The sequence below is a fragment of the Gossypium arboreum genome, chromosome 2 (genome assembly GCF_025698485.1).
Source record: "Gossypium arboreum isolate Shixiya-1 chromosome 2, ASM2569848v2, whole genome shotgun sequence".
Taxonomy (NCBI): domain Eukaryota; kingdom Viridiplantae; phylum Streptophyta; class Magnoliopsida; order Malvales; family Malvaceae; genus Gossypium; species Gossypium arboreum.
This window is the reverse complement of record NC_069071.1, coordinates 108,012,513-108,084,409: the sequence shown is the minus strand read 5'-3', so window position 1 is coordinate 108,084,409 and position 71,897 is coordinate 108,012,513. Positions and strand designations below refer to the sequence as shown.

The 71,897-nt window shown below is 33.7% G+C and overlaps 5 protein-coding genes across 6 annotated transcripts in view; 3 read left to right on the top strand and 2 right to left on the bottom strand.

Annotated features, from left to right (window-relative positions):
• LOC108460193 (uncharacterized) overlaps positions 1–6,989 on the top strand; it is a 12,593-nt gene extending 5,604 nt beyond the window's left edge. For both annotated transcript variants that reach the window (XM_017759590.2, XM_017759588.2), the window contains 14 exons: positions 1,217–1,277; positions 3,007–3,139; positions 3,287–3,423; positions 3,511–3,753; positions 3,842–4,086; positions 4,167–4,391; positions 4,478–4,699; positions 4,783–4,836; positions 4,925–4,990; positions 5,095–5,235; positions 5,328–5,381; positions 5,508–5,567; positions 5,683–6,081; positions 6,162–6,989. In XM_017759590.2, coding sequence (XP_017615079.1) covers positions 1,217–1,277; positions 3,007–3,139; positions 3,287–3,423; positions 3,511–3,753; positions 3,842–4,086; positions 4,167–4,391; positions 4,478–4,699; positions 4,783–4,836; positions 4,925–4,990; positions 5,095–5,235; positions 5,328–5,381; positions 5,508–5,567; positions 5,683–6,081; positions 6,162–6,329 — 2,208 coding nt within the window. In that variant the 3' untranslated portion in view covers positions 6,330–6,989. The remainder of the gene's footprint in view (positions 1–1,216; positions 1,278–3,006; positions 3,140–3,286; positions 3,424–3,510; positions 3,754–3,841; positions 4,087–4,166; positions 4,392–4,477; positions 4,700–4,782; positions 4,837–4,924; positions 4,991–5,094; positions 5,236–5,327; positions 5,382–5,507; positions 5,568–5,682; positions 6,082–6,161) is intronic.
• A 4,408-nt stretch (positions 6,990–11,397) lies between these two features.
• LOC108460610 (probable eukaryotic translation initiation factor 5-1) lies at positions 11,398–14,370 on the top strand. Its single transcript, XM_017760172.2, has 2 exons — positions 11,398–11,572; positions 12,397–14,370. The coding sequence occupies exon 2, from the start codon at positions 12,717–12,719 to the stop codon at positions 14,058–14,060; it is 1,344 nt and encodes a 447-aa protein (XP_017615661.1). The 5' UTR covers positions 11,398–11,572; positions 12,397–12,716; the 3' UTR covers positions 14,061–14,370.
• A 4,701-nt stretch (positions 14,371–19,071) lies between these two features.
• On the top strand, positions 19,072–22,213 carry LOC108460574 (phosphopantothenate--cysteine ligase 2). Its single transcript, XM_017760113.2, has 10 exons — positions 19,072–19,281; positions 19,402–19,532; positions 19,618–19,741; positions 19,829–19,873; positions 19,972–20,057; positions 20,379–20,431; positions 20,565–20,624; positions 21,235–21,336; positions 21,453–21,572; positions 21,711–22,213. Exons 2-10 carry the CDS (start codon positions 19,412–19,414, stop codon positions 21,948–21,950), a joined length of 951 nt encoding a protein of 316 aa, XP_017615602.1. The 5' UTR covers positions 19,072–19,281; positions 19,402–19,411; the 3' UTR covers positions 21,951–22,213.
• A 127-nt stretch (positions 22,214–22,340) lies between these two features.
• LOC108460575 (uncharacterized J domain-containing protein C4H3.01) lies at positions 22,341–25,792 on the bottom strand. The gene is made up of 5 exons (XM_017760114.2): positions 25,235–25,792; positions 25,003–25,077; positions 23,454–23,593; positions 23,061–23,198; positions 22,341–22,703 (listed from the first exon to the last, which is right to left on the bottom strand). The coding sequence occupies exons 1-5, from the start codon at positions 25,497–25,499 to the stop codon at positions 22,497–22,499; spliced, it is 825 nt and encodes a 274-aa protein (XP_017615603.1). The 5' UTR covers positions 25,500–25,792; the 3' UTR covers positions 22,341–22,496.
• A 12,167-nt stretch (positions 25,793–37,959) lies between these two features.
• On the bottom strand, positions 37,960–42,892 carry LOC108457985 (transcription factor TGA3). The gene is made up of 10 exons (XM_017757210.2): positions 42,621–42,892; positions 41,410–41,462; positions 41,151–41,317; positions 40,989–41,060; positions 40,612–40,671; positions 40,468–40,545; positions 40,251–40,314; positions 39,439–39,710; positions 38,742–38,966; positions 37,960–38,359 (listed from the first exon to the last, which is right to left on the bottom strand). The coding sequence occupies exons 3-10, from the start codon at positions 41,301–41,303 to the stop codon at positions 38,219–38,221; spliced, it is 1,065 nt and encodes a 354-aa protein (XP_017612699.1). The 5' UTR covers positions 41,304–41,317; positions 41,410–41,462; positions 42,621–42,892; the 3' UTR covers positions 37,960–38,218.
• Positions 42,893–71,897: the final 29,005 nt, after the last annotated feature.

Genomic DNA, 71,897 nt, shown 5'->3' with positions numbered 1-71,897 from the left:
TCCTCGTATTTCTCTGTGGTTAGTATTTTCACCATTTCCCTAATCTGATATACTGTTCCTTGCTTATTAGTAGCCGTTGCTAATCTGATATAAATGTCCTATGTTGCTGGAGCTTTTCTGGTTAATTAGAATTTTTAATCATCAACATTGATTTTTTTTGAACCAAAACTTCTTTTTGTGCATGTTGCTTTATATTTTATACTGCCATCAGCTGCCAATATCGTTTGTATATTATAACTGTGTATCTCCTTTCTTTTGATGCGATTGGAGGTTCTGGAGTAGGTTTAGATGCATTAGGGATTCTCTGTTCTAAGTTTCAGCTGTCTGGTTTCTTGTCTTGGGATTTCGTGTCATAAAAGCCTTCTTTTTTCTAATGCTTTGATTTTGAATTTGTTTAGTTTTTAGATATTGCTTTCCTGAATCAATTACCAAATATGTTCCAGTTGTGTTCCTTAGTATGTGATTGAACATTGTAGTTGTAGTTCATATAATGTCTCTATAAAGTTGTTTTTAAGCCGCTTTCACCAATACTCATTTGAGTCAAGTGCATAAATTTTTTTGTTCACCAATGCTCATCTGAGAATAAGTTGTGCAGTATGTTGATCTACCATGCGCCCTTTAAGTTGTAACAATTTGAAAGTGTTTCTTTTGTGATGTATGTAAAACCATTATTTTAATCTTACTAATATTAACACTGATTAATGAACTAAAAAGGATATATTTTGCTAGAGATTTTCATCTCCATCTTCGTCTTCATCAAAGTTGATGTTTAGATTTTTGTAGTCAGCATTTTTGCCTTATTTTAAGGTTTGGTCGTGTAAGTATACCATGTGCAATGAAGGAAATGTCTTTTAATGAACTAAGAAGTGCAAAACATGAACTTGTAATGTATAATATAGTGTTCTAGTTTTCCTTCCTCTTATTTTACTATTAAAAACAAAAATATACTTTTTAAACATTAATATTTATATAATTTTTTAGTTAATACATATTTTCGTAATTAATACATATTTTTTTTTTCCTGTTTTCACTCTGATTTAATTTTTGAGTGATCTGTGGATAACTTTCAATGCCTTGACTCTTATATATTTAAAGAAGAAACTGCTTTGGAAAGAGTACTTTATGTATTGTGTTATAGGTTCGGTTAATTTTATGCCTATACATTATCCGTTAACTCTTCATCCATTTCTTAAGTGATGTTTCCTCATCTGTGTAGAATTCAGTCAACCCTGATGTTTCCCAGCACTCTCCAGAGAGGCATTTTCACACATCTGAAGGTACTCTTTGTTGAATTTTTTGCTTTATGTAATGCCTTGTTTGTTGGTCAAGCTATATTCTTGTTAAGTAAATATTCCTTGGTTGTTTCTGGACACTGTTATTTTTGTTAACATTTTTTCCAATAATATATATGCTTGACTTTGCGCTTTCTTATTCTCTGTTTTCATTTCACTACATGCCTAGACCTTACATATAAAAACTAAATGGTAGTTTATTGTAAACTGTATTCTGGTTGGTTGTGTATAGAAGGTTCTAATATGCGTATATATGAAAGTAACCATGTCTGAATGTCATCATTCTTAAATAAACTCTATTTCTTGAAGAAGGTTCAATTTTTATATTTCTGCATTTCCAGTTAAAACAGGAAACAGAGGCTGAACACTTCTTATTAATTTAGCTTAGTGAACACTTTTGCTGTTAATCTTGCCTTGTTGTTTGTGAAAGTTCTGTTGCAAAAGAATTTCCCTCAGAGAATGAAGTATCAGAAGAGACAGAAATATTTATCAGTGTCATAGAAATTTGTTATACTGGAAATATTTGCCGGGAAAAGGTTTAAAATCATTGCCCCCACCCCCCTTCTTTTCTTTTGGCTGAAATGCATGAGTTTCAATTGAGATATTTTCGTTGAAATTATGGCACTAAAGTTTTTCCTTTTTTCGTTCAGAATTTTTCTTGAAGCAACTAGCTTTTAGTTTACTTTATGAAACATCTATGCCTTTTTTATGTTTTATCTTGTCCAATGCTAGTCAGATGAGTTCTATTTTCTAGATTTATGCTTATTTGTTCATAAAAGCTAGTTCTTCATTGTACATTTTTGAGAGTTGTCTCAAGTCCCGATTGTTTTTGTTCACTGGATTAAATATGTTAAATTTGGTTCTTGGATTTTATTATGGGTGCCATGCTGTCTTGTTCAAGAGGTATTGATTCCCACCCATATTCCTTTTTTCATGATATGTTTAAGCAGATTGCGACACGGTTGGCTTCTCATGCCAAGAATAATGTTAATAGTAATTGTTAGTATTGCAAGCAGTTCATGTGTCTTGTAGAATCAAGTGACATGCCAAGGCTGGTCAATCCATGAGCTATTTTTTTTTTAAAAAAATTGAGAGCAAATCCTTTAGCTAATTTAATGACAAGTGTTAGTGGTAGTATCCTATGATGGGGCCAAGTGTTGGACACGGCTCTGCATCTAGATGGGTATTATAAACTTTTTCAATTTTTGCATATATTTCGGACATCATTCTCTCATATCCATATATGGATATATGTTAGATATAGGTATCAGATTTGGTAAAATGAAGAATTTAGGTAACATGGGTAGAATCTGTGAATTTCTTTTGCAGTGCTAACTGTCAGTTGAAAGTTTCTGTTTGCATCTGTTTGGATGGCTAAATCACGAAGTTACGTGATAAGATTGCATTGTACAGTATTCATGAAAATATTTTACATTGCATTAAAATTTTTTTGGAAGTTAGATTTGACCTAGGGTGACCAAAATAGTCCTATGTTTTCTAGGAACTTGGGGCAGTTCAAATCAGGTCATATAGTCAAGCTGTCTTTTTTCTACTGTATGAATTATCAAGATGCTGGCGTCTCTTTATCATCAACAATGTCGCATCTGTGATTTGTTGTCTTTCTTTTCCATGTTTTCTTTGATTTAGCTCAATCAATTTAATTATTCTTTATGATTCTGATGTGAATTGTATCCATAATTGTACAATTGGACAGGAAATTCAACTGATCTCTTAAATGACAGCCTTCATGGAAAGAGTCAATCAGAGAGGGCAATGACTCCTGAGAAGAAAACAGATCAAGGAAATTCTATTTGCTCGATTGTTAATCCAATTATCGCCAATCTCATGTAAATTTGTGAAAAGACTTCTCTCTATTTGTTAAACCAGCACCCTATAGCTCTTTTTCCCCTTATAAGTGTTTGTTATAATTTGAAGGAGATTTTCTATCTATTTTGATGAGATAATCTCTGATTCTTGACAATTTTGTATTGCAGAAGAACTGAAGAATTTTCTAACTTCTACATTCACCCGTATACACAGAAGCAATTGCTGCAGATGCCCAATGGGTTGCTTTGCAAGAATAGAGTGGGTGAGTGTGAAGGCAGAAAGGACACATTAAATGAGTTCTATGGCAAGTTTCATCTCACTATTTAGATTGCAGTTTCTTCTTTCTTTCTGCTTGTCTTTTTGAGTAGGTCTAATAAGTTCCACTTTACAGGTACAAAGGAGGGAGATCTCTCTCGTCTGGTGGCATCTTCAAATGCTAGTGTTTGCTGCAGTCACGAAAGTGAACATTCAATGTGCAATGAAAAGAGTTGTCTTGTTGATGATTTAGAGCTGTCAGTTAAGGCTAGGAAATTGAGAGCTCTCCAATTTTCTCCAGAGGATGAAGTGGAAGGGGAAATTATATTTTATCAGCATAGGTTACTGGGCAATGCAGTTTCAAGAAACTATGTTACCGGTATTCATCTTTTCTGCTTTAGGGTTCTTTCTGTTTACGTGTCTTTGTCATAACCTATATCCTGCATTTTGTGTGTTTCTGCTTACAGATAATTTAGTTTCTAGGGTTGCTAAAAGTCTACCACAGGAGGTTGAAGCATCAAGGATAAAGATATGGGATACTATGCTTGTTAATCGATATCTTTATGAGCTAAGAGAAGCAAAGAAGCAGGGCCGTAAAGAGAGAAGACATAAGGAGGCACAGGCAGTGTTGGCTGCTGCAACTGCTGCTGTAGCTGCTTCCTCCAGGATTTCATCGAGAAAAGATGGCTTGGAAGATTCTAGTCATCAAGAGGTTATTCTTATGGATCCTCTTTTGCATTTATTTTTCTCTGCTCCTAGATATGGATAAAATTTCACTCTATTCTCTTGCAGAATGTATTGAAGCTGAATGCTTCTGTTGGAAGGGCCGGCATTAACTCTCAGACAAGAGCAAAAGATGCACTTTCTAGGAATGCTGTCTCAAGGACTTCATCTGAAAAGTACTCAGATATTGTTCAATCAGTTACAGATTTTTCTAAAGGACATCCTAGGTCGTGCGATATCTGCAGGAGATCTGAGACAGTACTGAATCCTATTTTAGTCTGTTCTGGCTGCAAGGTTTTCTAGCCTAAAACCATTAGTTTTACTTTAATGGGAAATTTTACTTTTATCTGTGTGGAATTTTGATTTAGTCTTGTTCACAGGTTGCAGTTCACTTGGATTGCTATCGCAACGTTAAAGAATCTACAGGTCCTTGGCGCTGTGAATTATGTGAAGAACTGTTCTCATCTAGATCCTCCGGAGCTCCATCTCTAAATTTTTGGGAGAAGCCTTATCCTGCTGCAGAATGTGGCTTATGTGGTGGTACTACTGGTGCTTTTAGGAAATCTTTAGATGGCCAGTGGGTACATGCTTTCTGTGCTGAGGTGATTTTTTCTTTCTTGAGGGGTTTTTAATGTTTCATCTCTTGCCAATGAAATGAAATGACGGGGCTTTTTGTATTTTGTAGTGGGTTCTTGAATCAACATTCAGAAGGGGACAAGTTAATCCTGTTGAGGGAATGGTATGTATGCATGTTAAGGCATTAGATAATCACTACTTGGAGAAAGTTCTATAGATCTTATTTGAATTTATATTGAATGGAATATCAGCATTTGTCTTCAAGGGGGGTTGACGTTTGTTGTATATGTGGTTGCAAGCGTGGTGCGTGCATTAAGGTGAGATATATATTAAAATTACTTTTTTTACTCAAATTGTTAACTAGAAATTGTTGCAATTAATGTACCTTGTATCTAAGCAGCTGCAGTTTTATTCTTTGCAGTGTGGTTATGGTCACTGTCAGATCACTTTCCATCCCTCCTGTGCTAGAAGTGCTGGCTTCTGTATGAATGTGAAGCTTGGTGGTGGCAAATTGCATCACAAAGCTTATTGTGAACAACACAGTGTGGAGCAGAGAGCAAAGGTTTGAAAATTTTGATTTCTTCTAAAAATACCGGAATTTTTTGTTGCATGTTATTTTTCCTGTATTGTTTATATGTTCAATAACATATGTAGGTTGAAACTCATAAACATGGAATTGAGGAGTTGAAAAACATGAAGCAAATTCGGGTAAGGGCTTTCTTGCCATCTTTTGGGTTTGCTTAGATATGTGCCATGTAATAATTTTGGTGTCATAATGTATACTAGTGTATGAATTGTGCGGTTGTTGAGTTGTCCTTGGATTCTCCTCTACAGGTTGAACTGGAAAGATTACGCCTTCTTTGTGAAAGAATAATCAAACGTGAAAAATTGAAGGTGATTTTTTTTAATGGTTGTTTTTATTCTCTTGTTTTCCAGTGCAATTGCTGCTGTTGGATAGTTTTTCTATTTTATGAATAAATCTTGGAATGTAATTTGTGAATGTTTGCAGCGAGAGTTGGTTCTTTGCTTACATGAAATACTTGCCTGTAAAAGAGATCATGTTACTCGTTCAGTGCTTGTTCATAGTCCCTTTTTCCATCCGGATGTTAGCTCCGAATCTGCAACAACTTCTCTCAAAGGCCATACAGATGATAACAAATCATGCAGTGAAGCAATGCGATCTGATGATGTAACTGTGGACAGTACACTTTCAGTGAAGCACCAAGCAAAGGTTCCTGTGCCTGTGGACAATTATCAAAGAACTGATAACAGCTCCACTTCCCAAAGCCTCTGTGTTCGGAAGCCAAATGAGAGGGTGCCATTTTCTGGGAAGCAAATCCCACACAGATATTCTCTTGCATCTCGTAATGCTTTGGATAATGCAGAATGGAACTCAAAATCCAGGAAGGTAAAATTTGTTACACGTTCTCTTATGCATGCGCATAGATAAAGGAATATGGCTGATGCTTGCCTTGTGATGAATCTCAGCCAATTGAAACATTTGAAAAGGAGCTGGTAATGACATCGGATGAAGCATCAATGAAGAATTCACGGTTACCAAAAGGATATTGTTATGTTCCTGTCGATTGTCTTCCCAAGGAGAAGCACCTCACACAAGATACCACTTCTGATGGACAGTTGGAGCACAATGGTTAGGCTTTGTCAATACACCGGTTGTGGATTGCCTTATGGAAGGGTGACGGCCCATCTGTGCCTAATGTAACTGTTTTCCGTGCGGAACTGGAGGTGTATGTTGATGAAGGCAGTTGAGTGGCAGAAGCAGTGGTGAGATGTTGATTAGGGCCAGTGTGGCCTCAATGCCATATGAGCCGCGTGATGTGACTCGGGATGGGGAAGTTTTGGCATATCATTTGTTGTATATCTCACAAGAGTAACTGTACAGTGGGTGAGAATTTCATTCCATCAAGGTTTGCCTAGAGGCTAGAAAAAATTCAGTCTTGAAGGGTCGTTAGGGATTGTGGGACAAAGGAATGGAGATTTGCTTATTAAAAAGAAAAAGAAAAAAAAAAGAGAAAGGGTCCTACTGTGCGTGCTCTGAGTCTGATGTATAGTGTAGCTGTTGTACATATTTTTTTTCTTAACGTTAACCTGCCAAAGAAATGTTGCTCAACCAGTGATTTTGATGCGTACAAAGGCATCATCTCGACTCTCGTTTCGTACTGTCTGCTCAGATATTATAGAAGTTTATCTTCCCATGGATTGTACGAGATGACGACCACTAATTTCAGATCAAATTAACTCTTCCTCGGTAATTTTTAATTTATTTAAGTATATAGCAAATGAATTATTAAAAGAGATACCAATACCATTGATCATCTGATATCGGTTCATTCATTTGCTATGCTTTTTTTGGTTTAATTCTATCAAGGAGTTTACGTTACCACTCACTATCTTGATCATTTATATTCTACCATATGCAACTGTGACATTTAAGTAGAAGGATATCACTATGAGAATTGTTGATTATTACATAATATTACGAGAATAGTGACTCGCCATCTAAACTCTTGATGATATTTTGTCATCAATTAACTGCAAATCAATCTCAATATATTATTGTTGTTTTGACCGATAGTGATACTTGATATCGAAATTAATCCGATACTCTAGATTCGTTTGTGGAAGGCCCGTGGCAAATTCTTTGGAATCTATCACTTCCGCCTAAGGTGATAGATTTTGTGTGGCGTTGTTTGCGCTCCTTTGGTCCTACAAAGTTCCATTTGTTGAGCAAGGGTGTTGTGCTGTCGCCGGAGTGTTCTCATTGTGGGGGCATTGTGGATCTTGATCATATTTTATTTGGGTGCGGTTACTCTGTAGTTTGAGGCGCTGTGGAGATTGCTTATGGTCAAGATTGTGCGTACCAATTTCTTGTTGAGTTGTTGGGTGCTTCGTCGATGCATTTGAAAGTTCATTGATCTCGTGCTTCTGTGTTGTCTCTGGTTTGATCAGAATTTAAACGTGTGGCAGAAGAAGGATTTGAATTTGCAACAGTTGTTGGCGTTTGCTTATGCTCAGGTGCAGTCGTGGGAGGCAACAAATCGTGCTTTTGCTGCTTCCAGTCAGCTTCGATGCAGCAACAACCTGTTGCTGATGATTTGCAGGGTGTAGGCGAACAACAAGTAGTGACTGGGAATGGTTCGCGTCAGTCGGATTGTCCGGTCCCTCGCTAGCAGCCACCTCCCCCGGGGTTTTTGAAGTGCAACGCCTCGAGTTCGGATCACGGTATGGCTGTTGGTTTTGGGGCGATTATAAGGGACAGTGGGGTCGTATGGTGAGATGCTATTCGGGTTTGAGAGAGCTCCTTATGGTCCCTGTTTGGCTGAGGCTTTTGCAAATAGGGGACGTCCTTTTGTGGTTAAAATCTCTCCGGATGGACAACGTAATTGTCGAGTCGGATTGCCAAATGCTGGTGAAGGCTCTTTCCCGCCAGACGATGGATGTTTCAGAATTTGGGATGTTGGCACCAACAATTGCTGAGTGATCAATTTCAACACGAATTGGACACTTGGGGTTGATAATAAGGTTGCTAAATGATAGCATTTTTACTTTGCATATTTTATGTGCTCAAATTAATTTGTTCTTGAATTAATTCTTATTAATTAGTGAATTTTATGTTTAAATTTTGTTAAAAAATAAATTGAATGTTTTAATGTAAAATAAACATAAAAGGATTCAATGGAGCATGAACAATAGAAGAAAGGCCAAATAAATATTTGGAGACATTTAATTGCTAATTAAATTTTTGAACTTATAAAAACTAAATTTAAAAAAAAAAAACAGATATTTTATTTCATGTAATTAGTGAGTAGGTGAGATTAACCTAATTTTAATATATGGTTTGTATATAAATAAGGTGTATTGTCGATTTGAAAACACACTTTGAATACCTGAAAATTGAATAAAAAAATCAATTCATTTCTTTCTTTGGTTGCGTGAAATAGTAGCAGGCCTCTATGAATTTTCTTTTACTTTTTAATATTTAGGGTTAATTGTTTCTCAAGTCCTTCCCTAATTTCACCTCCCACCATTTCCATTTAAGTTATTCACATAAACGAACTTTCTTTTACTTTTTAATATTTAGGGTTAATTATTTATCAAGTCCTTCCCTAATTTCATCTCCCACCATTTCTATTTAAGTTATTCACATAAACCAACAAAAGTACGATTAATTTCATGCTTCACTAAATCTCTTTTTAGCTTTAGGCTAATATTTTTTCTGGTAAAAAATTATGAGAAACGTATCCGCACTAAAAATCTTTCATAACGATGTTCACCGTATCTTCGGAGTATTGTGATTGACAAATTCATCCCTTAAAGTTAACTCGATTTCAACTTAAAAGCGTGCGTTGAGTTGAAGTCGTTTTGGCGTATAGTTGGAAAGATGAGTCGGTCGTGCTATATTCGAATTCCCGTGAATAAATTGGTGTATCCTGTTGGGGTCATACTAGTGGGATTTTTGTAAAGAGAGATGATGATCGAATTTAAATGTCCTACATGGTTGAGACTGTTAATCTGAGTTAGGTTCTTCAGTCGCAAGGCTATCGGGGTCTTGAACTGCCAACGCATGTGTCGCTATTAGACAATCAATAAGGGTTGGTTTGCAAGACATATCGAAATCAACTACGAAAGGAAGAATTAGCGATTAGGACGTTCTTAGCCGTTATAACTAGCTTATTGTTTGGAGGAGAAAACTCATTTTCGAGGATTAATTCAAAAACCAGAATTCACTGAGTCTAGGACTAAGGCTTTATAATTCTATTTACGAAATTCAAATTCATTTTCTAATTTTGTTTTATTTTCGATTTATATATTTGTTTACTTTTGCTATCTCACTTATTTAATTTCCAGACATTTTCAACTCTCCTAATTTATTTTATTTATTTTTCAGCAAATTCTTTTGAGTCGTAAGCATGACTACTGTCACGACAAAAATTATGTTCCCAAGAAAAGGACAAAAGTTGATCACAATAGCCAATCCCTATAGACTCGACCCTACTTCTCTTTATTACTATTTAAAACTATTTTATATAGAATTTTTATTTGGTGTTTTTGACGCCCATTACTTAATCTTTGGCTCAGGTAGCCTTAATGACTCGAAATTTGTTTCAGATGCAGATTTTTCTATGCTTTTTGTTTTAAGGATAAAGACTTTTAAAGACCCAGTGTATATGACCAACCTAAGTTGGGTTAGTTTCTTTACCTTTCAAATGTATTTGCATTGAGCACATCCATATATTGTATAAATTTAATGTTTTTAAATTAAATTAATTATATGAATATTCTTATATAATCAATCAATTTAAATTATATGAAAGGTTAAATATAATTTCAATTTTTTTTGAATTCTAATCATTTCAACCATAAGGTGCGATTTAGTAGGATTTTGTAAGGTTTGCACTAATATTAAAACAACTCTAATATTGTAATCAATAAGTGACATTTAGAAATACATCATTATTACTTAAGTTGTAGGAAATCATAATTAGACATAAATTTTTCATGATAATGTTACTATGTAGTCCATCCTTTTGTCTGTGATATCTAAATTGAACAAGTCACAAAATAGTAATATTTGTATAGTCTAATATTTTATTTCTTGAATCTCGAATAGCCTGATAAATATAAATGAGTTTTATATTTTATATCGACTCAATTGAGCATAACAATGCATTTTTAATTCAATTCATTTAGGGGCCCAAGATATTGCTCTTTTTCTGTAGGAGGGACAAATCTTATCTTTGTCACTAACATTGCACCCTATAGTTTGCAGTATATGCAATAACTACCATCATATTTTGAAAGCCATAGAATAGTTGGATTTTAGTGTAAATATTTGTAAATATTTCTATAATTACTTCAATTCTCACTCTCTCTTTAAGAATTGGAGAATATAATTGGAGTGCTCTAATTATACTTAATGCAATGGGACTCACTAATTACAATGATTACCCGAATATGCTACAGACGTGTAGTTATACGCAATTACACCTAACTCTAATTACTAAGTGGCTTTTAAAACTAAATTACATGATATTTGTTATAAAATATTTATACTAAATTACTTAGTATTTATTAAACTTGGTCAATGACCAATCAATGATAACAAAGAGTATATGTTTTATGGTAGAGAGAGAATAAACCAATAAATATGAAATGTTAGAGTAATTAGATAAAACTACATACAAGGCTTATTTTTCTTGTTAATTTTATTATTAATCATATTGTCGAATACTTTCTCTAGTTTGTTATTTTAGATACTTTTTCTCTAGTATTATTGATAATTTTTATAATAATTATTTTGTTAAGAATTTAAAATAATTTAGTTATGTAATTACAATATATACCATCAAATATGACATAAAAATTATGACATAGTTGCACTTTATCAACCAAATAAGTCGAGACAAATAAAATTTATCATAAGTAATAAATGGAATTAACGTTAAGAATGTAAATAAAGTAAGTCGGTTCAAAAGTAATTATTTTTAAAAAGATTATAATATGTCACATATCTCTATATTTTTGTAAATTTGAAATTTATTTATTATACTTTTACTTTTAGGAGTTTTGTCAATTTAATTTTAGACTTCAAAATTCAGATCTAAATGTTAATACAGTTAAAATTATTTTGGACTTAAATTTTAAAATCTAAAAAATAAAAGTACAAGACTACAATTTAAGGAGAGTATAAGGACTTATCACATTTTAACCTTTCCAAAATTCAAAGTTTTTGAGTTTGCCCTAGAGTTTTCACATTTTCTCTGCAATTCGGCGTATAAAGCTGCGTGCTTTTCTTCATTCTCTCCCATCAAATCCATACATTCTCTTCTCAAACTCCCAATCTTTCTAAAAACTCTCCTTTTCCCATCTAATAAAAGGTATGATTCTTCCGTATCCAATTTTATTTCTATTCTGAATTTGTTTGATTTAATTTGTTATTTTTGTATCGTTTATTTTATTCTCTGATGTCTTTCTCCAATATCTAGGTTTATGTTTTCTGTTGTTGAATCGTTATAGATCTGTTTATATTTTTATATTTTTATATTTTATGAGCTTATATAGGTTCGGATTTGGATTGATGATCTGATTGATGTAGTTTGGTTCTGGCCTGATGGATTGTAGTTCGATTATTCATTATCCTAATGAAGATTTTTCCGTATTTAGATGATTCCAATGCAGATATTATATATATATATGTTCTGTTTAGTTTTTTCATTATTTAACGCTGAAAGGATTGTTTAGATTATCTAATGCTGAATTTGCAGTACTTAATAGTTCTTTATTTAATCTATCTCATAACATTACTAAAGGTTTTAGAACTGAGATTTTACTTTTTTCAATTTTATCTGTGTAATTTTGTTTCTTTAGATTCACCCTGAAATTTAATAGTTTTTTTTTTTTTTAACTTTTTGATTGCTATTGCGTGTCTAGATTAGTACTGGAATCTGTAGGCTTTAGGAAATGAATATTTATTAGTTGTGATGTTTTGTTGGCATTTGAAATTTTTGTATATATCTTCATGTATATGTAACATTCTAAATTGTATTCTTATGTGTCATTGTTCCTTTACTGTTAACTTTTTATTTGGGTCGATGCTTGCTATTCGTTGCCAAGTGTTATTTTCCTGGTGTGGATGAGTTTTCTGCCGGTTATCGATATACTACTCTTCAACCTTTGCTTGGATTGACTGGTTTTATTTCAGGAAGTTGGCAGCTTAATCTGCTGTGTCTTCTGCTTGTCAAAGTGGAGATAGATACGATTGAATCTTCTTTTATGTCTGAACGGGCCTCTCTCTTTTTGTCGTCATTTGGATTACTCGGAGAGTACTGTCCCAAGTCTAGAAAAAAGAATATAATTTCCTATTCTGAAATAATCTGCATGCATATTGAGGCTAATAACACACACTGTCTCGGTTGCCATTGTGCAAGGAGGCTGTCTGGTAAAAACTTTTGCATTGCGATTGAAAACACAAGTATTTGATCTGTCCTTTCTGATTAACGCTCACCTACGGTTCTGATCAAGATGGCTTTGCAAAATATTGGTGCTTCAAACAGTGATGATGCCTTTTATAGGTATAAGATGCCCAAGATGATAACTAAGATTGAAGGGAGAGGAAATGGCATCAAGACTAATGTAGTTAATATGGTTGAGATTGCAAAGGCTTTGGCTAGACCTGCTTCTTACACTACAAAGTATTTTGGTTGTGAACTGGGAGCTCAATCCAAGTTTGATGAGAAGACTGGAACTTCACATGTAAATGGGGCCCACGACACTGCCAAGCTTGCAGGGCTTCTTGAGAACTTCATTAAGAAGTATGTTCAATGCTATGGTTGTGGGAACCCTGAAACGGAGATAATTATTACCAAGACGCAGATGATTACCCTGAAATGTGCTGCATGTGGATTTGTTTCCGATGTTGACATGCGAGATAAGCTTACAACATTCATTCTTAAAAACCCACCTGAGGCAAAGAAGTCAACGAAAGACAAGAAAGCGATGAGGAGAGCTGAAAAGGAGAGACTCAAGGAGGGTGAGGCTGCTGATGAAGAGCTGAAGAAGATTAAAAAGGAGGCAAAAAAGAAAGGTTCCTCTACTACTTCAAAGGTTGTTGCTTCCAAGGGTGCAGTAACCAAGAAGAAAAGCAAGCATTCTGATGAGGATCATTCCCCTTCACAAAGCCAGGTTGATGAGAATGAACAGGTAGCCAGTGATGACGACGATGATGTCCAGTGGCAAACAGATACTTCACTGGCGGCTGCTCAACAAAGGATTCAAGAGCAGTTAAGTGCTGTTACTGCAGATATGGTGATGCTATCTACCAATGAAGAGAAGAAAAAGTCAGTGAAGAAGACTCCGGAGTGTGATGTCAAGGTACATGAGAAAGGTTTCAATACCCATGAGAAACTTGTTAACGAGATAAAGGAACATCTCAAGAAAGGGTCTTCTCCAACTCAGCTTAAATCCTTCCTAGGTTCACTCTCTGGAACTTCCCAAGAAATCATGGATGCTCTTTTCACAGCACTCTTTGGGGATGTTGGGAAAGGGTTTGCTAAGGAAGTAACTAAAAAGAAGAACTACCTTGCAGCAGGGGCAGCGGCAGCAGCTGCAGCCAATGAAGAGGGATGCCAGATGATGCTTCTACATTCTATGGAGTTATTTTGTGGCAAGGCCAGCCCTGAGGCAGCAAAGGAGGTGGCTTTAGTTATTAAAGTATTGTATGATGATGACATATTGGAAGAAGAGTTTATCATGGAGTGGTACCAGAAAGGTATAGCTGGTAGTAATAATAGCTCTCAGATATGGAAGAATGTCAAGCCCTTCATCGAGTGGCTCCAAAATGCTGAGTCTGAGACCGAGGAGGAGTGATTCTCTAGCTCTTGTTATGGTTGCATGGCTACTTCTAGGTACAAATATGTTTCTCTCTTGGTCTTGTTTTTTAAATAAAGTACAGTGAGCACGGCTCTACATGCTCTCTGTGATTTGAGTGTCTGGTTTTTTCAGCTGCTTATCCTTAAGACATCTTTTCCGTTTGCTTTATATGAGCAAGTTGAATTCAGTTTGCTATTTTATTTTTTTATATATTTCTTTGTGCGTTTATTTTGTTTGATCAATCTCCCTTGATGTTGAGAAATTTTAATTATGCTATGTTGATAATTTTATTAATGATTTGTGAAAATTGTATGGAATTGATGGTTACTTTAAAAGAAAATCTTAAAAAAAAAGAAGAAGATAAATATTAGATTTATACATAAATTTTAATTTAAAGTGCAGATTTTATATAATTATAAAATGAGATTTTTTAGTTCTTATAAAACTTTAATTTTTATTCAATTATAGATATTCAAAGTCGTGTCTATTGAGGAAAATGGTTCCAGTCCCTTTTTTGAGTCGAAGCTTTTAATGAGTCAACCATTCTTGATTTTTACAAAAGGTAAAATTATACAATTAGCCTGTTTTTGTTTTTGCTATCTAAGTATGAAAATTTTCAATTTAGCTAAGGATTTAAATCATTTTTATTTTGGTCACACGATTTACATCATTTCTATTTTGGTCACTTTGCCTTAAATGGTTCAGCGAAGTGATAGATGTTGGCTTTTTTTAATTGGTATAATAATATATTTAGTACTTAATTTTTATATATTCTATCAATTTGATTTTAATTCTAAATAATTTAATAAATTTAACTCTTCGCATTTACAAATTAATATTTAGCTTCTCATACTCGACACATTCTCTCAAGTGGGCACTTATAAATTCTTTATTGTCTTAAGTTGATACTTCAATTTTCATTCTGTTAGGGATTTTGATATTTTTTTGTATTAGTGTTAAATGTAGGACAAAATGTACTCTTAAGTTGTAACATGTGGCATTGATCATGTCATAATTTTTAAAAAATGTTTTAAAAATTAAAAGAAATTATATAAACTTTATGGAATATAAAAGAAGCTATAAATTATAAAAAATGTATGTATCTAAAAATTAAAAATATTACAAAAATAAAAAAAATTCAAGTTAGAAAATCGAAAACCTCTAAAATTTACACATTTTTCTAAATAAATTTCAAATAAATTAAATGAAGATAAATTTTACCATAATTTATTACATTATTCTTCAAGTTGACAAGAATGCAAAAGTTTATGGAAAGTTTTTTATTATTCTCTTTATTTGTTAATTATTTGTTAGGTTTCAGAGGAAAAATTGGATTCCTTTGTTGAATGCTATGAGCATAACCATGAATGAAGTTTATAAAAATCACAAATTTACAAGGCAAGTTTATCAAAATTTCATTATTTGTTCAAATATAAATATAATTATATTTAATTATATGTTTGAGGATTGAATTGGTAGAATTTACAAACGTGGAGGACTAAATCTACCGAATTATTTAGAATTAAGATTGAATTGATAGAATATATAAGTATTGTGGATTAAATATGTTATTATAGTAATTAAAAAAAGGCTACATAACTACTCCCATCAACTAACCAAAATAGAATTAATATAAAATATTATTAACAAAATTGAAAATTTTCATAGTTAAATATCCAAAATAGAAATATATTAATAATTAGGCAACTATCTCTATAGTTTACCCTAAAAAAGTATAGGGACTACCGCAATATTTCCTTGAGTTTAATGAACACATAATTTAAAGCCGCTAATACTGATATATTTTCATTTTAAAAATCGTAGCTGTCAACATTAATTGGTGGTAGTTTAATTAAATATCTTTAATCAATAACTTAATATAAAAGCTACCCCTACGTTCTAGTTGACAACTAACTAATGGATTTCTTTTGTTTTGGTGTGATAATTTAATTTTACTTATTGAATTAAATTTTAATATTATAATTTTAAAAATACACTTGTAATTTCTGCACTATTTTTATTCTTTTTAAATTATTATATATTATCAATTCTATTTATTTTATAATTTATATAAAAGTACAAACTAGGAAAAACACTTTTAGATTGATAAAAATACTTTATGATTTGACAACATTAATTATTTAGGATGACTTTAGTTTTTATTTTAGAAAAATAGTTTATGTATTTATCATTTTAGGTGAACCAATTAACCATATAATGCTAGAAATTTAATACAAAAATAGCGTAATTAATTGTAAACATAATTGCATGCATAATTTGGGCTTTTTTTAAATGTTACATAATTATATTCAATAATTTTCATTTCAAAACAATAAAAATATAATTAATTATAATAAAAAACATTTTAATGATTATTAAATTAAATTATATTTTAGGCTTAATCATAAATTGGTATCTAAACTATACCCTTGTTCACAACTTGGTACTGAAACTTTTTTTTGATCACAAGTGATATCTAAACTACTCATTTTTTTGAAGTTGGTATATTTGTTACTCAAATTGTTAAATCTATTTTAAAAAGGAATTAACCCACAAATTAGTACTTAAACTATACCATTTTTCCCAAGTTGATACCTAAACTTTTTTTTCACAAGTGGTACCTAAACTTTTTTTATGTTATTCAATTTACACCAAAATGCTATATTTGTTAAAAAATCTAGCCAATAATAAATCCATGAATCGATATAAACTGATTGAACCAAGCTAAAAAAAAAAATCAATTGAACCAGGTTTTTTTTTATTTTCAAATATTTTATTTTTATGAATTTTTTAATAACTTATTTGATTAAACTAAACAAATTGATCAGTTTGAAAATTGGTGGTTTGACTAGTTCGACCACCAGTCTAGTCCTAAAAATAGAAAATATATATGAGAAAAAAATACTTTTTTTCTTTTTTGCCATATGTTAGGCTATTTTTTAAAAAATAGACTTAACGATTTAATTAAAGATTGAACTAGCAAAGGTATCAACTTGAAAAAAAAAACTATTTAGGTACCACTTATGATAAAAAATGTTTAGTAACTAAAATGGAAAAAAAATAATTTAGGTATAAATTTTTGGGTTAAGCCTGTTTAAAAATAGATTTAACAATTTGACTAATTGAAGTACTAACTTAGAAAAAAAAAATAGTTTATGTACCACTAGTGATAAAAAAGAAGAAGTTTAGATACCAATATGAGAAAATGATAAAATTTAGGTACCAATTTGTGTGTTTTTTTGAGGAAAAACAAAATCATTAAAATGGAACACTAGACCATTAATCAAGCAACTATATCAAAGCCATCATGCTTACCCAATACACCTAAATCTAGCTCCCTCGTTATCATCCATACTAGCCAATCTCTCGGCATTAACAATACCAACAATAAAGAAAGGACAGATAGTATAGTCCATGTAGTTCGCTCTCAATAAAGCTACTCTTGCCAAAGTGTGTGCAACTTTATTAGCATCCTTATGAATACAACGGAAGGAGAATGATTGAAAACCGAATGCAATATGGACACAATTCTTTAGTAATAAATCTAAGTCAAAATCATCCATATGACCATAATTGAAACCCTGTCTTGACTATCAGTTTTCATTATAACGCCATCCACGTGCAAAAACTAAAGCTAAGAAAGAACCTCACGAGTAGCCAAAATTTCAGTCTTAAAAAGATCAAGCTTGCTCTTCATGAACCTCGAAATGCACCTCACAAAATCACCCATGTCATTGTGCATAACAATAGCCCATCCCATACACTTGCTGTCAACAAATGAGGCATCGTTGTCGACATTGCATTTGTACCTCCCCATAGACGACTTATGCTAACAATCATCGCCTTCTCGAACCACTAGTTGTGAGACCACTGAGTAGTGTGAACCAATTTGTGTTTTAAGCCTATCTTTTAATATAATCAGATGTTAAATATAATATATTTTCAATTTATATATGTAAGTTTATTTTAAGTTACAAATACATACATATTTACAAAATTGACATATATCTTTTTTAAATATTTTACAAAACCTTTATAAGACACTTGTCAATTCTCTAATCTTATTTATAAATTCAAAGTCTCCGTTGACAATATACAAAATAATTTCCTTAAAAATATCATATTTTAGTGATCGAATTTCAAAGCCCATATGATTTTATATTTATTGAATTTAATTAAAATTTTAATAAATTGTCATTGGATTTTAGTTTGATTAGCATGATATTATTGTCAATGCAAGAGAACTTGAATTTGAATGGATTGAAGATATTATCTTCCTATTTATAGGTTGAAAAAGATCTATTAATAATTCTAAATATTATATAAAAAATAGAAATAATCCAGATTCAAATTTTATTTTTAAAAATTCACTTGGATCGTGGACCCCACCATTTTCCACCACCAACGACGCGATGTAAAAAAGGCCGCCAAATTTTAAGGACTTGGCACCGGCGGCGGCACACAAAGAAAAAGAAGAAAAAGATAAATGATATATTTTATTGTTTGAATATTATAAATTTGTCACATTTGGTGAATTTTCAAAATTTAAAATTTAATTAAACAATATTAAACTTATAAATAATTTATTAAGTAACAAGGTGTTAATTTTGAAATTAACGAGGTGCTAAAATTTTACTCGCATGTAATTAATTTTAAATTTGAATTTTCTTTTATAAATTTTAATATATTTTTCGATTTTGTAAATGTTGAATCACAATTAGCTAAAAACAAATTGATAACAACTCTTTTTTTTTAATAAAATATCTCTTTTTTTATAAATGTTGAAATTTTATAATTTTAAGGAAAAAATGAGATATATCCAAAACTAAATTAAATAAAGTTATTTATTTATAACAAACTGAAGAATAAAAAGATACATATATTAGTTTTGATTTAAAATGTGCTTGCTAAATAGATATTAGGGCTATGAAATTTTATTCAAACTTAATGGGTAAAACGGTCATTGTAGGATAAATGTATTTTTCTTTTACAGGGTTTAAGTGTCTTTTTCTTTGACTAAACAGTTGAATTTTAAAATTAAATAATTCACAAAAACAATCTTGGTTAGAGGATGAAATTATAAAAACTTCCAAATAAAAGAGATTTACAAGAGTTGGGTGATTCTCCTATTTATACATATCTATCTATCGCCAGTGTTTACTCATTGTATACTCGCCTTTTACTTCTCATTTCTCCTGTTTTTTCCTTTCTTTTTAAGGTAAATTTCAATCCCAAATGATTGAAACTTTTTTATTTTGATTAATATTCTGGATGTTGTTATAAGTTCAATTCAACTAGGGTTCGTTTTGCATGATTTTTTTTTTTTGATTTGTACTAGGGGAATTGAAATGGATTCTGCAGCTTTTCACGAGGAGATCGATTCGTTCTTCGAGTCAGCTCCTCCTCTCAAAGATTCCGCTAAAATCACTGACAAGTTGAATCAGTTCATCCAATTTGATTCTCCTTCTGGTGCGGTACATGTAGCGAATCAATTCTGCATGTCTTTCCGTACCGTATATTTGTATGTATATGTATACCTTTTCGTATTTTTCAGGAGAAGTCAAAGGGAGGAGGGTTGTGTGCGTGACATCAGGCGGAACTACGGTTCCTCTGGAGCAGCGGTGTGTTCGGTATATTGATAATTTTAGTTCAGGGAATAGAGGAGCGGCTTCTACAGAGTAAGTAATGTGAAGGAATTTTGAACAGTTTGAGATTTTTGATTGAATGGTGGGCTCCTTTTTAACTGAGTGAACTATTATTTGCAGGTATTTTATTAAGGCTGGATATAAGGTTATCTTTTTGTATCGGAGGTGAATTTCATTTTTGTTGATTGTTTATTTACACGGTCGGTTATTTTTTGTTGGTGTTCAGTGGATATTTGTATTGATTCTTCAACTTGTGTATGTAGGGGAACCTGCCAGCCGTATTGCAGGTCTCTTCCTGAGGATCCTTTGCTGGAATGCTTTGAGCTCGCTGATGATTTCAATTTTCAAGGTTTGTGGATTATCTTTACCCCAAATTATACAGTTTTAGTGGAATCTTTCTCTTTATTTTATAATTTGATAACGGTCATGACTCGACTGCATTAAATTGGCTTTTGATAGGTTATTTTGTATCACATGAGTTATTGAATTACTTCATTAAAGAATTCTAGAAGGGGAGGGGTAATCATAATTTAATAGAAATGTGCTTCTTTGTTTCATGTTGTTTTCTATATATGTTATGACACTGATCTGCCAATTTTTACCTGCAATATGTGCTAATAATGTGCTGGAATTTCCTTCTGAGGTTACTGGGTTATGTCTAATATTTCAGTGCGGGAATCACATTCTGAAGCAGTGAAGGGGGCCATTAGAGATCATCATGCTGTATGGCTGTCAACATTACTAATTAATCGTTCTTCTAGTTTTATCTTTGATATAGCTTGTGGCTTTTTTAGTGAATGGTTGCAAGCCTTATCAACATTGTTTTAACAGTTGGCCTCATCGCATTTTCTTGCAGGCAGTAGCAGATGGTCTCCTTTTGAAGCTACCCTTTGCAACCATATTTGAGTATCTTCAGGTTGTCTTCAATAAACTTTCATATGACTCCTTGAGGTTCATATTAATGACCCATTGCCAATGTTGATATATTTGTACCTTTGGGAACTCACAATGCGTATTTTGTGGGTGAAGCTTCAAGTGTACAGTTAAATATATTTAAAAGTTTGGTCTTTATTATATCCTTTTTCCTGGGGTAGCTATCATTTTGGTTAAAAAAACTTAATACTTAATGATCTCTCCTCTTTGCTTTTGGCAAAACATGGTGATAGCTTTAGCCATTATTATATGCTTTTTCATGGGTGAGCTACCATTTTGGTTAAAATTGCTTTAACTTAATGGTCTCTTATCTTTGCTTTTGGCAAAGCATAATGATAGCTTTGGCTGAGGCCACGACCTCTCTATGTTGATGAATGCACTGGGAGAGATATTCTGAAGTAAATTTTAGGAGAAAATGTTAGGCACTCTATTTTTTCAGTTTTTCTTCAGATTTGGTAACCATATTTAGTTCTCACTGTCATTAGATAAATAGCTTTTAAGTATGCTCTTTGTTATGACACTGAAAACATCTGAAATTCATCATATACAACAACCATCTCTTATGACCTGAATGGTTTTTCTTGCAAGTGAAGATGTTAAAGATCATTGCCTCAGCAATGAGAACCCTTGGACCTCATGCAATGTTTTATCTTGCTGCTGCTGTCTCTGATTTTTATGTTCCTTGGAAGAGCATGGTATTGGTTCAATATAATGAAATCATCTTCCTTTTCTAGACTGAAATATTATTTTCATTTGAATACTCATTTATAATCTCTCTCTTCTTTGGCAAAAACACTGATTAATTGCACAGGTAGAGCACAAGATTCAGTCAGCATCTGGCCCTTTGGACATGCGACTTATGCAAGTGCCAAAGATGCTCTCGGTGTTAAGGACGGAATGGACTCCCAAGGCTTTCTGCATATCCTTCAAGGTCAGACACAGTGGTGCACTTGCTTTATTGTTTGCTTTGGAAGCTAGAACTTATTGAAAGTTGTTATTCAAATGAATGCTCTTCCGTGTCATGCATCATGAATTGATTGGCTCCATTTTATCTGGTTTCGATCAACAGCTTGAGACAGATTCAAAAATTCTCCTAGAGAAGGCCATTATGGCTCTTAAAAAGTACAAAATGCATGCAGTTGTAGCCAATGAGCTTTTGACCCGGAAAGAGGTGGTCACAGTTGTCACAGATAATGGAAATATTTCAGTTCACCGGGATAAGACTTGGGCTGGGTCTGATGTGGAGGATCCACTGATTGAACTCCTTGTGAACCGACACTTAACTTACATAAAAGATCCTAGCACTTGATCTTGTCTCTAGGCAAGCAGGGGATCCCTTGATATATTCAACATATCTTTCATAAACACACGTTACGTTTATCCTTTGAAGGTAATCTAACATGAACACAGTTTTTGTTTACTGTTACAAAGTCTGTAACAAATTGTTTTCATTTCCAACACTGTTACTAAGTCTGTAACGGGTTATGGCTAATCTCTGTTAGCCAAAGCTTCTGTTTCATTTCCATCTTAAGGAAAACAATGGAGTAATAAACGCCATTTGGAATTTTCCTATTTCCGGTGTCAAATTTTAGATGTCCCCTCTTTCCAACTTTTAATTAGCATTCTAAGGCTAAAAAAGGGCTAGATTTTGCACCAGCACATGCAGTTGCATGCATTCACCATAACACATACACCCGCATTGTAATAACAATTTCTTTCTTAAACTTGAAGCAATTTTATATACAGTTTCTGTATTTCCTTTGGATTAAGCGCAAAAGCATGCATCTATGTATATGCGGGAGGGATCTAATAAGGAGGTACATAAAGAAATGAATATGTACAACATAATATATTTCTACTGAGATTCATCATCTGTATCGAGTTCAAGGCCTTCTGCAGCTAAAAGCTGATTTATAACCTTTTTCTTTTCCTCTTCTGCTTTCTTGCGCATTAAATCCCTTTTCTTTAGCACAAGCGTATGCCGCTTAAGAGTACTGTTAAAGTGTTCCATTGATGCCTTTTTCTCTTTTGCCAAGATTCTTCTCTCTTCATCAGGATCTATCTGCAATTTCACCCAAATACATATTTTCAGATATTTAGCAACTACGCTGGAATGAAGCACCATCTGTTTGACTGAAACATAAAAATTAATGATATGAAGTTGATTGTGTATAGGGTAATGAAAAATAGTAATATTAACAGTCTTTCAGATTTTGAGTCAACTAGGAATTAGTTTCAAGTTCATTCAATTTCTTCAATGCTAAACCATGTGTGTACTTCAATTTAGATTCTACTGCTGTACACTGGTTATAAAACTAAAATTTACCACACATAAGGCGGCAAACCAGGAAATGTTTATTTAGGAAGTCCACCCTCGTACATTTATATTGTTAGAGAAGTTTCGGAAGTAGTTAGTTACCTTAGAACGGGAAAGACGGCGGACTCGGAGATTCAGCTCACGCTGCTGCTGCTCAGCCCAAGCAGAAACAGCCATATCTCCACGCTGATCCCAAGCTTTCCGCCTTTTTATAAGCCACTCCATCCATGCTTGAGATGCCTGGAAGAAAGGATTAAAAAGAAAAGGAAATGTGACTCTTAAGAGTGTAGCTGACAAAGAGTAAAATGAGGGGGACCAATCCAATTTGTTCCCAAGCAAATTTGGATCGAGGATATTAGGTCTCTTATTGCACAGCTTCAATCTTCAATTTCAGAGAGGGGGGAAAAATGGTGATGACAAATCACTCGGAAAATCCACATCTAAATAAACCCAGTTCCCAAACAAAGTTCGATTCCATAAAATTGCATATCTTACCTTCATTGGATTGACTCGATTATCCATATCATACTGCCTCCGCCTCTCCCCATCTATGAGCAGTTCATATGCCGCTTGAATCTTAATGAATCTTGCTTCAGCAGTCTCACCTTCTTCAAGAGTCCCTTTACCATTATAGACTTCAAATTGAAAAATGATCAGTTAGTAAGAATAGATGCCACATTTTTAAGAAATCGCTGAAATGCCAACAAATTTTCAGTACTCGATAAAAACACCTAGCATCCAAATTTAACCCAACATAACATCATTACACTCTCCTCTCAACCGTTTCAGATGCTGATTTCTTATATAATACAGTTAAAAGAATTTCACACGGAAACGTCCTACCAAGAGGGATACCCCAAATAATTGCTAAGGATAAACTCTCCCATTACCACATAATAACCTTGCAATCTAATTTTCTGTTACTAGACAAAGGGCTAATGGTGAAACCATAATGATGAGAAAATACATAAAAAGAATTTACTGTAATATTGAAACCATACACACATATATATTTTTGCTCGGCCAAAGTAAAATTTTATTTAAAAAAGAAAAACTCAAAGGTGGTTACAGTGGTAAAAAAAAAAACAAAAAAACACCTCAAACCTTACAAAAATTCTGCGTAACAATCAAGAATTGAGCATCCAAAGCAGCATTACCTCCAAACATCATTCTAGCAGCTCAAATCCCCAGCTCCCTTAGCTTATACCAATGCCCGAATAACATGGAAATCCATGGTAACAACAAAGAATTACCCAAACATGAACAAAAAAAAGTTAACCACAAAAACCAGTTAGAAGGGATCACCCCACACATGAGACAACTCTGTAAGAACTCCTTGAACAATGCATGAAACTAAAGCTTTCATCAAAGTGACTTCAAAAGGCATAATAAACTCAAGAAGAATGACACCAAAGCTAAATACAAAAGCCTTTTTCGGGAATTGTTGGAAGATAAGACAGAAATCATCACAAACAAGCGTGAAACAATTAAGATCAATGATTTCATCTCTGCCAAAAAGTCTGCAAAACAGTTCTCCCAGCAAACATGTAAAATCACAAGTCACCTTTCTTACCAACCAAAAACTCCTAATATCTCAAATAATTCAATTCCACCTGAAAGCCCATTAGCTGAAACTGCAAGCCATACAAAATCATCTGAAGGCCAAACTCTCTAACTTTTTAGAACATCAGAACTCTTTATTTTTGTTTCTGAGCAAAAGCCACCTTCAAGGGCAATTAAACTCTTACGATATTACCTTAATCCCACTACTTAAAAGTTAAACCCCTGTGGTTCCTTGTTGTTCAGCTCATTTTATAACCCTCAACAGTAATCAATAAAACAGAGTTCACTATAAACAACTTCTATTTTTTAAACTTCTAATCACTTTACTTAAAGACCTACATTTAATTTGCCCAACCCCCAAATATTCCAACGCAAAATTTTCATTCTCAATCACAACACCAATGCCCAAAAGATGGAAGAAAACAAAATCAAGTCAGTAAGAACACATATTTCACTTATGAAACTTTAAAGGGACGCATACCATCAGGATGATAGAATTTGGCCAAACGTCTATATGAAGTCTTTATCTGTTCTTCATCAGCATCCCTTTCTAACTCTGTTGTTTAGAAATCAAAGTTCCAATATAATTACAATTAGCAGACCCAGAAAAAGAAATTATTAGAAGTATTTTGTTTTCTGGAATATAACCAAACGATAAAAAGAAAGGCGCTTTTCTCATCGAGCTAATAGCGGATAAGGACTAAAACAATTACCAAGAGTTTCATAGGGAGACTTTTGATCGGACCAATTCGATGCCCTAACGACAGTTCTTCTTTGATTGACCCGAAACCAAGGCTCCTTCCTCCTCAAATCTCTGGACAAATGGAGCCACGGAGAGAAGGAAGATGACCTAAAATCAGGGTTTCGAAAGGCAACTCCAGTTCTGGATCGAGCTTGATGGAGGTAGTGGTGCCTGCTACTACACATCAATGAAGTGAAGACCATGTGTGGCCTACAAACAGTCCTCAAATTGCTCATTTCCTTTTTCTTCTTTTTCAGATGGGTTATGAGCTTGAGTTATTAAAATCAAAATTAAAGGAAATGAAAATAAGATTTATTAGAAAATTAAAAAAATTAGGGTTTTCTGGATAAGAATTGGGGATTTTGCATGGCAGAGCCGGTAAATTGAAAAGAGGAAAAGAAAGATGACGTGAAGGAAGTGAATAGGTTCTGATAACCGATATTTGAATCTTCACTGTCTTTTCTTTTTCAATAAAAAAAGTTCAATTTTCTATTTTTCTTCTCTCCCTCTCTCTCTCAGGGGTTTTTTTTTTCACTAAAATTATTTTCATTTGTTCACATAAAAATAAATATTTTAATGGTTAAAATTGGTTGGTAGTCCCTGTACTTGTATAATATTTGAGATTTAGTCCACATACTTTAAAAGTTAAAAATTCAATCCTCTTATTTTTAAATTTAAAAATCCTAATCCAATCAAAATATTGTTAGTAGTTTTTATCAAAATTTGTCAATTTAACCTATTTATTTTCTATCAATCATATGCCAATTTATATGAAAACATTCTAATAAAAATTCTAAATTGATAAAATTCCACAGATAATACTTGCAATTTTAATGTCTGGACTAATATTTTTCAATCAAAAAGATGGGAGGACTTAATTTTTAAATTTATAAAATAAGGACTAAATATTAAATTTCGTCAAATTATAGGGACTAACAGCACATTTTAACCTATTTTAATTCCTTTTACCTGAAAGCTTGTGGACAGCTTCGGTCTATAGCAGTTAATCGTTTTACTTTAATACAAGGTTTAACCTCCGCTTCCGCTGGGTTTCTAATTTCCTTTACAAAATTTTAGTTAATTAAGGATTTTTTTTATGAGGTCTGAACTTTAATTCCACATACAATGTTGTACGTGAATTTTTTTTAATTTATTATTCATAAATCATTAACAATATTATCGAATTATCATTATTGATATGTAGCACACATAAATAATTATATTAATCTAATATGAAAATGAATACACATATTCATTTCACTAAATGTGTACTATTAAATCAAAATCAAAGTTTATATACATATATATAAATTACAACTCAAGTTTCACGATATAATTCATTAAATCAACGCTCATATATCAAATTGCATGTTTGAACAAAATTCATATATAGATTTAATGTTTATCTCTATTTTATTATTAACAAAAGTGAGGTTATTATTATCAAACATGCCATTTAATGATTATTCAATAATATTGATTTACTTTTATTATAAATTAATACATTTCTCAAAATTAATATTTAAAATATGTTTAAAATATCTGATATATATTTAAATTGAAATATAATTTTAAATTTAATTCGAAAGTATTTAAAATAAGTTTAAAATTAAATAACTTCTATGATTTTGTGGCTAAAAAATATTGTATTAAAATAAAAAGAAAAGAGTAATCTTATCTCAAAAGTTAATTTTAACTTTCTAATTATATATGAAAATTTTAGAAATTACATTCGAAAGAAAAATAATTTCCAAAATATACGAATCATTCTCCCACAAATTAAATTCTATAAAAAGTAAGGACTAAATTACTAAATAAAATTATTTTTTAATTACAAAATAGACCGATATTTTGAAAAATTATGGGAATGGGTCAATTTTAACAAAATGTTTTCAGGAAGTAAAATGTTTCTCGTTGAAAGTGTTTTTTGCCACATCAGCATTAAAAGTAATAACACCAATTTTTTTTTTGTGCCACATATTAATGTGGAAATAAAACTTACAAAGCAAACCTTTATATAGGCCAAAAGTTTCATTTCCCTTATTTTTTTAAGCAATGTGAAATATGAGATGTGTATATATAGACAATGTGGGATTGCTTTCTTTTTTTTACTAACAATATAAAATTAAAGGCTGCATTATATTTTATAATTTTTTTACTTGTAGAGTTTAAATTTTTTCTTGAAAATGTAACAAATGTTTATAGTACAAATGAGCACGAATAATGCATAATTATGTAAAATTTGTTACATTATCATGCATAATTACATTACTAATATACATTTGTTATACACATATCTCATCTATAAATTTTCGTGCTTATGTAGTAAAATTTGGTGTTGCCTGTTGAGCCCAATTTCTGCCCGGGCCCAATCAAACCAGCCCAAATTAAACACCCCACTAAACCGACCACTAACTCCATCACCCTACTAAACCATCCACTACCTCCATCACCCCCACATCCTACTAAACCATCCACTACCACCATCACCCTACTTGTTATAAGTTGTAAAATTTTGCTATAAAAGCTATGGAAAAACTATTGTAAGGGGGGAATTTTTTTAGAGAATACACATACGAAATCAAAGAGAATACAAATCAGATTTTTAAGGTAACTTTTTATATTATTCAATTTTGTTTACTTTGGCATTCACATTTTTTCTTTACACAAACTAAAGAAGGGAAAAGAGAGGGAGTTTACCTCTGATTTTATTTCCTTTCTGATTTGGCCCCAAAGTTTTCATTTTTAATTCAATTTAACCCCTTTTTTTATTTTTGTTATTTTACTGTTAAATTAATTAATTTGAGCTTTATTCTCATTATTTTTATATTTATTTTTTATTATTTTCTATTAATTTAATTAATTTGAGTTATGTTTCATATTATTATACTATTTATTTATTATTATTTATTATGTAAATATATATATATTTTTAAGCGAAGTTAATTATTTTAAATATAAATATCTATTATACATAGACTTATTATATATATTTTTATACCATTGTTCATTATCGATTACCATTTTATATCAAATTATTATTATTTACTATTTCTCACTATTACTAATTTAACATTGTTATTCTAATTTTTTTTACTATTATCCCCATATTTAATGTTATCGTCAACATATTTTTTGTTATTATCATCATGTTTTTAATATTACTATTAATACTATTAGCACAATGTTTGTTACATTATTGTATTTATTATTACTGTTGTTTTATTAATTATTTCTATTATTATTATTTTTTTATTTATATATGGTTAGCATTATTCTCATATTATTATTTTCATGTTGTCTATTATCATCATTTTAAAAAATCTATGTCCTTAATTCATTTATCCATTGATTTTCTTTCAAAAATTTTCAAAATAAAGGCAATGTTTGGTATTTAAAGAATTCAAAGAATCGTGCCCTAACGTACTGGGTTTCGCTTTCTTTGTTTATCTTGAATATTCGAATATCCTCTTACCAGTTCACTCTCAAAAATTTTCAAAATAAAGGCAATGTTCGGTATTTAAAGAATTCGAAGAATCGTGCCCTAACGTACTGGGTTTCACTTTCTTTGTTTGTTTTGAATATTCGAATATCCTCTTAAGGCAAAAATGCACGTTTTAAAGGCAAGCTCACAATTGAGGGTAAAAAATGTTGTGTCCTAACGTACTAGATGTAATGTTTTACCTTGAGGTGAGATGGTCTTTAATACACATTTGACTTACCTAAATGTTTTAAAAGCCAATAAAAGGAGGATCGAGTTTTGAACTTTGTCCAAATCTTTAATTTTTGACATTAAGACACTAAATAATCAATCAAGTACCAATTTTGGGCGTGTCGAGGGTGCTAATCCTTCCTCGTGACGAATCGACTCAACCGGTTTTCTATTTTCGAGACCAAAATCGCTGCTTTTGAAAAATTTATTTATTTATTAAAAACGACTGTGTTTTGAGGTGATCCAATCACACCCTATTAAAAACGATTGGTGGCGACTCCCAACTTTTCGTTTTCAAAAGTCGATTTCTCGGTTTCAAAAAAATGGTTTCGACAGCTTGGTGACTCCACTGGAGACATCAGAGAGTCGAGTTGTAAATTGATTATTTTCTGTCTTCTTGTCAAAAATTGGAAATTGGGTTTTTAAATCTATGATCCTCTCATTGCATTTTCTATGTCTTTGTCGGTTTTTATCTTGTGGGTTTTACTTTATTTGTCGAGTCTTTCGATATATTCTTGCATCATATTACATGACCGTTGTGGTCGTACCTTTTAAGTGTGAGTGAGGAACTATGCCTTCGTGAGGTTTTCACCTCCGCATGGGCTAGGGGATCACTTCCGGGATACATCCGTACCTATGTCTTCGTGAGGTTTTCACCTCCGCATGGGCTAGGGGATCGCTTCCGGGATACATCCGTACCTATGTCTTCGTGAGGTTTTCACCTCCACGTGGCCATAGGGAAATGTATCCCCCTGAACCAAACTTGGTCCATATGAGCCTATAATGGGTGAGGATTGAGGAATCTGCTGGTTCAGGTACCCCTTTCTTTAGAACTGAACCACATATAGTAAACCCTAGGAGCCTACCCTAGTTAGGGTTACGCCAAACCTTAGTGGTTACCCAGATAGGTGTTCTAGGTTATTTATTTCTCCTGTATTAACGTGTTTCATTTTATTTATGTTTGCATCACATTGCATAGCATTTTTATCATAAAAAGGAGGTATCGATTCACGGTTCGGTTACTAATAGAAAGTTTTTCTATGGAGAGCAAATTCCTTGATAAAGTGGAGGATAATGTGGTTATCCGGAAATGGTCAGAGAGCACACGATTAGAAAAAAGCGGCAGAGTTGGAGAAGGCACTACACCAGTATCGTAGCCACAACTCGGTAAGGGAATTTAGCGCCAAGCCATATATGTAATACACTTTATGTAAAAGATTTTGTTTTCCAGTAAAGTTTTCTAAATGGAATTGAATCAGAGTCGACGTCTTCTTTTGTATTTATCCCATGCATTTGCATTACATCACATCATGTGTATTAATTCAAAAAAGAACTCTATTAACTAGAGGTTATTTTTAGTTACCCTAGAACATCGCTATTACACTCGAAGAAAGACAAAAGCCATGGATCAGAGGTTGGAAAAATTAGAACATATGCAAAAGGAAATGTAAGAGCAGCTGCATTTACAGATGCATGAATAGTTGGCCAGGATCTAACAAGAGATAAGGGATCAGATGCTGGAATCCCAGAGAAGCATACTAGAATCCTAGAACAACATGATAAGTCAGCTGACACAGCTGTTTAGGGGAGGGTCTGACAAAGGAAAAGGCCCAATGGTTGATACTGGGAATGACAACGAAGACTCTACTTGTCCTACAAGCTTTGCCCCAATGAACATGCAAGCACAGCCACCAAGGCTGTCTGTTGATGTTAAACCCCTGTATCAAACCAGCACTTCAGCACCAGTAAATTTCCCAATAAGTTCGAGTTCATACCTTGGAGACCATCTTATAACCCTCGATGTCCTCGACTTCGACGATGCAGCAGAAGAGGAAAAAGCAAAAGCTGAGTTCCCAAAACAGTTCGAAGATCGATGTAAATGGTTGGAGGAGAAGTTCAAAGTATTGGAAAGTGCTGATTACCAATGTGGAGTGGATGCTAAGGAGTTGAGTTTGGTCCCAGATTTGGTACTCCCTCCAAAGTTTAAGATGCCAGAGTTCGAAAGATACAATGGGATCAGCTGCCCCGAGGCCCATATTACAATGTTCTGTCGAAGAATGACAGGATATGTCAACAACGACCAATTATTGATTTACTGTTTTCAAGATAGTTTGATTGGGGCTGCGGCTAAATTATACAATCGGTTGAGTCGGGCTCAAGTCAAATCATGGAAGGACTTAGCACAGGCCTTCATGAAGCAGTATGGTCATGTAACGGATATAGCGCCCGACAGGATTACACTCCAGAATATGAAGAAGAAGTCAAGCGAAAGTTTTCGGCAGTACGCTCAGAGGTGAAGGGAGGTCGCTAAATAAGTCCAACCACCGTTGCTAGAAAAAAACAACCATACTCTTTATCAATACCTTGAAGGTACCTCTCATCAATCACATGTTGGGGAGCGCAACTAAGAGCTTCGCAGATATAGTGATGTCTAGTGAAATGATTGAGAATGTAATAAGGTGCGAGAAAATAGAGGCTGGAGAAAGCACGAGGGGGTCAGCTCCAAAGAAGAGAGAAAATGAAGTGAGTAATGTGAGCTCAGGATATTCAAAGCCTTTCATTGTTAATCAATCGAGAATGGTAGTCACAGGCCAGCAAGTTGCACCAAGGCAGGAGCCCAGCACAAAGAGAAATACGGAGATGATACAGTTTACCCCTATTCCAGTGACATATAAGGAGCTATACAAAAGATTATTTGATGCACATGTTGTAGCACCGTTCTACTCAAAACCCGTGCAACCTCCATACCCTAAGTGGTACAATGAAAACGCCCAATGCGAATACCACGCGGGAATCACGGGACAGTTGATAAAAAATTGCATCCCTTTTAAAAAGTTAGTCAAAAGGCTCGTTGAAATGGGTATTGTGAAGTTCAACAACAGGTCTGGCGTAGAAAATTTGTTACCCAACCATGCTGATGAGGGGATAAACACAATAATCAATGATGCAGAGAAAAGAATTTGACAGGCATTCACCTTTGCATACTTGGGAGTGTTTTAAACGATGGGACGGTGGAAGAGATCCCTGTATTTTTTAGGGCTAATCTAGAGTCATATTCAAAATACACTTGTTGCTTTAAGCCTAGAGGTAATAAGAATCCTTTTGTGAAATAGGCTTATGTCTAGCGTCTTTATTTCAATGAAATACATTCTTTCGTTTCTTATTTCAAACATCTGTTCTTTACCATTTCATTCATGATCATACCACACGAGTAAATATTCTTGGTTTCTCTTGTTCTTCAAATTTTCATTTATCCTTATAACAGGTCTCCAGATATCAATAATATGAGTGACACTATTGTTAACTTAGAATCTCCTTTTGAGCTAGATATGTGTTTAGTGGGACCTCAAGACTTTGAAGATGACTAAGATTGTAGCTTATCTCCTGATCTTTTGATGACGGTGAACAAGATGAGAAGCAAACCTCATCTTGCAAAGAATCAGTGAAACTCATAGTCTTCTTCTATATGGGGCATGTGTGCCGTCAGGCTGATATCGCCAAAAGCCTCTGACGAGTATAGATTCTTTTTGTGGTCGTCGATTATGTTGCCAAGTGGACAAAAGTTGCCTCATATGTCAATGATGCGAGGTCAATAGCCAGCATTTTCTATGTTAGTATGGAGTACCGAAAGGGACCGTGTCTGACGATGTACTAAATTTAAATAGCAGTACGATATCTGAAGCATCCGGGTTGTTCAATATTAAATACCATATCGCCCGAAAATGAACGGTGCAAAAAAAAAAGATCATGGGAGCCTCTATCAGAACCTCCACCGGGGCAACATTTTTCGTTGATTTATAGAATGAATGCAATTTTGGCAAGGTCTCTTCTCCATGAGTTTCGTCAGAGTTGAGTAAATCCAATTCCGATGATCAAGTGAACCTGATTAAAAAAGGAGGTCGAAAATTATCCGTTACGGTCAAATGATACGAAGTGATGACAGAAAGATCATTCCAGAAAATTTCATCAAGGAAACTTATTTTTGAGAAGGATCCTTCCCATACAAAAGGATCTCAGTGAAAATGGATGCCAAATTGGGAATGACCTTATCCCTGGTGGGGGCATTGGTGTTGATTAAGATAAATGGCAAGAACTTGCCTGACCCTGTGAACTTGGATTTAATCGAAGAATACTTCACTTTCAAAAAAAAAAAAAGAAAAAAAGGAAAGAGAAAAAAGGAAAAGGAAAAAGAAGAGAAAAACAAAAAAGAGAAAGAAAAGAAAAGCAAAGGAGAGGCCAAGGCGAAAACCCGCAAAGGGCACTTTGAGACTAAAGGGGATTTGAGTTGAAAACCTGAAAAGGGCGGCTCAAATTTGGATCGAAAGTGGGGCATACAGTAGTCTTACTATGCTTGAGTTAACAATGAGGAAATATGCTACATCTTGGGGCATTGACAAAGTACTTCGGATCACCTAAACACATGTTGAGCTCAAATGGTCATCAAGAAGTTTGTACAGAGAAGCTCAGGCTGCGATATCTGGGGCATTTTCTATCTTACCCATGTTTACTATCCTTGGTTGCCTTATTCTTTTCGAGATACGCCCCAATCATTTTTATTTTATTACCTTGGATATCTCCAATTACTTTAATTGTTGCGAGCTATGCTCTTAATTAATTTCATTATTATCCCTTGCCATGATCTCTTTCAAACATTTCGCATTGAAATATAGATTAAAATATTTCCACAAAGGAGATTCTGCTTATGACTGTAGAAGTTTCTAAATAATACAGAACTCAAACAGATCGTTGTTTAGAATTTACCGAGCCTAAGGGTTGGAATTGTCTGAGGGACTACCCTTTAAGATTTTCTGTCAAATATATCAGAGACAAATATTGCATCGAAGGTACAATCTTGACGAATAGCAAGCAATGTCAACCCAAGCTTTAAAAGGGGATTATTCTTGAGAGAAAGATGGTATTTTGCATCCATGCAAATATCAACCATATACATCTAGTCATGACACCCAAAGAATGGTGTAGCAGACCAAATTAATGGAAGAAGAGTCAAATCCTGTACTCTTAAAATTGTAGGGGAATGAATTGAAAAGGAATCAGATTATATTCTCCCGAGTTGCAGTAGGAAAGTTTGAAGATGGTGCAAGCCTTATATCCCATGAAGTACAGTGGACTAGACCTTGAAATTATAGTGGGGCAAACCAGTTGAACAAAATGGATTGTTTCTAAGAGTTTTCTGTCGAAAAGTAGCAGCTGAACAAGAAAGACTCATGTCAGTGAAGCGATAGCCTTAACAGACAGCGAGTAATGGTAGCCCAAACATTAAAATGGGATTATTTTTATGACATTCTGCATTCGTACAAATGTCATTCATAATACATTTAGTTAGGGGCATTTGATTCATGTTGATCATAGCATTCTAATCATTTAGCATAAGCATAAACCACAGGAAATCACTTCTACAGATGGATTCCCCAGTAGGCAGTGTAGCAAGATTGATTAAAATTACAGATTTTGGCAAGCCTTATCCCACTGAGCAGGAGTGGAACAGGCTAAATATAGCATATCTCATCCCACTGGCAGGAGTGAAATAGATCAAATTTCGACAGATCTTATCTTCGCTGAGCAGGAGCAGAGCAGATCAAATTTTGGCAAATCTTTCCTTCATGTATCGACAATGAAGCAGATTTCAACCATCAGCCTTATCTTCACTGAGCAGGAGTGAAGCAGGCTAAATATAGCAAATCTCATCCCACTGGCTGGAGTGGAACAAATCAAATTTCGACAGATCTTATCTTCGCTGAGCAGGAGCAGAGCAGATCAAATTTTGACAAATCTTATCTACATGTATCGACAATGGAGCAGATTTAAACCACCAGTATTATCCCACTGAGCAGGAGTGGAACAGGCTAAATATAGCAGATTTCATCCTATTGGCAAGAGTGGAACAGATCAAATTTCAGCGGATCTTATCTCCATGTATCGACAATGGAGCAGATTTAAACCACCAGTCTTAACCCCCTAAGCAGTAGGGTAACAGGCTAAAAACTACAGATCTTGTCTCCTTAAGCAATAGTGGGACAGATCGAAAACAGCAGGCTTTAACTCTCTAAGCAATAGGGTAACAAGCTGAAGATTACAGATCTTATCTCCCTAAGTAATAGTGGAGCAGATCAAAGATACACGCTTTAACTCCCTAAGCAATAAGGTAACAAGCTGAAGATTATAGATCTTATCTCCCTAAGCAATAGTGAAGCAGATCAAAGATACACGCCTTAACCCCCTAAACAGTAGGGTAACAGGCTAAAATTTACAGATCTGGGCTCCCCGAGCAGTGGCGGAGTAGGTCGAAGACTCGCTTTAACCCTCTAAGCAGTAGGGTAATAGGCTAAAGTTTACAGACTTGGGCTCGCCGAGCAGTGGTGGAGCAGGTCAAAGACTCGCCTTAACCCCCTAAGCAGTAGGGTAACAGGCTAAAGTTTACAGACTTGGGCTCGCCGAGCAGTGGTAGAGCAGGTCAAAGACTCGCCTTAACCCCCTAAGCAGTAGGGTAACAGGCTAAAATTTACAGATCCTGGCTCTCCGAAAAGGTGGGAGCAGTCAAGACTCCCTTAACCTCCTAAGCAGTAGGGTAACAGGCTAAAATTACAGATCTTATCTTCGTTGAGCAAGAGCGGATCAGATAAAGTTCCAACAAATCGTATCTTCATTTAGAAGTAATAGGATGCAGTGGGTTGCGATAAGGTTACACCAAGAAGCCAAGATCTGACAAGACCGGGCAAAATTGGCCTTTGTAATCTTTGCTTCGTTCCCATTACATGACAACGAGCAAAGAGGGGTAGCTGTTGAGCCCAATTTCTGCCCGGACCCAATCAAACCAGCCTAAATTAAACACCCCACTAAACTGACCACTAACTCTATCACCTTACTAAACCATCCACTACCTCCATTACCCCCACTAACTCCATCACCCTACTTGTTATAAGTTGTAAAATTTGGCTATAAAAGCTATGGAAAAACTATTGTAAGGGGGGGAATTTTTTTAGAGAATACACATACGAAATCAAAGAGAATACAAATCAGATTTTTAAGGTAACTTTTTATATTATTCAATTTTGTTTACTTTGGCATTCACATTTTTCTTTACACAAACTAAAGAAGGAAAAGAGAGGAAGTTTACCTCGATTTTATTTCCTTTCGATTTGGCCCCAAAGTTTTCATTTTAATTCAATTTAACCCCTTTTTATTTTTGTTATTTTTTGTTAAATTAATTAATTTGAGCTTTATTCTCATTATTTTTATATTTGTTTTTTATTATTTTCTATTAATTTAATTAATTTGAGTTATGTTTCATATTATTATATATTTATTATGTAAATATAAATTTCTATTATACATAGACTTATTATATTATTTTTTATATCATTGTTTATTATCGGTTACCATTTTTATATCAAATTATTATTATTTACTATTTCTCACTATTACTAATTTAACATTGTTATTCCAAATTTTTTTACTATTATCCCCATATTTAATGTTATCGTCAACATATTTTTGTTATTATCATCATGTTTTTAATATTATTATTAATACTATTAGCACAATGTTTATTACATTATTGTATTTATTATTACTGTTATTTTATTAATTATCTCTATTAATTACTATTATTATTATTTATTATTATTTATATATGGTTAACATTATTCTCATATTATTATTTTCATGTTGTCTATTATCATCATTTTTAAAAAATATATGTCCTTAATTCATTTATCCATTGATCTTCTCTCAAAATTTTTCAAAATAAAGGCAATGTTCGGTATTTAAAGAATTCGAAGAATCGTGCCCTAACATACTGGGTTTCGCTTTCTTTGTTTGTCTTGAATATTTGAATATCCTCTTACCAGTTCACTCTCAAAAATTTTCAAAATAAAGGCAATGTTCGGTATTTAAAGAATTCGAAGAATCGTGCCCGAACGTACTGGGTTTCGCTTTCTTTGTTTGTTTTGAATATTCGAATATCCTATTAAGGTAAAAACGCACGTTTTAAAGGCAAGCTCACAATTGAGGGTAAAAAATGTTATGTCCTAACGTACTGGATGTAATGTTTTACCTTGAGGTGAGATGGTCTTTAATCCACATTTAACTTACCTAAATGTTTTAAAAGCCAATAAAAGGAGGATCGCGTTTTGAACTCTGTCCAAATCTTTAATTTTCGACATTAAGACACTAAATAATCAATCAAGTACCAATTTTGGGCGTGTCAAGGGTGCTAATCCTTCCTCGTACGTAACTGACTCCCGAACCGGTTTTCTATTTTCGCAGACCAAAATCGTCGTTTTGAAAAATTTATTTATTTATTAAAAACGACCGTATTTTGAGGTGATCCAATCACACCCTATTAAAAACGATTGGTGGCGACTCCCAACTTTTCGTTTTCAAAAGTCGATTTCCCGTTTTCAAAAAAATGGTTTCGATAGCCACTTTTAGTGCTGATATAACAAAAAACGCTTTCATCTGGAAACATTTTACTGGTAATATTTTTGAGTTGGAAGTGTCTCATCAAAATCGGCCCATTCCCGTAATTTTTCAAAAAATCGACTTATTTTTATAATTTAAAAGAAAAAAAAGGCTTGATTTGGAATTTCACTCAAAAGTAAGTAGCAAAGATCCTTTTTACAGTAGAATTCAAACGTTTCGTTTACGGAGGAAATATGACAAGTTACAACATAATTGTGCTAATTAATTGTTATTTTCAACCTTTTTCTTTAGCATTTTTAAAAGGAAAAAATAGAGAATGTTACACTTACCTGGGGCGGCTTCTACTAGTTAATTGTCTAAAGTTATGATTAATTTTTTTTAGAAAATTCATTGTGTTAATTCAACATGCCTAAATCCTTGTGTATGCAATAAATTTGCAAACCATTGAATTTTATAGTGTGAAATTCTAATATTGCTAAATTTCTTGTCCCACTAACTGAAATAACCAAAAATTGCCGAAAGTAAGATAATCACAAGCTTGCTAATATAATTCTCCAGCTTCCAATGAATATAGAAAGTACTATACAGCATCAGTAAATCTAACTTTAATGACCTAAAATTCTTCTTGAGATACAGTATAAGGGTTCATATTTACAAGTTTTATGCCCAAGAAGTCTCTGAAAACTATATATATACATACATATATATTGTGGCTCATAAAACAAGACCTCCAAAAATCCAAATGCTTACCAGTTGAGGAACAAACTTCTGGTGAATACAGCCTAGACATATTGATGGTTCTCATGGACGAGCAGCCGAAAGTGAGCTGAGAGCACGTAGACGATGAAAGTATTCCCCCATGGCAAGTAAACCTCGAGCTGCTTGACGGGCTGTCAGGATTCTAGCCATCTGCTGCAGCGTCTGCTGGCGAAGGTGATCAGCCTGTTTTGGGAACAACACATGCAAAATCCAGTAAACAAAGTGCACATCTTAGGATAATATACTAACATACACTCGAGAATTATTCAAACAATTCTAGACTTAGATATGTTATATATTTCTACATAAATTGTCATGAAACAAAGAAACTCCATTCTCCCTCCTCTCCGAGCTGTGAAAGCCGTTAAAGTGGTGTCATTTCATATCGTCAGTCTTTGATTGCTTGTGATCATAATTTTCAAGTTTGGCATCAGTTGGTTTTAGGTTAAATGCTAAACAAAAACATCAGTGGCTCTCAAGCTTTGATTTTTCATTTAAAAGACTGAACTCAATATTTAAGTTCAAGTGATCAGATACAACTGATGAAAAGCAAAGAATGTCATACCTGGCTTACAAAGTTCTCTAAGGCTTCCAATTTATCTATTGCAGCAACCATCTGAGCTCTGTAGTTTCCTGAACACAAATCAGATGCTACACTCTCGGCCAAACTCTGCTGCAGTTTTTCTACTCCTTGGGAAAGAGCATCTTCAGCTTGCTGAGAAGATTGTCGAAGATTACATACTTCCAAATGCTGTTGATCAGTCAACGGCTCAATTTGTGGCACCACAACCTGAACAAACAGAATTCCAAAATCCATAATTCATGAGTAGAAAAGTAGCTACTATTGGTGCATCAGCCCTACATTATTTGATTATCATGAGAAGTTATTGACCTCAGTCGGTAGCTCATATGGCATCTCCAGGAAAAGACAAAAGAAACTAAAGATTTGAAAATATCCAAATAAAGCTTCAGATCGTTGAGGATGAATGTACTTGTCTTCACTTTACTCTTTTACTCTTTACTAATGCAACAGTTGATATCAAGTGGTGAAATAATAGGCAATAGTTTCTGTAGTTGGTTTTTGCAAGTTCATGAGGATCTGGACATGCTTCTCCGAAGAAAATGTTTCCTACATGGAAGATCTCCATGATTCTATGTAGGGTAGATATCTTATGAGAGAATTTGGGATGACTTTATTCATATTAATCGAACGAATTGGCAGCCTTCCAGAAAAATAAGAGCTATATGAGATTGAGCATTACATTTAAAAGCGCCGATGGGCGGAATCCTCCGATCCAATGGAAAAAACGCTCGGCTGAAGTTCTCCATATACCCGAGATCAAATAGAAGACATCTGCCTTAGCAGCATCAGCTTTCATGCGGAACAGATTGTAATAGTGGTTCAAGCCACTTTCTACGAGTATACGGAGCTCTATATCAGTAACATGTGCCTGGACTGCAGTTCTAAGTTCACAGATCAGTCTATTTTGCTCTTCAACCCAGTGCCTGTATTCCATCTCAAATGAAGTAATCCCTGCCAAATTCAAATGAAAAGATTCAAAACAAGAAAGCAAGACATATGCACTTTACATTTACACGAGAAAAATGTGAAATTCAAAGGGAGGGAAACCTTTGCTCATTGGTTGCTAGTTAATGAAGCATAAGGTAAAACAAGTGTACTTTCTTTGAAAGCTATATAAATTAAATCTTCCATCACTTATGTGCTTCGCATTGTGATCTATTGTTTGAAATGACAACTAGATTACCGATTCCAATTATGCAATATCATTATTGTGAATGTCAAAATTACAAAAGAATGAAAATTATACAAAATTTATGCTAACAAACATGCGAGCATAATAACTTTCATTCATGACTTTAGTGAAGAAAGCCATTGAACTATAATAACCACTTTAATTAAGGAAATATTTCAAAAAAGTGCTAATAAGATGATAGAACTTTCTCATATAAAACAAATATATGGCAGTGAACTAAGATGTCGGGAAGGTTAATATTCTGCAAGTCAATCTATAAAGCAAAAACAATGATAATTGAAGTAGATTAGATCACAAACCTGAGTTTACAGTTCCAGACAGTCCAAAATAACCAGCATCGGATGCACCGGCTATGTGTATACCCTGCATTAAGGCATTAGCTAATCTGTTACATTTGCCACATTTATAAACATGATTAAAAGAGACATCTTTTTCTTGAAAATAAAAAGAAATGCCTTGTTGATAAACAGAGAAAACATATTTTTTTGGGGGACGCGGGGGGAGAGTTCACTTCACCTGCTGCCTAGCTCTTTCAAGCTCTTGCTCCAATTGAGCTAGTTTCAAACGACTTGATTCTAGTTGTTGAACATAGGCCTACAAGATAAAATCAGTTTACAAGTACTTGTATATGTTCAATCAATGAAATAACTGTTCATCTACCTTTTTCCGCATTCGGCTTTTACGAGCAGCTTCACGATTTTGAGCCAAACGTCTCTGTATCTGCACATATTATGCTTCTTTAAATAAAAGATAAATACAGTTGAAACAGGTAGGAGATGCGGGGGTTCTAATATATTTAAAATGTAAAACAGCTACACAGCCGCAGAACAGGAACCGCACAGATTGGATTTTATAATACTTTCCTTTAAAAAGGGTTCAGGGTTATGTCTGGACTTTGAAGCATGCCTTAAGCAAAAATGCTCACACAAGTAGGCATTAGCACATATGACGGAAAAAGAAAAGCTATTATTTCTTAAATGTTATTGAGGGAAGATGTGTGTCTTGCAGAGAAAGAGCAAATGCGGCAAATTCATTACCTTATCGGTGGGCTTGTTGGTTTCTTGATCACTAATGGATGGTTCAACTTGCTCACAAGGTATACATTCAGCCTAGGATTTAAATCAGCATAAATTAGTTATAGCCTGAAACTGAAGAAAATGCTCAACCAACCAAGAAATAAAACTACGATGCAACTTCACCTTGTTCTTTAGCCTGACATCTGCTGGAACAATTGTGGATGATCCAATATTTGGACTATTGTCACTATTGAAGGTGTCTGCCCATCTGCTTATATGGTGGAATTGCTCATATATCGCCATCCTTCTGGTAAGTTCAGTTGATGGAGAGCTCATACTCTATCAAGCAACTGGAACAGAACCAAAAACCAACAAATAGCTTACAAATCTTATGCCGAGGACAGAATCTGAGATTTCAACAATGCTTTCATTGTTTCCTTACCTCTATCTATGGATCAATCTCCATGGGTGGAAAACAATGTAGTGATAGAAATGCTGAAACGAGAACACAACAAAGATCATCTCAATACTAGCAAAAGTGCCAAGAACTACAGAAAATCTAAGCTGTATGTAGGAGGGGTCTAATAATTTTTCTTGTTTGGACCAATTGAGTTATGTTAAGAGTTTCCCTCTCTTTCAAGCGTGCATTACTATTAAGGATGTTGGATGAAGGTTTCTAGTTTTCTCCAAAGGCAATAAAAATGACTAGAAAAAGAAATTACTAACACTTCTAAATGAATATCTATAACTAGCAAACAGGCATGGGGAAACATAGCAAAGTTATAAACAAGATGTCCCCTCTATCTTTCTTAAACTCAAAACAAAGAAAATACTATTCAACATTTTCAAGCCTAATGAAATTCAGTTTCCCTTCACATGAAAATCTAGATGAGAAAATTTGGGTAAAAGTACCAGGGACGCCCCTGTACTAAGAGTTAGATTGCATTTTGCCCCCTTTACTGAAAAAATGAGCAAATAACTCCCTGTACATTAGATCAAAGAGCAAACTGATCATTCTGTAAAAAAATTCATCCATTTGTCCTGTTAAAAGCTAGTGTGATTGATAGAATAACCAAACAGTGACACATGACATGCCACATGTAATAGAAATAGATGAAATTTTTAACATAAGGACCAATTTACTCTTTTATCTAACTTGCAGGGACTAATTTGCTCAATTTTTTGAGTAGAGAGGACAACATGCAATCTATCTCCTAGTATAGGTGTTACTTTTACCCTCATGATTAAACATTAGTTCACTGCACAATGATGTACCAAATTACAAGACAACCAGCTCTCCTTTTACATTCAGTTCTTGCTCTTAATAAGTAACTAGACTCGGCTAATGCTCTTAATTGGCGCCAAAGTTACATGTTACAAATTACAAGCATCCACAAAGTATACCAAACTTCCTGCATGGCCATCATAGATTACACCAACCCAGTAAAGCACAAATTTACTAAACTGATGTGATCAAAGAAGGAAAAATGAAGATTGAATCTCTCAAAAGTTTCAAGTTTCTCGTCAACCCAGAATAGAAAACAACAGAAGTAGAAATTTAGAAACTTAACTAATCTTAATAAATAGAAAATTGAGCCTTTCAAAATTTACAAAAAAATAAAATAAAATTGAGAGCTGAGAAACTTTACTAACCTTATGGATCGACAAAACTTCAGATAATCAAAGTCCTTCAATTAAAAAAGGAAAGAAAGAAATTGAACACTCAAACACTCGGTTGTTGCTGTAAAAACAGCATTTTCAACCACTCCATGAAAGCAAATAAAAGAAAACAACCCAAAAATTAAAAATAGTTCATAAACAGAAAGAATTTATAAATATATTTATTTCTAAAAATCTCTAGTCAAACGTTAACGTCTGAGTGTTCCTACAGCAGCAAAAAATATAAACAAGGAAAAAGACAATATGCGCATTAACTTTTTTTTTTTTTTATCCTACGCACCTTACTCTCCCTTAACCTACGCCACTTATTCCCTCGGGCCTCAATTAGTGTCACCATAACTGACGTCATTTCCCGGTCCAAATTATAACGAACCTTTGGCCCTTTAAAGGATTTGCTGGTGGTCGTCCGTTGGGGACCCACGCGGTGGAATATGATTGGTTGGGAAGTTTGTAAAGATAGCAGACAGCCACTCATCTTTTCCATAGTCCTATTCTTTTTATTTCCAATAATAATACATTTCTAGAAACCAAAGGTATTTCTTTTTAACAATATTTTTTCTTAGTATTACAAGTAACACGACACAACTTTTACTATATGCTTCAAAATATTTATATATAACAAAATTTTTAACACAAATAAAGTTAATGATTTTAAAGAATCTCACGAACTTCACTTAAGAGATTTGATAGGGTTTTGTTGTATTTCTAAGCCGAGGGATTTTAGAGACAGCATATTATTTTTAGTCAGTTTGTGTTAACTATCTAAAGAGTGAGAAGATTTAAGTAAAAATATAGACTCAAAAAATAAAATTGGGGAAAAAAATAAGCCCACCTTGAGTAAGCTCTTTTTGGCCTCGACTCAAATTTGAAAAAAAAGATATTGTTGCATTTTGATGCCATTTTGATGCCGTTTTGCTATTATATTGTTACTATTCTACTGTTATTATTTGGATATTGTATAACTATTGTTTTATTGTTAATTTTGCTACTATTTTAGATGTATTTGCTTGTTAATGTGCATTTATCTTGGTGTTATTTAAGTATAAATATTTTTAAATTTATTTTTAATTTGTTGAGAAATATTTATTTTAATATTTTTAGCGTATTTGATGTATTATATTTTTAAATTTATTCTTATATAAAAAATTAATACGAGTTAATCGGTAAGATCGAGATTTTAACATTTTTATCCAACCGTACTTGAATAAAAATTTAAACCAATTTTTCGAATAAAATTAAATTAAAATCTAAAAAAACAGACTTAAAATTTATTAAATCCTCGCTTAACCCATAATCTCCTCCAATTTTAACGTGGGTCACACCAGAAAAATACTCTATAAGTTGGTTATAAAGGTATGGGTGGTTGATTAGTATGTGATGGGGGCAACTTGAGGAGAATGTATGAGAATGGTATAATAATTGACCCTTAGTGGAGAATAAAATTATTAATGATGTTATACTTGTGGGTAAAGTGTTTACAATTACTCTATTATTGTAACAAGTCTCTACGGGCCTTAAGTATGGTGAATGCTTTAGTAGGCTAAACTTGACGAATTCTCTCACCATCTCCAAAACCATAACACTAAGTAATCTAGATTTTTAGTATTAAAAAAACCACTCTATATATAAATTTGTGCTTCACACATATGTGAAGAGTTCGTATAATTATGGAGGAAAAATGAAGAATAACAATTAACACTCTTATTAAAACGTCAACGTTTTGAAAATATTTAGATTTCAGATTCAGATTTTATTTTAAATAAATATTTAGATTTTCAAATTTATTTTAATATGTTTTTGTAATAAATAAAAAAAATAAAAAGGAACAGGTCATTCTTTTCCTTGGGAGGGGGGGTTGGGGCTACCCCATGAACCACATTATCTCTTAAATAATACCACCAATTTGCATGTATAATCTGCCTATCTCTATCACTCCTTTACGCTCTCACTTTCAACACATATAGACCCACATTATTACGTTGCATTTACGTAGCAAACCATTTTCCCTGCCCAAAATGTAAATCAATAATATTTTATTAAGTTGGTTATTTAATTTTTTTTTAAATGAGTTTTAATTTGATTGACATAAATATTGTTATCAATGCAGGAAGACGTAAGTTCGAGTACATTGAAACGCATTATCTTCCTATTTATGGGTTTGGGAGGGACTATAGGTAGCTTTAAGCATTATGTCAAAAAGAATAGATATGATCAGAATCTATAATGAGATTATTCAATATCTTGAATCTTAAATTTTCAAAAGTATGTTCTCTTTTTGACACAATGTCTAAAACTACTCGTAATCCCTCCTCAACCCATAAATAATAGGATAATACTAGCACGCTCGAACCCATATCCTCCTACATTAGCAATAATGCTCACGCCAATCAAAATAAAACTCAATCAATTTTATTTTTATTATTTATTGGTGGATAAATGATTTTTCTAGAAAAAAAAAACAAAAGGAAAACAATGGGGAAATGGGCTATATATGTTAATGCATGCTTTTTCCCCCTAGATGATTGCCACTATATATAAGAGGAGCACTAAATTTTCTTTATAGGAATCTTAACATTATTATAGTTAATTAGATATTATAGGTAGCAACAAATGAAAGCACCTTTTGAGTCCAAAATGAGTTGCTCATATTATATGTACTTTGGGTTAAGCTAATTAATTACGATAAGGGAGAGGGAGAGGGAGAGGGAGAGGGAGAGGGAGAGAATCAGTGTGTAAAGTCTAAAGAGGAAAAGACATCCACCATAGAAATTAGGTCACTTTTTCTTTAATGCTTTCAGGTGGGAAGTTTTAATTTCTTTCTTTGCTTTGCTTTTAACTTTTAATTTTTATTCTTTGAATTTAGCTCCCTTCCCTACCTCCCATAATCCCATTACTCATGGGATGGAATCCAAGTGGCATTCTTTTATATAAATTCTTGCTTGCCAAACATATATAAAAGATGATTTTAAAGTTTTGGGCTCCTGTAAAGCAATTTGATGACTGAATCCTTAGTTAACGACCTGAAAAAAAAAAAAAAAAAAACCTTTTTTAAGGCATGCAAATGGACAAATATTAGGAGTTTTTTTATTTAAGAAAATACTATTATTAATAGGAATGATGAATAATAATAATATAACGATTCAGTACATAATATAAACAATAAATAATTTACTATAAATTAATGCACAATTGTTATGTCTGCAAAGTAATCTAAAGAAAATGATAAATTGACAGTAACTGTAATATTGGAATAATTCATAAACAACCCGGAGATACATCAATTTGATCAAATCGTTGAAATTTATATCCTAGCATCGCCATCATCAAATTAACCTGATGATGAACACCAATCAACCAAGAAAAGATTGTCAAAAGCCTCAAGAGACCTACTATATTAATGATGCAAAAAAGACTAGGTCTTAGATGGCTTATCATTCTCCTCATCATCTTAAATTTATCATCATCATTATGATATATCATGATAAAGCTCTTCGAGAACAATTCTTAATAGATTTGGTGCACGCCTTTATTTTGGAAAATTTCACATATAAATCAGAACATAACTAAAAATTAAAAGTAAAAATAAAGTTACCTCTACTTTCAAAGAAAATAGAGTAGACAAAACAAAAACTATGAAAAATATATACATATAAATATACTTATTTTATTTTATTATTTTTGTCTGAGGCACTTTGGCAAGGACTAAACTACATCTATGGTGGATAGTATAAATTTGAACATAGTTTATCCCAAATTAGAGCCAAACTTAGATGTAAAATTTTTAGTTTTTATAATAAAAAAAATGAATTTCTTCTCCAAGCATTTGAATCTAGTTCAAATCTTAGAGTAATCGTTATTGGAAAGGCTTTACTAAAATTCCACTCTCAACCTGAATAAGATTAATCTCAAACAATAAAATGATATCTATAATTGTATCAATTAAAAAACTTAAGATTCAAGCCCTTCCAATAGCTTGCTCTTTTTTTTCTTTTTTCTTTTTTTTTTTAAACTTTCTAAATTCAAAACTAACTATAGGCCAATATTTGGTGTTGAGAATCAATCGAATAGCAAAAAAACGATGATATCAATTCATATGTGGGCCCTCCAAATGTTTTACTTTGGTTTCACCTCAGACAAAAAATGAACCAAATCATTCCATTCGATTTTTAACTTTTAAAATTGAAATCAAAATTGTATTGAATAAAATCGAAATATTTAAAACCAATAATTGTGATTTGGTTTGAGGGTTTTAGTAAATTTGGGGTTTGTAATATATATACATATATAACATTGTTTTGGAAAAAATTAATATTGTAATTCTTGATATATTTTTCCAAACAACAATCATGATACATGCTCGGATTCATTTATATATTTATAAAGTGCATTGAAAAATTAAATTAATGTCATAATCATCTAAAATTATTGTTAAAAGGAAAACTAATACATAAATCATTCTTATACCTAATGTTTTGATGTATCATTTCTTTTATTAGTTATAATCGAGTCATTGCAATATGCCATATAATCAATTAAATTCATAAATATCACATGCATATAATTAAAAACTTGCGAATAATTATTTATTTTATAAATAAAATATTATAAATTTTCATACACAATTTTTCTAAAATTAGAATTAGCTTATAATTATAATTATGATATTTAAGAAATAATTTGCTTACTCTAATATAAAATTACACTTTCATAACTTTTTTTCTATGAAATATTTTCATAACTTTAACTTTTTGTATGATTATATCTAGTTTTAATAATAATAATAATAGTTGGATTAAATGAATTGATATGTTGTTAGAGATTGTGACCTGAATCCCATCACTTGTTGAGGAAATAAATACAGTGACAAAATAAGGGGATTTGTGGGGGCAAAAGGCCGAGGGCCATAGGCCATACAACATAAGTTGAATCCATATAGAACTATCTTTTTTCTATTTGACTTTAATTAGAACATGATTTTTCAACCCTTAAATAGATGTAGTTGAAACTTTTATTACATCATTCGTTTTTCAATATTAGTGAATTTTCTCCTCCTTTGCCTGTGATTTTTTTTTCCGAAAGGGTTTTCACATAAATATGTGTTTTTTTATTTTCTTATTGCTTTGCGATCGTTCTACCGCCATTATATTATTTTATAAGAATTATTTCTTCATTTAGTCTTATTTAAATAAAACGAGTTCCATGTAAAAAAAAAAACTGAACTTGAATTGAATTATGCGATTTGAATAATAGCATTAATCCAAAACTAAATTAAATAATATAAAATTTAAATCGAACTGAACTGAACCGAACCGAACCCAACACGTTAACTCGAATCATTTACTTATATTCAATTTAAAAAGTATTTCTTTTGTAGTTGCATAGGATGGGCAAAAGATAAAAACAAATTGATGTAACTTTTGTTCATTAATATAAATGATTAGATCAAAAGATAGGATAATGCTTTCCACTGCCACTGAAACGTCTTCTTTTTGTTGCCCTTTTCCTTTTTAACCAAATTTTAGAACCTTTAAAAAAAAAACAAAAGCAAGCTCATCACCTCAATAATTCAATCCAATCCTTATTTTCCATACAATAATATTTATGCCTAGAGTTGCGTTATGGAAACGAGATCTTTGGGTATGAAACCGGAATATTCTAATAATTTAATGTTACATTGATAATTTTATTTTAAATTTTAATTTTTTAAAAATAAAAATATTGATATAATATTAAATTATTTAAAAATAAATACAAATGACGTGGCTTTTATGTTTCGTAATATCCTTTTTCTGATTACCAATTGTACTTATACAAGATTCACTTTTCACCAATACAATTAGTAAAACGTCTTCAAATGAAATTCTCTTGGGAGCTCAAGGAGGTTGTCATTCGCTCTTTAATTCCTTTAATCGTAGTGTTTCATTGATTAAAGCAATCATATCTAATCATATATGTTACCAAAAAAAAAAAAGTCAGTCATATATATTATAAAAAATAGAAAAGTATATGGAAAATTTGAGTTTTAAGTTAATTTTTGCATTTTAAAATGTTTTTAATAATATTTATTTTAAATATGATTTTATTAGTATTATTGAATATGTATGATATATAATATAAATATTTACAAATTAAATCATTAATAAATAAATAAAATATCCGACATATATAATGATATAGACATTTTTAAATTGATATTATATTATGTGACCATTAATTAATACAGAATCATATTATTAACAATGAAAAATTACATTAAAATTGTTAATTAGTGAGGTAAACGAAAGGAAGAAGATGATGGTTTGATGAAGAAGGAAAGAACACAAGTTGGGAGGAAGTCTTAATTCTCTTGGGAGAGATGGAGATTTGGTTGGTTGTCTAGGTGAGTTTGTGTGCTATTTGTATAGCTCTTTTATAGTAGAGGACAATTTTGGTAATGTCTTAAGATAGTTGGCGTGAAAGTCTGATTTGATATATTTGATAGTGATAATGATTTGATGTTTTAGGATGAGATATATTACAGTGACTTAACAGTTAGTTATACCAGATTTACACATGATCCTCGTATAGTTTTAGAGTTACATAGTTCATCAGGTTTAGGTTTGCGAGCTAATTATAAATGAGGAGGTACATAATTCGCCAAGTTGAGGTTCACGAACTAACTATTGATAGGTTGTTAGATCCGTTATATGAGATATAACAAAAATAACTATCAAAAGTAAATTTTATTATAAATTTACTTCAAAAAATTACTTATAAATTAGATACATTTTATTTAAAATAAAAATATTTATAATAATAATTTAGAAATATAATGAATATCTAACTGTTTCCATTAGATAAAAATATATACACACAATAAATGGGAATATCTACGATAAATGAAGGCATGCAAATCGAGCTCAGGCCACACTTATAGCGGTGAATACCAAGCCATCACATAAGGTTCCATATATATTTTTAATCAACAAACGGGCTGGGTTTTATGAATAAAACAAATAGATTAAAACAAAAGCAGTATCAGGCCCAAAACAAACAGGCCTGCAGGCAAAATTAAGGAAATTAAAACTCAAAAACACCTGACCCAAACACGTACACCGAAAAGACGTTACCAGCCCCATTTGAATGGAATCCCATTATATTAATCATATATTTATACCGAATATTTTCATTTATTATTTATTTTATAAAATAATATTTGGTACATTATTAATAGAGTTTTTAGACTTTACTAGTAGGGTTAGAAGGATTGGCAAGTGTCTTATATGGGTATAATAAAATTATAATAAAAAAATATTTTAAAAAGAGAAACAAATGACAATTTTTAAGATTGCTTGTAAAATAAAAAAAATACACTCTTATTACCTATTAATATATTTCATGGGAATAAAATTATATTAGGATCATACTAAAAACATAATTTTAGGCACTAATAAAATAGTGCCACGTCATTAAATTTTAAAGATAATAAAGTATTATTATACACTCATCTATATCTAATATCTTCTCCAACTTAATTTAACTTGAATTAAATTACTTAAAATAATTAATTTTTAAATTATAAACAAACATCTTTTATTCTTTTACAAATTTTAATTATTTTTTTATAAGTTAATATTTTTTATTTTTATGCAACTAATTTTTAAAAAAACCAGAAATTTTGTGTAATTTTTTCATGCTATTGACACATAATTTTGATAATTATTTTATCTTGAACCTTGAACTTTGATGTTCAGGGTTTCAGTTTGAGATTTAAGATTTATAGTTTCAATTTGATAATTAAGGTTCAAGGTTTGGGCTTTAAGTTCGAGGTTTAACGCTTAAAGTTTAAATTTAGGTTCAAGGTTACAAATTATGAGTTCAAGATTTAGAGTTCGAGTTTAGGGTGCAAGGGTTTGGGGTTCTAAATTTTTGGGTCAGGATTCAAGATTCTAAATTTAAGAGTCAGGGTTCAAGGTAAAAATAATTTTCAAAATTATTTGTCAATGACATGAAAAAAATTATTAAAATATTATTAAATAATTAAAAGGGACCATAAATAATATAGTGGAAAGGGTCCGTAAAATAATTTATCTATTGATGATTGTATAATAATAATTTCATATCTTTCAAATTTGATAACGTGACAAAAAACTTTAATACCTAAAAACCTTAATTTTTAGGATTATTCTAATGTAAGTTATTCCTCATATTACATATCATGTTTGTATTAAAACCTTTAACTCTTCTTCTCAACAAGTTCTGGAGTTTCAAGAGCAAATGAGAGATGTAAGAGATGAAATGATGAACAACAGTGCCAACAATACTAGGAGTAACTCTGCCAAAATACTGAAACTATAAAAGAGTAGAGGGCAAGTCAAACCCCCTTCCCTCCAAACCCAACATGATGAAGCTGCTTTTTCTCTAAATGCCCAAGGTTAAGCTCATAATTCCCACTCAAAATCTTTGAACACAACGTTTCATTCCATCACAACAACATACATGTCATTCAAGCTTTAAGGCCCGAAGATAAAGAAATGGACTAGGCCTTTTGTTCTAATACCCCCCTTTGCCTGTGATTGAAAGTGCTGATTTGCCACAAAGGAGACATTCATGCAACTGTGCATTTAATGTAGTATCACTAAGACAACAACTAACCGATTACCACCAATTATGCCTACCATCATTAGCTTAAATCAAGTCAGTTTTGTTGTTGGGAGGAATATGACTAATAACATCATTATAGCTTAAGAGATTATCTATACCACGAGGATGAAGATAGAGAAAACGATTTAACTATGAGAATTATTTTAATGTAAACACTAACTTTGTGTTAGTTTTTTATATCGGAAGAGTGATTAACTTTAGGTAACAGCCAAATAAGACGACAATTATCATTTTTATAAGTGATATTAGTATGGTTTATAATCTAAGTCTCATTTTGGGTTAATTATTTATTTATGTTAAATTATAGAGTAAACCTTTGAAGGTTAAAATATGATTTAAATCGATATTCAAAATTTAGTCCCTATTTTTATTTTTAAGGATTTAGTTCCTCTATTTTTGCATTAAAATTTCAAATCTTTATTAAAATTATTCTATTAAATTTACTAGTGCACATTTTAAAATAAAATAAAATATTTACTTGTTAGTAATGTTAAAATTATAAATGTGGATTTTTTAAAAAATACATATTCAAACTTGTCATAAAACTTTTTTTGTTAGAATAGTGTTTTTTTAAAAAATGATGTTAGCTTTGATATTGTTAATGGATTAACTATTTACTAATGATATTCTAAAATAGAGGACTAAATTATGACAATAAATAAAATATATAGATTAAACCTCAAGTTTTAACACAATATAAGGGACAAAATTGAAATTCAACCATTATCTTATAATATATATATAAGAGCAAAGCAAATCACAAAAAAATGAGAAGTTGTGTATCGGTCTTTAAGATCCTTAGATCATCCAAATTATGTATAACTATATAACATTTTAATTGAAAAATTAACGATATTAACTATTTAGGCTAATTAATAATATTATAAAAATATAGAGATAAATTATACTAAAAAATAAAATATGGAGATTGTAGACCCAATTTTTAGCCTGGGCCCATACACATACAAAAAACCAAAAAAATAAAACAAGATATTAAATAAGTCCATTTACAAATAATAGCCGGCCCAATTACACTAAATAACAAACCTAATAAAACCCACATAAAAATCCAAAAAAGTCCAAAAATTACAAAAACAACACCCAATTATAAGCCCAAAATAAACCTAACCCTAAAGCCTAAACAGCCCAATACTAGACTAACTTTTCAGCAAAAAAGGAAACAGCTGCTGCTCCCCTCCACCACGTGCGTCGGCACACCGAGCACGACCCCTGGCTCACGCGTCCACGCCCCATGATCATGCACTCCTCCACAACTCCACAACCTGCGATATTGAAGCAAGAAAATGGCCAGAAAACCGTTTGTATTTGGCTATAAAAGCTTTGATTTTTTGTTTGTAACGGAGGTTTTTTTTTACTTTTGGTTAGAGAGAATATAGATACAAAATCAAAAGCAAGCAGAGATCTATAATAACAACACTTGTTAAAGGTGATTCTTGAAGTTTTTTTTTTCTTTTACGATTTTACTATTTTTCTTTCCTTTTTCTTTTATGTGTAAAAGACGATCCGAGAGAAATTCACTAGACGTCGCACTCGCACCATGGGAAGCCTTGCTCCGGTCGTCGCAATCAGTCACGGAGGCGATCGAAGCCTTGCTCCGGTCGTCGCAATCAGTCACGGAGGCGATCGAAGGCTTGGTGTTAGCCTTGTTTGGGACTGGAAAAAAGAGGAAGTGGGGAAGAAGAAAGAGTTTGGGGTTTGTTTTAAAAAAATAAATCAAAGTTAAAATGCTTTCTTTCAAGTAAAAATTGATTTTTGTTAAAGCAGGTTTTAATTTAAATGAAATAAAGTAAAATAGCATTGGGAAGGGAAAAAGTCAGTAGATGACTTGGTCCACGTGCATTTGCTTTTTAAATGGGGAATTTCACTTTTAATCCCCCTCCTTCGAGCCCACTTCTAAATTGGCCCAATTCACATTTTATTGTCTTTTAAAATCTTCCCTGAAGTTTGCATACTGTTTTAATTTGGCCCACGTCTGGGTGCTGCGTTTTGGAGATCTAGATCATTTGTGTTTTCTGTCCTCGTGAATTTGTGCGGATTGAATTGTGGTCCTTAGTTTTAATTTGATGTTCTATTTAATCATAAATTATTTCTTTAAGTTTGGTTTGTTTCAATTGAGTTCACTTATTATTTCAATATGTGTTTCTTTTATTTAAATATCCCCATACTTTTTTATATTTTCACATCATTTAGCTTTATATATGTATGTATATTACTGATGTTATACTATTTCATATAGATATATTTTTCCCCTTTTACAAATTTTTTATATAAACCTTATTTTGTCACTTTTATTAATTCAAATACCGTTTATATATTTATATTCCTATGCGCCAAGTATTTATATTAAGCCTCTTTATGTAAATTAATATGTGTATTATTTTGTATATTATTTATATTATATTATTTATTTTAAAAATATTCATATGTTATTAAATAATACATTATTCATTTATATCTTTATTTTTTTAAAAAGCTGTTGTATACGTGACTTGTTTTAAAATCTTTGTGTTGTTAGTGTAGCGACATAAAAATTTAGCTTGGTCGTTAATTAGGGTGTTTGATTTTGAAAATTTAATGACCGAGATTTGATTTTGAAATAAAAGGGGAGTCGCCACTGATCATTTTTATAGGTACGATCGGACACCTAATAAATTTATTTTTAAAACAAAAAGAAGGCCGAGTTTAGGTCTACGTTAAAAGCCAGATAAAATTAGGGTTCGGGAGTCGGTTACGCGCGAGGAAGGTATTGGCACCCTCGCGACGCCCAAAATTGGTATCTTATAAACACGAGTTGTCTTGATTTTCAAAAATACGAGTTCAATGAAAGGTTTAATCGTAATCCAATTGAAAAGACGAGAAATTTTAATTTTATGTTTTTGAGAAGGATATACCGTTTAACTCGAGTCATTTGATATTCACCCAACATAGCGATTTAAATCGATGACATGGTGTTTAAATCGGCACGTTGTCTTGCTTATTGAAATAAATGAAAACACGAATAAACCTTTTGAAATAATGAACAACGAGGTAATGTATAAAAATGGGCGGGAAACGAAAGATAATAATTGTAAATACATCAAGGCACAGAATACATACGACAATAATATTAAAAACAAAGACAATGCACGCGATATTAAATGTAACAATAGTATCAAATACGAGAACACAATGAGAACACCACGAATATACCTATGTAAAAAATGACATTAAGAGTATGTACATAATATATATTTACATATATATATATATAATTAGTAGTAATGTTGGAAATATACTACTTATAATATTCAAATATACATGAAGTGATGAAAATATACATAACTATTAATGTTAAAGTATATTCATAATGATATATATATTGAAAGGTGTATGTGCATAGAGATGAAAGATGTTTACATAATAATTCTAAATATAGGTACCTAATATAGATATATATATATATATATATACATAATATATTTAAAATGAACATATACACTAGACACATACTAATAATAATAGTAAAAATAGTAACAATAAAAAGATAGGTGTATGCCAAATAACTTATAATAATATTAAGATCATGAGTGACAATTTAGAAAAGAAATAATAAACATAATAACATATGAAAATGATACTATAAAAATATAAATACATATAATAAAATATATGAACTAACATTGGTATCAATAATAAGGATTATATAAAAATACCTACATGAAATAGTATGTAAATACGTACAATTAATTAAAACACATGCATATCGTATTACAATACATATATAATAAAAATAGAAACACACCATTAAAGATACATATATACATACATTCGATAACACACGCTAATATTAATAATGATGATAGGAGTAATGAAGATATATACACGATATAGTATAAAAATATGTACATGGAATAGTAAAGAAATAATATATATAATCTAAACATATACAATATATACATATATTAGAGATAATAATATAAAAAAGAAAACTATTAGTACAATACATAAATACAAACACGTAGACACATACATAAATATTAAGTGAAAATATACATTAGTACTAATAATATTATTAATAAATATAATAATAGTATATTAATAACAGCCATAATATAATAATGTGATAAAATAATAATAATATAGATAGTAATATTGAGATACAAAAGTTGCTATAATAATGAAATTATAAAAATAAAGTAATAGAACATTACTACATATATACATATATACATAAACTATACACTAATAAATAATAATGATGATAATAACAATAATAATAAAACTATAACAATAATAAAATTAAAGTAGAATAACGGAAAAAGTAAAAAAAAGGACAAAATTGAATTGAAAAATTAGCTATTTGGGCCGATTTGAAAAAAAATAAAAAGAAGAGGACGAAATTATAAAACATGCCTAACCTGGAGAGGCTAAAAGCACAATAAACCCCTTGGTCAAAACGCAGCGCAACATGGGGGATCAAATTGAAAAGCGCTAAAAATTATGAGGCCAAATTGAAAATGAAAAAACTTGATTGTAAAACCCCAGAAAAGCGGAAAGGCTAAAAGCGCAATTAGCCCTTCCGCTTTAAAAACACGCGGATCCTGTTCGGAGCAGGTCGGGTTGACCCGACCCGGGGCAAAAACGACGTCGTTTTTGTTTAATGGGGGGACCTAAACGGTGCGTTTTGGTCCCTATAAAAGCCAATTTTTTTTTAAAAAATTCATTATTAACAGCAGAAGAAAAAAAAAGAAAAAGAGAGAGGGGAGAAGAGAGGGAGGGGAGAAAGGAGAGAGGGATTTCGGCTGAGGGAGGGTCACCGACCGATCGTCGGCCACCGTCCGTCGCCAGCGCCGGCCACCGTACACGGTGGTCGGAGAGGTAAAAAAAATTTAAATTTTTTCCTTTTATTTTTTATATATTTGTTATGTAATATATATATATATATAGATTTGTAGTAGATGAGAAAAAAAAAGAAAGATTCAGTTTCTTTTTTTAAGTAAAATCACCTTGTGTTTGAATCTAGTTTTTGTTGTTTTGCCCTTCGATTTGCTGTTTTGTTCTTGCTTTGGAGTCCCTGTTTTATTTGTATTTAGAAATACTATGTTTGTATTGACTGGAAATTTGGCCGACCTCCCTTACAACATTTTGATTCGGCTTTTATAGCCTTACAATTTATTCTCTATTAGTTTCTGTCTTGTCTCTTTTTCTCTTTGCAGGAGCAGTTGAGAGGTGATGGGGGCACAGAGGGCAGGTCGCTGGTGCTGCAGGCTTTGGCAGAGGCAAGTAGGGGGTGGTTGTTGGCGAAAGGGGGTGGTTGTGGCTGAAAGTGTTAGGGTTTCAAAAACTGAAACCCTAAGTCAGCATTTGGGTCAAAGATTTGGGCCTCTAAGTTTTGGGTATTATTTGGGCTATTAACATTTAGGGTTTGGGTTAATGGTTTATGTTGTAAATGGGTCATGGGGTTGGCTGATACTTTAGTGGGCCATTCGGGTTTTGGGTTTAAAAAATGGGTTAAGGGGTTTGGGTTAGAAATTAGGTTAAATTGGGCTGATGGTTGTAAGTGGGTTTTAGGGGGTTAGTGAGTTTAATTGTAATTGGGCCTGGGCAATTTGGGCTTCTACAGCTGCCCTTCTTTGTTTATTGTCGTGCAACGGGAATAGAGCAAAGACTTTCAAGGAAGACCAAATTTGCCTGGTCTTGCCAGGTCTTGACTTGCTTTGGAACTCTTCTTGTTTAGGTAGTCTCTTTCTAGTCCAACGTATCTCGTAGCTTTGGTTCAATCCACTGTATCTTCTGATATATGCCTTGTAGATTCAATCTACTCCAATGTAACTTCAAAGATATGAGATTTGCGACTTCGATCTTCTTTACTGTAACTTCTGAAAGGTGAGATCTACATCTTCAATCTGCTCTTCTATCGCTTCAGTGAGATAAGGTTTGTGGTCTTTTCTTCTGCAACTTCAGAAAGGCAAGCTCTGATATCCTCGATCAGCTTCACTGCAACTTTAGGGAGACAAAATCTTGTGTCTTCAATCTGCTCCAATCTTTATTCTTTACTCAACATGTGATCTTGAGCTCAACTCATTTCTCGCAATACGAATTGACTTTTTGAAAACAGACATTAAAACAGAAATTGAAAATAGCTCAGCACGTGAGCCAAGACTCAACTCACCTCTCGCAATATGAGTTAGTTTTTTTGAAACTTAACTTGAAAAGCAGATTTTGAAAATACCTTGACATGTGACCTGAGGCTCAACTCACCTCTCGCAATATGAGTTGACTTTTGAATAATATAAATTAAAAGGTTTAACTCACCTCTCGCAATATGAGTCGATTTTTGAAAAACAGAGATTAAAAAGGTTCAACTCACCTCTCGCAATATGAATCGATTTTTGAAAAACAGAAATTAAAAATACCTCGGCGTGTGAGCCTAGGCTCAACTCTCCTTTCGCCATATGAGTTGATTTTTGAAACATAGAAATTGCAATTACCTCAGCGTGTTCTGAGGCTCAACTCACCTCTCGCAATATGAGTTGATTTTTGAAAAGTAGAAATTGAAAAACAGAAATTGAAATTACTTCAGCGTGTCCTGAGGCTCAACTCACTTCTCGCAATATGAGTTGATTTTTGAAACATAAACTGAAAATACCTCAACGTGTCTTGAGGCTCAACTCACCTCTCGTAATATGAGTTGATTTTGAAAATAGAAATAAAAATATCAAAATACTAAATCCTGTCATCTGGTGGAATTCAGGTGTCTTTTCCTTTGATTCAGTACAGCTATCATCACATCCTCTTGCTCTACTGGAGTACCTGTATATGTCATGCATGATGTTATCATGATATGCACATGTTTGTCTTAAATGCCTTTATGCCTACATGATTTTGCTATGCACCTCAGGCATGTTTGTCGTATGTCATTTTTCATCACGATTTTTGTGATGATCTGCATTCATTACTTCAGCTCTTGACTTTCTCTTTAGGCCCTGTACCTGTCCTCAAGCTTCACGAGTAATCTGTATTTCTCAGATATCGCTCTTTTGCCCCTGGTTGAACTTTGTCCTTACTTTGAAGCTCTTGTATTTGTCAAATTTTCATCCAGGTAATGCTTAACATTTCTTTTGTTTAGAGTATGTCATTTCACTATTTATCATGTAAATAAACACATAATGATATGCATGAAAATGGTCAGGTAGGGGCAAAAAAAAGCTACCTCATATTTATTTATTTCAAATGTATCAAACAAAGAAAGTTAATCAATGATAGTAAAAAGTGTCATAAAGAGAAAAGGGATTGCATTCAACGGATACAAATGCTCTAGATATTCAACACATGAACTCTTCCCCGTTCCTTAATCCAAAATCTTTTCGAGCATGGCTTCTTGCGTAAAAGATTTCGAGCTTTCAGAAATACTTCAAATACTATAGTCTTGCTGTTTGACCCACTATCCGACCGCCTTATTCTTTAAGCCCGGGCTTCCTTTATTAGAACGCCCTTTCGAGTTTTCATCCTAATCTTTTGTGTTTAATCAAGACGCCCTTTTCGAGTTTTCACTGTAGAAGCCCAAATTGCCCAGGCCCATTTACACTTTAACCCACAAAACCCTTAACCCTTAACCCATTTACACTTTAACCCATAAAACCCAAATACAATGCAACCCAATTACAAAAAACCTCAAACATTAGCCCATTAATCCCAAAACAACCCACCAAGCTAACCCCAATACCCTAACCCTAAGCTAGCCCCACCGAAACCCTAACCCTCATCTGACCAGCGCTGCCCTAGCATTTTAACTTTTAGCCTCCCACTTGTGCCGCCACTGTCACCAAGGTCTGACCACCACCGACCTAGCCATCTGCTCCACCGCCAAGGTCACCTCAGCATCACTTGCACCTGCAACTAGTGAAGTGAAAAGACAGATAATAATAGGAAATAACTTGTAAAAGGGTTATAAAAACCCGAATGAAAAATTGTAACAGGATTTCGGCAGTTTGAAAGCACAAAGAAATAAGAAATTCATTTCAAATCCAAAAAGACAATAGAACGACCCAAAACAGATTCAAATCGGGATCCAAAGGTAATTTTCATACTTTTTTTATTTCACATTTATATATAAACAAATAAAAGAGTAACATAAAAGAAATAATAAACAAAAAAATTAATTTTATTTTTCCCGCCACTGCACGGTGGTTTGAGCAACGATGAGCCTCACGGTGATCGAAGCAGTGGCGGCTTCCCCACCTAAATCGCCCCATGCTACCCCTCTCTCTTTTTTTTTCTCTTTCCCCTCTCAAAGTGATTTTTTTTTTCAAAATTTTAGGCTATTTATAGCCTACCAAAACGGCAACCTGCCTTGGTGCCCAAACTCGCACTAAAAAGGACGTTGTTTCATTAGTGGATCGGGTCGACTGACCTACCCGCTAGGATCCGCAGAGTTTTATGCAGAAGGGCTATTTGCTAATCGGCCCTTCCACTTTTTAAACGCTTTTACAATCAAGTTTTTATATTTTAATTTGGCCCCGAATTTTCTCGTTTTTCAATTTAATCCCCGTGTACTGCTGCGTTTTGGAAAATAGGAATATTGCGCTTTTAACCTCTCCAAGTCATGCGTGTTATAATTAAGTCCCTTTTCTTTGTTTTATTTCAAATCGCCCCAAATTTTGTTTTTAGTTTGATTTTAATCCTTTCTTTGTTTATTTTCATTTCTTTATTAAATATTCTTTTTTTTACATTATTATTATTATTATTATTATTATTATTATAGTATATGTTTTGTTATATATGTATTTTATATATATTATGTATATTATTATTTTTATTATATGTTATGTATATGTTAAATATTGTATCATCCATGTATTTTACTATATATGTACATAACTTTAGTATATATAAGTATACCTTTATGTAATATTAGTATTATTATTAATTTTAATATGTATTTAACCTTGTAATCATATGTGTATATATTATGTAAATGTTTTAATGCCATATTATATATGTATTTTTTATGTATCACATGTGCGTATTTTTTTTTTATATTGTGTTTTCACGTATCATGCATATATTTCAAAATTATATTGTATTTTTACATACTATATCATATATATATATTTTCCATATTTGTTATGTACATATCATTTTCAATATCCATTTTATACATATGTATATATCATGTATATACTTTAACATTAATAGTTATATATATTTTATCACTTCATGTATATTTCTAATATCATTATACATATATGTATACCCTTTTAGTATTGCATTTTTATATCAAGTATATTTCAAATATTATATAACATATTTTCAACATTATTAATAATTATAGTATATACATGTATAAGTATATGTTATATATTTACTTTCAACATCGTTTTATGTATATTCATTGTTATCTTGTACTTGATACTATTATTATATTTAATCTTGCATGCACGGTTATTATTTTTAATATATTTGTCGTGTTCGTTATTTGTTTCAATATATACCTAGCTCTTTCATTTATTTATTTTTATTCCGTATCAGTTGTGTTTTACGTTACTTTGAAAATTACATTCCTGTTTTCTAATCAATTTCAATAATCAAGGCAACGTACCGGTTTAACATTAAGTCGTCGATTTCATCGCTATGTTGGGTGAACATCAACCGACTCGTGTTAAAACGGTATGTCCTTCTCAAAAACTAAAAAAAATCAAAACTTCTCGTCTTTTCGATCGTATCACGACTAAATGTTACATTGAACTTGATTTTTGAAAATCAAGACAACCCGTATTTATACGATACCAATTTTGGGCGTCGCGAGGGTGCTAATACCTTCCTCGCGCGTAACCGACTCCCGGACCCTACTTTGCTCTGATTTTAGCGTAGACCTAAACTCGGCCTCCTTTTGTTTTAAAAATAAACATATTAGGTGTCCGATCACACCTATAAAAAGGATCGGTGGCGACTACTCTCTTTATTTTGAAATCAAACTTCAGTTTTCAAGTTTTCAATAAACAGCCACAATTAGCGACCGAAAGCAAATTTTTACGTCGCTACATTCACCTTGATCCCCCCTTTTTTTTTTAAGATGCCCTTTTCGGGTTTTCATCTTGGTTTCCTTTTTCAAGCATAATATTTCTTTATAGCATCTGAGTTCACTGGATTCGGTAACTCCTTCCCATCCATCTCGGTGAGAATCAAAGCTCCGCCCGAGAATGCCTTCTTTAAGACGTATGGACCTTCTCAATTTGGTGCCCATTTTCCTCGGAAGTCTTTTTGTATTGGGAGAATCTTTCTCAGTACGAGTTCTCCTTCGTGGAATTCTCTTGGCTGTACTTTCTTATCATGGGCTGTGATCATTCTCTTCTGGTACATCTGTCCATGGCAGATTGCCTTCAGACGTTTTTCTTCAATAAGGTTTAACTGGTCATATCGAGCTCGAACCCATTCTGCTTCTTCTAGTTTCAATTCTATTAGGACTCGTAGAGAGGGGATCTCAACTTCGATAGGTAGCACAACTTCCATCCCATAGACCAGAGAGAAATGAGTTGCCCCCGTAGATTTCTGTACAGATGTGCGATATGCATACAAAGCAAATGGTAGCTTTTCGTGCCAATCTTTATATGTCTCGGTCATTTTCCCAATGATCTTCTTAATATTCTTATTGGCTGCTTCAACAGCTCCGTTCATTTTCGGGCGATAGGGTGATGAGTTATGATGCATTATTTGGAATTGTTCACACACCTCCTTCATCATCTTGTTGTTCAGATTCATGACGTTATCTGAAATGATTCTTTCAGGCAAATCATATCGACAAATGATTTCCTTTTTCAAAAACCTACAAACTGCAGTCTTCGTCACATTGGCAAACGAAACGGCTTCTATCCATTTTGTGAAATAATCAATGACCACAAAAATGAATCGGTGTCCATTAGAAGCTTTTGGGGAAATTGGCCCTATAACATCCATGCCCCACATAGAAAAGGGCCACGGAGAAGTCATGACGTGAAGGGGCGACGGGGCTACATGAATTTTATCACCATAAATTTGACATTTGTGACATTTTCGTGTAAAACTAATGCAGTTACTTTCCATCGTTAGCCAGTAATAACCGAGTCTCATAATCTTCCTGGCCATAGTGAAACCATTGGCATGTGTCCCACAAATTCCTTCATGGACATCTTCAAGTATTTTCCTAGCTTCAACCGTATCCACGTATTTTAAGAGCACTTGATCTTTTCCTCTTTTATACAGGATATCCCTATCAAGAACAAATCCCATTGCCATTCTTCTAATTGTTCTTTTGTCGTTCTCCTTTGCTTGCTCGGGATACCTTTGATTCTTGATGTATTCTAAGATATCATGAAACCATGGCCGTCCATCTGGCTCTTCTTCAATGCTGAAACAATGTGCAGGGACTTCATATATGCTCATTTGAAGAGGCATTATTTCTGTTTCTCTGTTTGCTTTAAACATTGAAGCCAAAGTGGCCAGGGCATCAGCTAACTGGTTTTCTTCTCGTGAGAAGTAATTAAAAGTTATTTCTTTGAATTCTTTAATCAACCCTGCCACGAGATCACTGTATTTGACTAATTTTGAATCCCTCACTTCCCAATCTCTACGGATCTGATAAATCACCAATGCTGAGTCTCCGTATACCTCTAAAGTTTGGATGTTTCATTCAATTGCTGCACGAAGTCCCATGATACAGGCCTCATATTCCGCTATGTTATTGGTACAGAAGAAATTCAGCTTGGTAGTGAACGATAATGGTTCCCTTCTGGTGATACTAAGACTGCTCCAATCCCATGCCCCAATGCATTCGATGCACCATCAAAGCTCATCTTCTATGACTTTTCTTTTGATGACTTACATTCTTTTTCTGTAATGCACATCAAGTCTTCATCTGGGAAATCAAATCTCAATGGCTCGTATTCTTCCGTTGTTCGAGTTACTAAGAAGTCAGCTATTGCGCTCCCTTTTATTGACTTTTGGCTCACATAGACGATGTCATATTCTGATAGTAAGATCTATCCTCGTGCCATTCTTCCTGAGAATGCAGGTGATTCCATCATGTACTTTATTGGGTCCAACTTTGAAATTAGCCATGTCGTATGATACAGCATATATTGCCTGAGTCTCCGAGCTACCCAAACCAGAGCGCAATAGTATTTTTCTATGGACGAATACTTTGCCTCATAATTAGTGAATTTTTTGCTGAGGTAGTAGATCGCCTTTTCTTTCTTTCCTAACTCGTCATGTTGCCCCAGTACGCAACCCATTGAACTCTCAAACACAGTCAAATACAATATCAACGGTCTTCCCGGCATTGGCAGTACTAGCACTAGAGGACTAGACAAATACTGTTTTATCTTGTCAAAAGCCACTTGGCACTCCTCGTTCCATTCTCTGGGATTATGTTTTCGAAGGAGTCGAAAGATTGGGTCGCATTGGTTGGTCAGTTGAGCGATGAACCGAGCGATGTAGTTCAACCTCCCTAAAAATCTTCTGACTTCTTTTTGCGTGTGTGGAGGTGGTAGTTCTTGAATGGTTTTTATCTTATTTGGATCAACTTCAATGCATCTTTCACTAACAATGAAGCCTAGCAACTTTCCCGAGGTAACCCCAAACGTACATTTGGCCGGATTGAGCTTTAGCTGGAACTTTCTCAGTCTGTCAAACAACTTCTTCAGGCTCGCTATATGCTCTTCTTCCCCTCGGGATTTAGCAATCATATCGTCGACGTAAACCTCTATTTCTTTATGCATCATGTCATGAAATAACGTCACCATAGCCCTCTGATATGTTGACCCAGCATTCTTTAACCCAAATGGCATCACCTTGTAGCAGCATGTTCCCCACATTGTTACGAAGGTAGTTTTCTCCATATCCTCAAGGGCTATCTTGATCTGATTATACCCCGAGAATCCATCCATGAAAGAAAACAATGAATGTTTTGCTGTGTTATCCACCAACGTGTCAATGTGTGGTAAGGGAAAATTATCTTTAGGAATTGCTCGGTTCAGGTCACGATAATCCACGCACATTCGTACTTTTCCGTCTTTCTTTGGTACCGGGACTATATTAGCCACCCACTCTGGATATTTGGAAGCTTGTAGAAAGCCAGCATCAAATTGCTTCTTGACTTCCTCTTTTATTTTCAACAACATCTCAGGTCTCATCCGTCTTAGCTTTTGTTGAATGGGTTTGCATTCTGGCTTCAATGGGAGCTTATGGATCACTACATCTTCATCCAATCCTGGCATATCCTGATATGACCATGTGAATAAATCTTTGTATTCGAGGAGCAAAGCAATCAAATTATGCCTGGTACCCCCTGAAATGGAGGTCTCAATCTTCACCTCTTGCTTCCTTTCTTCAGTTCCCAAATTTATTGTTTCAACAGATTCTTGATGAGGCAAAATCTGTTTATCCTCTTGTTCCACCATTCTTAGCAAGTCAGGAGACGAAACATAATCTTCAGCATTTTCTTCGGCTTCGAATTCTCCTAAATAAATAACCTTCTCAAAATCGATTTCAGGACTTGTAACGGGTTTGTTCATGCCATTGATATCTGAGTACCTAAAAGTTGAATGGAAAAGGAAACTATAAAGGGGTATCCCAGTATTGGAACCAACAAACGAAATGTTATGGCATGGTATGAGGCAAATGTACAGATAGGCTATGAAATGAGGAGATGATTATGAAATTAGTGATAATGTGAAAGATTGTGACAAAATGCATCTTCATTGATATTCATTTAAATGATAAAGAGCGAATGCAAGCTCTTACAAAAGAATTCTATTATATCTAAGGACACAATTGAGGGGTAATGTTTGAGCATTACTCTGAAGACTTATAAACTACAAGAAGGTCCTCGGCAGTCCAATTGTTCAACATGAAACCAGGAGGACAAAGGAGTATCGTTGGAATATCTTTAATTGCCCTACTTCCTTTGTCAATGACATTTATACTGACATTCTGAAGACCCCTTTCAATTAATAACAGCGTGCTTTATATATTATCCTGTCCGGGGTATATCATCCCTGCAGATGTAAATGTTTTTGACAAAGGAGGGTACGTTATGGGCTCCCATTCTATTTCTCGGCCCAAAGTTCTTGCAATCCTTCTCTCCTGATCCTTCTTTGACGCACATCTGGTTGGAACCCTAAACCGTATCGAGCTTTGTGATGTACCGGCTTTAAGGCCCTGATTATTCCTTGCAGATACCTTCCCAAACCTTTCATTGCTCGGACTCCCTTCCCTACAGTCAACTTGACACCCATTCTGGTATTTTTCGATAATTTTAGCTCGGGAGTTCTGTTTCCTTCAGCGACGAATGTGGCATTGACAAATTCAAGAGATCGGAAGAAACATTCCATAGCATCTTTACTCACTTCAATGTATGGTGCGTCGGCAGAAATAGATGCTACAATGTCTTCTTCTCCCTCGACAGTGACCAAACAGCCATCCATGATAAATTTCAACTTTTGATGGAGGGATGATGGGACTGCTCCAGCAGAATGGATCCAAGGTCTTCCCAAGAGACAATTGTATAATGGTGTAATGTCTATGACTTGAAATTTAACATCGTATATGTAGGGACCCACTTCTAGAGGGATCTCGATTTTTCTCATGACTTCACGTCTTGTTCCATCAAATGCCCTTACTGTGGAATGGCAAGGCCTTAGATAGGACAAATCCATCGGAATTCTAGAAAGTGTAGCCAAAGGCATGACGTTGAGTGCCGATCCATTGTCGATGAGCACGTTCGGTATTATATAACCCTTACAACGGGTTGTGATATGCAATGCTTTCACTGAACCTCTACCATTGGGCGATATTTCATCATCACTAAAAGAAATGAAATTATCCGCATTCAAGTTGTTCACCCACCTATCCAGTTTTTCAATGGATATATTGTTTGCCACATAAGCTTGATTTAACACTTTCATCAGAGCGTTCCGGTGTGGTTCTGAATTCAACAGCAGAGATAATACCGAGATTCGCGCTGGCTGCTTACTCAATTGTTCTACCATGTTGTACTCACTGTGCTTGATAAATTTTAAGAATTCCTGTGCTTCCTCCTCGTCCACAGGCTTTTTAGCTTCTTGTTCAGGCACAGTTTCATACTCATCTTCGGTCACGTGCATCGGTGCTTTTCCTTTCTGTTTCAAGTCACTGTTCTTCTTTACTGGTTCGACCTCTTTCGAATAACATTTTCCACTACGAGTGAAATAACCTACTTCCCCAACGCTTCCAGTCATGGCTTTGGGTTTTTCATCTTCATGTGTGATGATATTGACGTCATATTTCCATAGTACTGCTTTACTGTCCTTGTAGGGGAAAGGAGATGGTACCTCGATTATCACTTTTGGTTTTACCGGCTCCTTCTTCACGTCATAATAAATTATTAACGGTCGGTCGGCGCTATACGGAAAACCTGACGATTGATGGTCAGAGGCGCATATTTCTCCTCTATTCCTTTATAAAAAATCCCAATCTCCTTATTGTCCATCATATTTTGTAGTAATCTCCTGAACTATTCGCAGGATTGAATGTCGTACCCCTCAATACCATGGAATTCGCAAAAACTTTGATCTTTTGTATTCCTTCCCTCGAATACTTTGTTAAGATGACAGAGCAACCCCTTTTCAACTAGCACCTCCTAAATTTTCTGCAGAGGTGTTCTTATTTCAGAAACTCATCTTCTACTTTGTCGTTTGTCCTCCTCTCCCACTGCGCTCACATTCCCTTCGACGTGGTTTGGGATGGGTTCCCGGACGTACTGCCAGTGCCATAAAATCATAGAATACCCGCGTCGATGAGTCCTTGAACTCTCCTTTTGAAGACCAGGCAGTTTTCCGTAGAGTGCCCCTGGTTCCCGGCATGGTATACACAACTAGCATTTGGATCGTACTATTTCGGGTATAGAGGTTTTAGGGGTGCCATGTAATGGGGAGATATTAATTGCTTCTCCAGGAGTTTTGGGTACAGTTCCCCATATGACACAGGAATAGGGGTGAATTGGGTGAAATGGAGAGATATTAATTTCTTCTCCAAGAGTCTTGTTGGTCTTGGTTCATTTCTGGGTTGGCTTTGAGCGGGTAGAGTGTTTTGTGGGAATGTAGTGACGGGCCTGTGGTTGTTCATGGCGTATACAGGGTAGGAAGGAGGTGGTGCTTGATAGTAAGGGGTCTGAGGAGGATAATAGAAATTCGAAAGAGGATAATTTTGAGGCCGTGGTTGGTTTGGATATGGATTAGAGGTATAACGGCTTCCCATTCCCACCATATGGGCTTCTGGTTCTTTCTTCTTCGTGGGCGCTGCCCTTTTTGAACTTTCTAAACTTTCCATCCTCCTACTTTTGATGGCATTCTCAATAAGTTCTCCGGATATTACGATATCTGAAAAATCCTTCGTAGCACTTCCTACCAGCTTGTCATAGAATAGTGCTCTCAGAGTATTGATGAAAAGGACTGTTATCTCAGTCTTAGTCAGTGGATGCTCTACTTGGGCTGAGGTATCTCTCCACCTTTGCGCATACTGTCTAAAAGTTTCTGCTGGTTTCTTTTCCATCACTTGTAGGGTCATTCGATCAGGCACCATATCCGATACATGCTTGTACTGCTCACAAAAGGCTGACGCCAAGTCCTTCCAAGATCGGATCTTTTCCCTACTAAGCTGGTTGTACCACCAAAGAGCCGATCCTACTAGACTATCCTGAAAACAATGTATGAGTAGCTTGTCTTCATTTACGTAACCAGTCATTTTCCGGCAAAATATGACAAGATGCGCCTTTGGATATCTCGTGCCATCGTATTTTTCGAAATCTAGTATTTTAAATTTCGGAGCCAGAACCAGATCGGGCACCAAACTGAGCTCTTTGGCACTCAGTGCAGAGAAGGCTTCAGTACCCTCTATTGCTTTAAGTCTTTCCTCTAAGCTCCTATACTTTTCTTGAACCTCGTGATCACCGGTTTTCAACTTGGCTATTTTTACTGGATCGTCCAAATCTGGAATGAGTGGATTAGCAGGACTAGCCCCCGGGTTTGATACAAACATTCCTTGCCCTATGTGAGCAGACTGCCCATTGCTCCAGGTCTGTGGGTTCCCCTTAGGTGTACCCTCTTTGTGTTGCATAGGCATGCGGCAAAGTGAATCCTGGGGGATAGAGCGGATCTTGACTGTGATTAACTCTTGACCGAGGTTCCTCGACGTCAGGGCTCTGCATGGGTCCCTTTCCTTTAACTAAAGCTGACATCATTTCCATCATCTTGGCCATTTGGTCCCTTTGTTCGAGTGATTCCTCTCGAGATCTCACCATTAAATCTCTTGTCTCTTGTTGCGACTTGGCCAACTGCTCTTGTAATTCTCTTTGGACTCTTTCCATTCTTTTGATTCTTTCATTGAATTCAGCCTCCATTGCCCTAGCTTGTCGACGCGTTCTATACGAATGACGTGGTTCTAGTCTCGTGGTATTACAACTGCGAATTTATGTTTTAACCTCAGTGAACGATTATGGGATATGCAATGAATGAATGAATGAATGGATAAATGAATGTCAATCATGAAAGAAATGCAGGAAATGGGTGTTGAATTCAAGATAGCCCCTATTTAGGCATTTCATTCATCAAAAGAGTTCATTAGAAAATATTTTTCCATTTTCGATTCAACCATTACACAAACTTCCTAGCTATATCGCCGTATTTCTTTACTCGTGCTAAGAACTCTGATATGTTTGATCTTCGACTTGGAAGGAATTGGCAAATGAGAATTTCAGTTTCTCCCGATAATTGTACCACGTGCATGGCTACCCCATGAACTTCATTGATCAAATAGCTAAGTTGCATTTCTTTTTCTTGGAGACCCTCTTCGTAAGCATGAACGTCTTTATCATGCTGACTATATTTTTCTTCCAAAGCCTTCAAGAGAGTATCTAGTTGTTGTTGACGATCTTGCAGCATATCTTTTAACTCTCGTATCCTTTCTTTTAGTTCTTGATGTTTAGATTGACTAGTCATTACCTCGGCAGACACAGCTTCATATTCGGCGTTCTTCTTCCTCAGTTCTATCATAGCCCGCACAGTCTTTTCCTCCTCTTTCTTTGCTTTTCCTTTCCAAAATTCCACCCCGCCTTTAATGTTGCTTATTTCTTCCTTCCATTCTGCCGACGACTTGCCCAGCCCACTATTCTTTATTGTGCCTCTTAACTTCTTATTTTCCAGATGGAGGTCTCTTAAGTCATTTCTCACGACTTCACCTTCTTTTTGCACTTTCTCGGTTCTAGATCTTTCAATCTGAACGTCGATCTTTAATTAATAGTTTTCCTCTTGAAGAGCACTAAGGTCCAGGGACATCTTGGCCTTTTCTCGTTCAAATTCTTGTCTTGCCATTTCTAGCTCAGACGGCATTTCTTCCGAGAAAAGATTCTCGACGGTGTAGTTCGTTGACGAGATTTGCTGACTATTCACCCGTTGCTTCCTCCAGACATCGTAATCTTGGGTAAGGGTATCAGTATATAAGGCTAATTCCATGAGATGAATTTTTTTCCAAGACTTTGCAGTGTCTCGGATCCTCTTCATATACCCTTCACCCGCGAAAGCGAACTCGGACTGTGCTAATCCTCCAGTTGCGGGTATGAATTGTCGTGAAGAAAATTGCCTTTGGACTAATAGCGGAGCATATCCAACTCCTCCCCATAACACGAGTAGTGGTACCCAATCTTGATTTCCAACCTTGTATAACAAAACCGAAGGGTGGATCCATGGTGCTCTCAAGGTTACATCTTCAGCTCGAAGGTTCTGAAAAATTGAAACCCAATGCTCTTCGATGGCATCCTTTGGCCATTCTCTTTCAAGATAGGCTTCCAACGGAGCGAAAGATTTTGAAAACATGTGGTATGGTATACGCTCTACTTTCTAAAAATGGCTCAAAATCCAGACATTTAGTAACTGCGCGCATCTGATAAAGCGCCATTTCCCCATTTTCCTACAACTGTTTAAGGATCTAAAGGTCTCAGCCAAGATAGTTGGGACAGGGTTGATTCCTTGTTTTAGTCTTTCGAAGAAATCCACCACCGCAACTTCTATATGTCTAAAGACTTTCGGGAAGATGATCAAACCGTAAATAGCCAAAGCAAATAGATTTACTCTTTTCAACATGTCGGGATGGTTCAAAACCAAATCTCGTAAGGAAGTCCATGGAATGCAAATGGTTTCATTCTTCTTCTTTATCTGTTTTTCGGCCCATGCGTCAGTCATGTCTGTCAATCTTACTAACTTCTTCTTGAAGGTCATCAGCTTAGGCTCCTTCACATATACTTTATGGAATTGCCCATTTTTGACACGAAGCAAAGCAACGTACTCCTCTATAGTCGGAGTCATATCTTCTTGATTGAAGGTAAAACATTGTGGTAAGCCGAATCCCAAAATCTGACCATGGCTTGGATCAAACGTTCGTCTATGTTGACGGCAATCAAATTGGCTATGTCTCCATATCTCTCGGTGAAGATACCCCTAATGTCCGAGTCCCACTGATTCCAAACCCGAACCAAATCTTCAAGGTTATTCTGGCGAACATTCACAGTTACGTGCTCGGGCAGATTGGCAATACATCCCTCCACTAGACTATCCCCTTTTTCTTTCTAAGTTTTTAAAAACCAGTCTCGAACCACGACATTCTTCTTGGTTGTTTGTATAATTAACTCTTCCATTAGAAACCTATTTTTTGGCAACCAAATCTCTAGTCAACACATTCCTAATATGATGCCTATAATGCATGATGTAAAATAAGAATGAAAACAAACAAACTTGGTTAGTAACCACAACAAATATAAATTACGGTAAATTCAGATAAAAAGTGCAAATGTCAAAGAGATAAAAGGTAAGAAGCGCGTCTCCTATGTACTTATTTTGGTGACCATTAACGGACGGAGGTTTGGCATGGCTCTAATTAGGTGGCTCGTACGGTTCACTATATGCGGTTTAGGTTCTAGATAGGTACTCAAATTGTCCATACTGTCATCTGCTAAGATTAGTACAAAGCCTCAGTCATAGCCAATCACAGGCTCACGAGTTCAATTCGAGGGATTACATTTACTTATGCCTATGCGGAGGGACAAGTTAACTCACAAAAGCATAAGTTATATGTAACCCGAAAGTATTCACTAGCCTGTGCGGAGGGACGAGTTAACTCACGAAGGCATAGCATTTACTTTCACTTAAACGGACGGAGCCTGGGTATAGAGCTCATGTTATGCAAAGATGCACGTGCACGGTGTGTGGGGAGAAACTCACAAACCTTTCATTTTATTTTAAAAAAACTACTAAACTAAAACCATAAAACTTAAAGTTGAAAAACAAAAGGACAAGACGAGTTAGAAAAAATATTTACAACATAGTGCGAATGCATGACATTTTGAAAACAAAAATTTGAAAATCACGACTAAATGTCATTTTGAACAAGGAACTCTGAAAATTTTGACAACGCAAGTTTAATTCCAGACACGACTCTCAAAAGACTCCCCAGTGGAGTCGTCATGCTGTAGCGACATAAAAATTTAGCTTGGTCGCTAATTAGGGTGTTTGATTTTGAAATAAAATGGGAGTCACACCGATC

Bases quoted from the DNA above. Each gene is read 5' to 3' on its own strand.
- LOC108460610 (XM_017760172.2), top strand. From the start codon at position 12,717: ATGGCTTTGCAAAATATTGGTGCTTCAAACAGTGATGATGCCTTTTAT.
- LOC108460575 (XM_017760114.2), bottom strand. From the start codon at position 25,499: ATGAGCAATTTGAGGACTGTTTGTAGGCCACACATGGTCTTCACTTCA. The intron at 25,078-25,234 runs GTAATTGTTTTA...TCTAAACAACAG, and splicing joins GTCTCCCTATGAAACTCTTG to AGTTAGAAAGGGATGCTGAT. The intron at 22,704-23,060 runs GTAACTAACTAC...GTGAAATTGCAG, and splicing joins GCCGTCTTTCCCGTTCTAAG to ATAGATCCTGATGAAGAGAG.
- LOC108460574 (XM_017760113.2), top strand. From the start codon at position 19,412: ATGGATTCTGCAGCTTTTCACGAGGAGATCGATTCGTTCTTCGAGTCA. The intron at 20,625-21,234 runs GTTGTCTTCAAT...TTGCAAGTGAAG, and splicing joins CCATATTTGAGTATCTTCAG to ATGTTAAAGATCATTGCCTC. The intron at 21,573-21,710 runs GTCAGACACAGT...TTCGATCAACAG, and splicing joins CTTTCTGCATATCCTTCAAG to CTTGAGACAGATTCAAAAAT.
- LOC108457985 (XM_017757210.2), bottom strand. From the start codon at position 41,303: ATGAGCTCTCCATCAACTGAACTTACCAGAAGGATGGCGATATATGAG. The intron at 41,061-41,150 runs GTGAAGTTGCAT...TTTAAATCCTAG, and splicing joins ATGTCAGGCTAAAGAACAAG to GCTGAATGTATACCTTGTGA. The intron at 39,711-40,250 runs GTTTGTGATCTA...TGAATTTGGCAG, and splicing joins GTCTGGAACTGTAAACTCAG to GGATTACTTCATTTGAGATG.